Here is a 63347-nt window from a genome sequence, read left to right on the forward strand (position 1 = left end):
ACTGCAGATTCAACGGAATGTAATCTCACCTTCAGGGAGAGACTGCCGTCGAAACTAATAAGTTCAGAGGAAGTTCAAATATAAAGGACTTTTGATTTATAGCTAGGCGAAAAGAGCGGGACATTTAGGAAACGTAAGGAAGAGGTTCAAATCTATCTAAGGACTTCTCCAAAGATGCGCGCTAACAAGAAGTAATTGAAGCTCTGGGAGATTACGACCTTGTGTTCTTACAAGCTCGTAGATGCCCACGAGGCCTTTTCAAGAATTGAGGATGACGAAAGGATAAGAAATGTTGCCAGCAAGAGTTACGAGAAAGAAAAGTTTTTTGTCGAAGTAGAGCTCTGCACGTGGAAATTTAAAGGCCAAACACACTTCACAAATGGCGTCAGTCGAGCAAGACTGGGAGAAGATCCCATTCGAGTTCGAGTAACCTCAAGGAGAGGCGTAGAATACTTGAAGTTTAAGAAGACAGAGCTTGAAATTGTCCAAGAGAGGAAAATTGAAAAAATGTAAGCAGAAATGGCTTTAAAGAAGGCTGCTGTTGATCTCGAAGTCAAGCGCGAAGAATTATAAAGCAGACGTTGTGACAACAAAACAATTGAGTTAATTGCACCATTAGCTTAAAACTTTATCTCTTCCACACCACTTTTGCCTGTTTTAAATTTCTCTCTAATTTTCAGGACCATATTGAGAGCCACGTGTTCGACAATTTGCAAAAAACTTATTTGCTGTCTCGTGCAGTGTGTTGGACAGGGAAGAGATGTTGTAAAGAAAGGTGTAAACCTTCCAATTGGTCAGAGATACAGCGAATCATGGAAAACTCTGTAGAATAACTTTAAACAGACTCACATGGTAGTTGATGCCCACATGAGAATACTGAGAAAAAAGAACCTTAGAAGAGTTGACGCTGCAAGTCAAATGAACTTCGCGAGAAAATACATAGACACCACACGGGTGTTATTTAGTATGGGACCACTTCACGTAAACCGCTTCATCAAGGAAGATACGATACTTATTCTTAAGCTTGTTGGATTATTTAAACAAATTTAGCCAGATTGTGCAGTTGAACCTTTAAAACAAGTTATGCATTTTGTTAACTCTAGCAAATTAAGTTACTGTCAAGGTCTTCAATTAATTAAGACAGATTGCGCTATTTGCGGAGCATAACTGTCTTCTCTACCGAGGAAAGAGAACAGATCAGCCGAATCGGTTCAAAAGGTTTCTATGTTAAGAGAGAGGAAAACAGTTGAATATTGCAAACTGCAGAGTATACTTGAATTTTGGACCAACTGCTTTCTATGATCTAAAGAGCTAAGAACTGCTAATATGCACAAAAAGCACAAGTTAGCGCTATTGGCTCAAACGATTTCAATGCTGGAAAAAAAGAAAAGGTGAATTGAATAGGTTATTAAAATGTTCAGGTAACCCACAAGGGGTAAACTGCAGAAATAGTGCAGAATAGCAGAATTTTTTTTCCGGGGGTTTCATGAATCACTAGCGTAAATGTATCAACTGCACATACTGCAGAATGTAGCCTATTTGGCTCTATTGGTTAAATGATTAACACGTAGTGACAGCAGTAAAACTGCACGAATTGCACAATCTATCTTGCTTGGTTGAATTCGTTCAAATAGTCAGTCTACCTTAAATGGATCAACTAAACAAACTAAATGACTAGGAATAGTGCTATTTCTAAAACGGTTAAAGTAGTTTACATGGTGGTCTAGCCTAAATGGTTCAATTGCACAAAAGATGTAAAGATCTCCTTTAATTGGTCGAGGTAGTTCGAATGGTCAATTCAACTGAAACGGTTGAACTAGACAAAATACGTACTAAGCATAACTGGTTTAACAATGCAAACTGCACGATCTGGCGTAAACTGAACGGATTGTAAAATAGTCACACTTGCCGAAACATTTGGTCATGGTAGCTTAAAAAACTTCCTTAAAGACTGCAATCGGAAAATCTCCACAATCTAGCTCCGTTGGTTTAAAAAAACTAAAGTCGTAGAACAAGCGAACACAAATAAACTGCCAGAATATCACGATCAATCTTAATTTGTTGACGTAGTTTAATCCATCATTTAAGCTGCAGAAACTCAAAACTTTAGCTTGATTGATTTAAGTAGTTAAAACAGTCAACCTAGCCTAATTGGTTCAATATATCAGTTGGTCAGGGTAGTTGAAACGATCAACCTAGCCTAAATGCTTTAGCTTAGATGCTTTAATTACATAAACTGCGCAATCTATTTTAATTCGTCGAAGTGGTTAAAATAATCGTATTAGCATTACAAGTTCACAACTGGTATATGTACCATATTAGAAGCCTTACAGCTTCAACTTCGTGTTACCAGTTTCGCTCCAATTTCAGAATAAATCCGCTACGAACGTAAGTACAACAACAAGTCCTACCTAGAAGACTGTGCTAATCTCCCATTGAGTGTCGTTTTTACGCCCCGAATTATAGCAAGGAATATCTCTACGTTTTAGGTGACCTTATCTTGCAGTGCATTGAACCACATGCACCGCTAAAACACATTACGCTAACTCGTCCTCCGGCCCCACGCTTAAAAATTTATAAAATGCGGCAAATTAAGCAACTGAGAGGTAAACTTTGGTTTGAAACACATGAAACTAAAGCTCAAGAGATTTGGCAAAAGCTCCATGATGTGCCTAATCTCCCTAAGGAAAAAAAAATGAGTGAAGCTTGCAAAAATTCAATCAATAAAACTCTCTATCTTAAGATTGCATTCAGGTATGGCAGGTTATCTACCGTATGCTACACTGAAGCCCCACACTTATGACGTCCAATGAATATGCCCTCAACAACAAACGCTTTGCAAATACAGCTACAAGGACTACTAAGGGTTCGAATATTGGATAATATAGAACATTTTATAGACTTGATAGGTACATTATAAGCCGTAGAATCTCTGACAGCAAATGCCATCTTTACTTTAACGCCTGTTACATTCTTTGAGGTCTTTGCGTCAGCTGAAGCTCTTGCGATCTAACACCTCAACATCTAACTAGGCTCTCAGTAACCTATTGCCTACTGAGAGTCCTTTGACTAAAATGATTTACTTATTTATAAAATTATGCGACTCTCCATATAAATGAAAACAAGCTCGCATAACTCCAATCGCAAAGTTAAATACTCCTCAAGATAACAGTAATTTTCGACAAATCTCTATATTGCCTGTCTTGCCAAAAATTTGCAAGTGGCTTATTCACAAACAAGTTGTTAGGTTCTAAAAAATCACCATTTCCTTGAGGATACCACTTGTGCCTTTAGGAAAGGGCACTCCACAACATCTATTTTATTAAGAATAGGTGATGAACCAGAGCAAATGCACTCTGCTCGTCGTAGCTGACACTGTAAAGTAAAGGTCTGTTATTGAGAAAAAGACTCTCCTCTTATTCTTAAGGTCACACCTTTAACGGACAGCCAACTACTTGAGTACAGGGGAAAAGTTTCTATAAATTGATGATCTATTTCAAAATCTGTTAGCAGTAGCTTTTAAGTCCCACAAGGGTGGATCATGGGTCTTCTCAGTTTTAACATATATATTGCTGATCTGCAAGGGAAACTTGATTGTATTTGCCATCAATATGCTGATGATACAATCGTGTATATCAAGCATCAAAGCCTGATAAACTTACATCTTGCATGACCTGGGTGCAAGGTAATGTGGATAAACTTCAGTACTGGGCAAACGGAGCTAATCTAATCCTTAGTACTTGCAAAACGAAGTACATGCTATCATCTTCTTGCAAATTTTCTTCTCATCACGAACTTAACAACACTGACTTTGACCTAAGTGTTGGAACTACATCTCTAGAACGTGTATCTTCGGCAAAACTTTTTGGGACCTAGATCGACCACCTTATATAAGAAGGTGATGCAAGATGATGCAAGTCTGAGCCTCTTGCTATCACTCTCTTAAAATCATAAGGACATAAAGGAATTATCTGTTTAATATTCGTAAGCAGTTAGGTCAAGCGCCAGTACTTGCCGATTTGAATATTTATTGTGTTGTACCTTATAAGGTACCACATTACTTTCTTTAACGCCTACAAAGAATTCAAGCAATGTGTACGAGCTTTGCTGCACGGAATTTTGTTAAAAGAGAGGATGTCAAAAAGCTAAACTGGTTACCTGTTAAAAGAACGTATTAAATGGAATTTGTTAAAGTCAATTAACAAGACGCTTTTATTTTATTTTATTTGTCTAAACTGACTTTTTAGAACTTAATGAAAAAGGTCGAGGTTAGTTTCTTTGCGTATGTTTTGAGTTGAATCGTTTCCAATAACTTGACTACTTCCACAATTTCTTTTCTTTCTTTCTCTTTTAAGCAGTTATAAGTTCAGATACATTTTACAAGTTGAGCAACTTTACTGTTTTTGCTGATTTCATTATTTTATTATTCGAATAAATTATGGTTGTTTGACTATTTTAAGCATTCAAACAAATTCAGCCAGATTGTGCAGTTTATGGAGTTGAACAATTGAAGCTAGTTTAAGCATTTAAACTACTGCAACCAATGAAAATAAATAGTGCAATTTGTGCACTTTGACTATCTTCGCAGGTTCAAATGTTTAATTAGTCAAATGAATTGAGCTAATTGGACTATTTTAACGAATTAAGCTAGATTGTGCAGTGTATAGAGTTGAACCTTTAAAATTAATTGCGCATTTAATTCAGTTAAATAATTTAAGCTTCTTATGTGAGGGTCTTCAGCTAATTAAGACACATTGCGCTATTTGTGGAGTATAGTTGTCTTCGTTGATTTGACTGTTCATCCAGTTAAGATATTTAAGCCTACTATGCATTTTCTAAAGTTGAACCATTAGAGATAATTGATTTATTTTAAGCAAACAAAGAGCACAGACTTGCTTAAGGCGTTTCAATGTTAAGAGAATTCAAAACAGTTGATTTGTGCAGACTGCACAACATACTTAAGTACTTAGGTAAGTTGTCACACTAGTGAGATTAGTAAAACTGCAAAGATTTCACAGTCGTTCTTAATTGGTTGAATTACTTTAAATAGTCCGTCTAGCTTAAATGGTTCAACTGGAGAAACTAAGTAACTAACAATAGCAGTCTTTCTTAATCGATCAAAGGAGTTCACATCGTCATCTAGCCTACATGGATCAATTGGACAATCTGCTTGGATGAAGAAGCATTTGACTGGAAAACGAAGTTCACTCTCGATCAGGTTCTGACAATGGAGAGGGATACATTTCGCCACCGACGGAGAATTAAGAAAAGGGCCACATCTTGATAATGTCAGTCTTTCCGAATTAGAGGAGTATCGAGTCTTTATATGTATTGTCAGCGACGGACCAGATATTATTGACGACAGTTCTGAGATCAGAAAAGAAGTGAGGGATCAGCCTTATGCTGTAAACACTTTTTTGGGATGGTCCAATGGGTGAATCTTACAGCGATGGTGTTCATGTTAATTGCATCAGGGGCGATCACAAAGAGAATTTAAGTAGCACATGGGTTACCTGACCATTTTGATGACTGATTGGACTCAGCTACATTCTGGCATTTCACCGATTTCGCTCTTTTGATAATTTAACTCAATTGAACTAAGACAGCTAGATTGTGCCTTTTGTCCAAATGAGCAGTTCTTAGCTATGAAGATCATTTTATCGAGAATATCATTGTCCGATTCAAGTAAATTGTGCAGATTGAACAATTCGACTGTTTTTGCTTCTTCTGACATTGAAACTCCTTGAACCGATTTAGCTTGTCTGTGCCTTTTGTCCGTTTCAAATACTTCTAGCGGCTCAGCTGCACAAAATGCATACCTAGCCTAAACAGTTTAATTGGATGAATCGTCAAACCAACAAAGACAGGAATACTCCAGAAATAGCACAGTCTGTCTTAATTGGTTGAGGACCCTCACATGAGAAGCTCAGATTGTTGAACTGAACAAAATACATACCTAGTTTCATAGGTTCAACCGCATAAACTGCACAGCCCAGCTGAATTCGTTCAAGTAGTTAAAATAGTCTAACTACCTTGATTCGTTTGACTGATTAAATATTCAAACCTGCAAAGAGAGTTAAAGTACGCAAATTGCAATGTTTATCTTAATGGATTGAAGTGGTTGAATGCTCAAATTAGCTCCAATTGGTTAACTACATAAACTACACAATCTGGCTGAATCTGTTCAAATAGTGGAAATGGTCAAACTAGCTTAGCTGGTACAGCTGATTAAAACGGTCAAATACTCTAAAACGATTCAACTGGAAAAATGCACAAACTAGCTGAATTGGTTCAACTGGTTAAAATGCTTAAAATAGCTAAAATGGTTTCCTTGAACAAAATGTATAAACTAACTGAATTGGTCTGTCTGGACGAAAAGACAAATGCAGCTTCATTGTTGCAACTGGTTCAAGAAAACAAAATGGCGAAATTGGTACATTTGGACACAATGCTCTAACTAACCAAATTAGCTTAATTTATTCGACTAATAAAATAATGAAACCGGAGAAAACAGTGAAGCTGCATAAATTGTAAAATCTTTTCCAACCGGTTAAAATAGCTGAAATGGTCAAAGAAGCTTAAATGGTTCAACTTGGAAGAAGAAATGCTGAACTAGTTTCTATAGGTTGAACTCCACCAAATGGGAACAATTTAGCAGTGGTTTTGTTGGTTTCTGCTGGCATAATGAAACTTTTTTTGAGGGTTTTTGCTACCAGACCGTGTTGCACCACAAATTGTATGTTCATTTCTATCTCGTGTACCTTAGTGGTTATTCTTCTCGTTATCTTTGTTTTAATGATTTATTTTCAATCGAATTACGTCTAAACTTATATACATTTACACATCTTTCAACTCTACATTTCCCTCTCTGGGAGGTATTAAAAGTGCATTTCTGTTCAGGAAAAACCTGTATTTTTTGCCTACAGCACTATTTCAGCTACTTATGCATTTTGTCTAGCTCAGCCATTGAAGCTAGTTATGCATTTTTTCCGGTTGAAGCATTCATGTTAATATGAGTATTCAACGACTTTAACCATTTACCATAGATTGTACAATTTGAACGGTTTAACTGTTTTTGCTAGTTTTATTATTTAAACAATTCAACTCGTTAAGCCGATCAAACTAACTTAACTAATTTAACTACTTAAATCAATTAACCTAGAGTTTCAGAATCTGCAATTGAACTATTTAGGGTAGTTAGGGAATTCGTTGGTTGAACCATATAAGCTAGTTTGACCATTTGAACTAACTTAACCAATTATGATTGATTTTGCACCATTTTTTGTTGTTTAACTGTTTCCCCTATTTTTATAACATAACCAGTTCAACTAAATAAATTAATTTGACTATTTTAACTCCTTGAACCAATTAACCTGGACTGTGCAGTTTGAGCAATCAAATCTATTAAGCTAGTTCTGCGTTGGTTTAATTAATGAAACAGTTAAACTCCATAAAATGTACAAAATAAGCCATGTCAGTCCATCTCTTCTAGAATGCAAAAACTAGCTAAAACGATTAAAGTGCACGAAATGCAGAATCACGTAAATTGGTTCATCCACTTAAAATGGATAAACTAGGCAAAATGATTAAACTGCACGAAAAGCACAACAATATTAAATGGTTCCTATTGATTAAAATTCTTAAACTAGCAAAATAAGTAAGCTCCACAAAACTAAGAAACTAAATGACTTGTTTCTGATGGTGAAATGGTTCCACGGGTTTAGTACATAACTAGCTTAACAGGATTAACTGCAATAACTGCGCAATATTGACTAATTGGTTTAACCAGTTAAGTGGTTAAACTAGTGAAAGCTGTAAAACTGCACAAATTGCACAATCTCTCTTAATTGGTTGAATTGCTTTAAATAGTCATTCTAGCTTAAATGGTTTAACTGGAGAAACTGAATAACTGGCAATAGCAGTCTTCTGAACTGGGTAAGTTGAGCAGTTATACTAAAAAGTTTTTAAACGTATTAACACGAAAGAGTGTAAATGATGGAACTCAGTAAAATGCTTCAAGTAGACTTAGTGCATACCTACCTTACATGGTTCAACGCCATAATCCAGCTTTCCTGGTGTGGCTTGATCGTCCGGTTGAGTGTAGTCCTGAGAAGGACTAGTCAATAATGGTGACAGACGTTTCGACAACCTGAGCGAAAGTCATCATGAGAGTCAAGTGAATAGTTGTTGTCAGTCGAATGTACTTAGTCCGGTTTGTAGAAACTGATTGGTCAGTTTTGCCGTGATATTATTGGCTGTAAGACTCAAGTGGCATAGGTCAGTGGTGATTGGTCGGTTTGGATCAGTTAGTAAAAATAAGTCGTTCTGCTCGGTTCCTTTGCAATCTTAACGTCGTGAATGAGTCATCTGTATGGTGCTGGTAGTGGTTGACCCCTGTTGAGGGAAGTCTGTTCCAAGTTAGTAAACCAGCTTTCCAGGGTCAGTTATTGAAAGTAGTTGGTTGTATAGGTTAGGCATTTCGCAGAGTCCTAGTCAATAGTGTGGTTCGCAAGTCGGTGATGTTCAGCAAAGTGATTGTTGACATCGCCTTTCCTCGTCGCTCGTTTGTGTTCAGTCAGTCTAGTTGTGAGGTTTCTGCCAGTCTCGCCGTTGTAGGGGGCTTTGCAGTCGACGCAATTGATCTTATATACTGCTCCTTTTCTGTTCCTCGGTTCGTCTTTGTCTTTGACGTTAGTCATAACTGATGTAGTATGGTGATAGGATTGTGAGCGATGCGGATATTGAATGGCTGTACGATGCACGAGATGTTTTCAGATATGCCCCTTACGTATGGTATAGTTGCTTTTGTCGTAGGAGTTGCGTTGTCGTCAGCTTCGGTAGTAGTAGTAGGTCGGTAAGTGTTATGTTGGATGAAATTATCGTTGTAGTTGTTCTTTCAAAAAAACACGGCCAAGGTACTTCTTCTTGTCGGTCGTTGTTGTTGCGCTCGTCGGGTAAGAGTCCTATTAGTAGTGGCTTTGTGTGGTCGGGTTGTAGGATGACTCGTCCAGTAATCTGTCGATATGTGTCGGTTTGCTGTTAACTGTTGTCCTTTAGTGAGTTGTCGTCACGGCTTACCAGGCAGTCTAAAAAAGGTAGTTTACCATTTCCTTCGACCTCTCTAATAAACTGTATGTCAGTGTTTTGTTCGTTAATGTGTGGAATGCGTCGATTTCGTCGTGTCGTACAGAAATGAAAGTATCATAACCGAAGTGGTGTCGTCTTTCGGTAAGTCGAAAGGACGCTTTCCTTGATGTTCTGCATCACAATTTCTGCTACCACAAGGACAACAGTTTACAGGAAACCGCCACTTGACTCCTACAAACAATAATATCAGAGCTAAACTGACCAATCAGCTTATACAAACCGGACTAAGTACATTCGACTGACAACAACCTTTCACTTGAGTCTGATGATGACTTCCATTCAGATTGTCGAAAAATCAGTCACCACTACCGACAACAGTCCTTCTCAGGACTACACTCACCCAAACGATCAAACCGCACTATAACATGTTACCCCACGGGTTAAAACCATTTCTTATATTACTCGGTAAGATTAGTAAAAAAAGTCACACAAGTTTAATTGGTTCAACTGATGAAAGAAGCAAAGTAGCAAACCAAATTAAATGGACAAATTTTCAATTAGTTGAAGTAGTCAAACTAGCTTAAATAGTTTAATCGGACAGAATATGTAACTGGTTTAATTAGTATAACTGGTTAAAATTGTACTTGGAAAGACAGTTAAACTTAAAAAATTGCACAATCTGCTTTAATTGGTCGTAGTAGTTCGAATTATAAAACTAACTTAAGCGGTTGAACTAAAGAAAATGCATCATTACCTTAGATCGTTTAACAATCTAAACTGCACAATATGGCTTAAATGGGGCAGATGGTGAAATAATAATAATAATAATAATATTTAATACTTATATTGCGCTTTTTCTATAAAAATACTCAAAAGTGCATTACAATATTATTAAAAACTAAATTAAAACCAGTAAAATTACTCGGTAAAATTACAATATTACAATATTAACATTACAATATCAAAAAAATAAAAATAATTAAAAAAAATAATAAAAAAAAAATAATAAATAAATAAATAAATAATCTAACTAAAAGCCTTTTTAAATAAATATGTTTTAGCAGAGCGTTTAAAAGAGTCGATTGATGTTTCCTGTCTAATTGGCAGAGGAAGACTGTTCCATAAAAAGGGGGCAGCCATCGATAACGCGCGATCTCCCAAGGTCTTCTTCGTTCTTAGCTGAGGTCTTTCTAACAATATACCATTATTGTTACGGCGTAGTTGGTAACGTGAGACCGGTAAGACAGAGACAAGATCTTTACGATAGCTAGGCGCAACACCGTGAAGAATCTTAAATGTAACAAGGAGAATCTTAAAATCTACGCGCAAGCGCACTGGTAGCCAGTGGAGTTCTCTTAGCAAAGGAGTAACGTGACAATACTTAGGTGCACAGTAAACCAATCGAGCACTGGCATTCATGACTCTTTGAAGTTTCTTAATTAGATACTCAGGAGCACCGTACAATAAACCATTACAGTAGTCAAGCCCCCTTGTGATGAACGCGTGAACAAGCCTCACGGTGGACTCACGAGACAAATACTTCCAAATGTGCCGGATATTGTACAAATAATAAAACGCGCTAGCACAAGTATTAGTCACATGAGTCGACATGTCCAGATGAGAATCGAACCAGGTGCCCAAATTGCGCACTGAAGAAACAGGCGATACCTCAGCTTGGCCGATCTTGATCTTGTCAACGGACGCCTTTGATAACTGTCGTTCCGTGCCAATGATCAGGAACTCAGTTTTGTCGTCATTTAGCATTAACTTATCATCTCTCATCCAAGCGCGAACGTCACGAATACAGTTCTCAATCGCACTCACAGCATCAGCCTCGCTGGTATTATCAACGGGATTAAACGATATATATAGCTGTGTATCGTCCGCGTAGGTGTGAACGGATGGCAGATGAGATTTCATGATGTCAAACAGCGAACTCGCGTAGATGGTAAATAAGAGGGGGCCCAAACAAGAACCTTGTGGGACCCCGCAAGACAGATTAAATTTATCAGAGAGCGATCCGTTAACTGAGACCTGCTGCGTTCTTCCCGCCAAATAAGATTTAAACCATGATAAAGCCTTATCCCGAAGGCCAAGCTTGGACTGCAGCCTGTGCAGAAGAATACCGTGATCTACGGTGTCAAACGCAGCCCTGAGATCTAACATAACAAGCAATGTGACGTGACCTTTGTCCATATTTAGCAGAAGATCGTTTTTAACTTTTAATAACGCAGTCTCAGTGCTGTGATTCTGCCGATATGCGCTTTGGAGGACAGGAAATAAGTTGTTGGCTGTCATATGATCTTGTAATTGGATAGCCACGGACTTTTCCGTGATCTTTGATGTAACCTGCAAGTTGCTCACCGGTCGAAAATTTTTGTTAATAGGTTTGAGTCCTGCTTTCTTAAGCAAGGGGTGAACTAAAGCATTCTTCCAGCTCTCTGCAAAGACGCCAGACTCAAGAGACAAGTTGACAATTTTCCTAATAACAGGGAGCAGTTCATCCAAACAGAAGGACAGAATAGACGATGGTAGGGGATCAAAGGCGCACGACTTTGCACATGAGGCAGCAATTCTCCGTACACTCTCCTCAGACAGTGGAGAAAATTCAGAAAACTCACTACCTCGTTAAAATGGTCAAATTAGCTAAAACGGTTTATCTGGGCGAAATGCATTAATTTGACCATTTTATCTAGTCAGACCTCCTCCTCCTGACCTAAAGAGTAATGGCACGACTTTCCAACGCTCCACCAAAGATGGTGCAGTTTGTCTTTCTGCTTGTCTGCTGCTTTCAAAACTGAGTGCGCTTAGAGTAGGTAAGAACCATCTATTTCTGTTGTGACTATTGGAGTGGGGGAAGGCAGTATGTGAACATGGACAGGTATCACTCGACCAAAAAGGCTGTAACGCTCGGGGTGCCACAGGGTAGCATTTTAGGTTTAGGTTTTACTCCTGGTATTTATTTATGACCTACCTGAAGCACTTCAGCACCCTACAGCCGACATATATGCCAACGACACAACAATTAGCTACTCTACTCATTATCAGGCGCCCAACAATGGTATCTCGGAGGGCCTATAAATGGAGATTAATGACAGCATTAATTGGTCAACAAGTGATAAGATGATCTCAAATGAATCCATAACAAACTCTATGCTTGTTACAGGTAAACGGCTGATCAAGAAGATGGAAAAATCCTATCTGCAGTTACACTTCACTGAGCTTGAACAAGTAGACTCGCACAAACTGCTTAAGGTGATGATTGAGAGTCAGCTTTACCTTTGAGCAACATGTGGATGATCTTAGTTTATCTCGGCTTTCAGCTACTCCATTAATAATCAATCTCTAGATAGTCGTTATGACGCTCTTTTGGACACTCAAGAATAAAGGGAATTTTCGCCAGTTTCCAAGGCCAGAATTTGTCATTTACCAGAAACCTCCAAAAGAAGAGGTTCGCAAATCGCCCAACCATACAGGTTGTTTGCATCGAGATAGGTCGTGGGTCTTGTTGGCTTTGTTTCATTATAAGCCTCACCCAGGTATTCGTTGTTTCCCTGTGGAAAGCGATTTAAGATCATTGAGATTCCCCCCTGAATTCCTTTTTCAATCATCAGCAGCATGTTAACATTTCTGAGGAGTTCAATCTCAACTTTTGTCACCCTCAATGCAGCATTCCAAGCCAATCCAGGGGTGGTGTAATTCTCCAGGTGGATCGAGCTCATAATTCTTAAGACAGATGTTTCCGAACTTTTCAAACACATCTGCAAGCAGAAGAACGTCTGTCTTGAGATAATGGTCATGGTAATCGCTGTCGTTCAGAACTATTCTTTGGAAGGTAGTGTATGAATACACACCTTTCCGCGTGACTAAATAGATTTTGTCATTTGTGACTTTCTTGGTTTGTCTCAGCCTATCATGATTCGAATAACTCACCAATTTATCGCGACGAGAAGCCATAAACTTGAGGCTGTCTATAAAGCGAAGCCCATTCTTGATGTAAACTTCTTCACATTCTTTGTTGATGTAAGAGCCAACAACTACACCTTCTGAAGCTGGGGGATTTTTCCTCATTATTTGGAATACATTTTGTTTCCCTCGCTTTTGCTGAGATTCTTAACAAATAGATGAGTCAATTTGCAAAAGTGTGGTGACAAGAGTGAAATTTGGCTCCTTCAATATCAGGTTGCTTTTGTAGTGAGTTTCTCCACGATAACTCCCTGTGAAATGGCACTGGCCCCTCACTTTGTCAGCCTACAGCCGGGCCGCAGAGAAGTCTTTGTTATTGCCATTGTCAAATGAGCCTCTCAAATCCAGCTTCGCTTTCCTGTTTTGAACTAAAGTCTGGTCCCCATGAGTGAAGATCATCTAGGCTAAATAAATTCCTTATATGAATATTCTTGATGTTGTCCTCAAGCATTTCAACGAGGATCTGAGCAACATCTTTATCCTCACTTCTTTGCTCTGTAAATGGATTGGCTCTTGTGAATAAAGCGAAGGAAATGATTTGATAACAGAAGCTACACGGGTTGTGCTTTTGATATTTATCTGTAAAACTTGTAACTGCTTGGCTCACAATAACTTATTGGTTTAGTACAACCCCTAAAGTCAGCATAAACCACAAAGGGTATTTAAGCATGCTACCCCTATCTAGCATCTCGATCCTAACTGCATTTTTCTTGAGAAATGCTCTTTATGGAGTGCAAACTTTTCTTTGCTTGACAAGTGGTTCAGACACCTAAGGCAATATTGTTTCGCTTTCTTATGCTTAGAGGTTTGACTCGATAACAGCAGCCTGCTCATGTTGTTTATCAGGCAATGAAATTATTTGAAACGAGTAGTTGTAAATAGGACCTGAAAAAAATTTCAGGCCCGTACGGGGCCATTCACTTCATTCACTTGGAGAGGTCATGGGTTCAAATCCCGTACGGGCCTGAAATTTTTTTTCAGGTCCTATTTACAACTACTCGTTTCAGTAGTGTTCTTAGCTGCGAGGATCTCCTAATTTCATCTTTCCACCGCAGTGCAAATATGTGAATTTTCATATATCTAAAATCTTCATTCAGTTGGATGTTTATTTGGACCCAATTCATTGACCAGCTCCCAGTTGGTTTGTCAGCCCAATTGGTAGAGCGCTGCACCGGTATCGCAGAGGTCATGGGTTCAAATCCCGTACGGGCCTGAAATTTTTTTCAGGTCCTATTTACAACTACTCGTTTCAGTAGTGTTCTTAGCTGCGAGGATCTCCTAATTTCATCTTTCCACCGTAGTGCAAATATGTGAATTTTCATATATCTAAAATCTTCATTCACTTGGATGTTTATTTAGACCCAATTCATTGACCAGCTCCCAGTTGGCTTGTTAGCTCAATTGGTAGAGTTTGAATTTACTCATCAACTTACGAATCAACTCATCTGGATATCACTCAATCAAGAGGCAAACTCGACTTGATGGGGTCAAACTCGAAAAGTGTGGGGGCGAACACGGTATAAGGTAGGGGCGAACTCGATAGGGGGCGAAAGCGGCGGATACCCCTTCTATAATTAAGGCTTAAGTATGATCCGAAAATTTGCCTCATTTCGTAAAGTTGTTTAAAAGATCCGCACAGTGCAAATATGTGAATTTTCATATATCTAAAATCTTCATATAAAATCTTGCTGAATCGGTTGAACTCCTCAAGACGGTCAAATTAAAGGAAACAATTAAACTGGATAGAATTCACAAACCAACTGAATTTGTTCAACTATATGAAATAGTCGAATTACCTGAAAGGTGATTTTAGATATATGAAATTCATATATTTGCACTGCGGTGAAGAAACGAAATTAAGAGATCCTCGCAACTAAGAACACTGCTGAAACGAGTAGTTGAAAATAGGCCCTGAAAAAAATTCAGGCCCGGACGGGATTTGAACCCATGAGCTGAATTTTTTTCAGGTCCCATTTCCAACTACTCGTTTCAGTAGTGTTCCTAGCTGCGAGGATCTCTTAAATTCGTTTATTCACCGCAGTGCAAATATATGAATTTTATATATCTAAAATCATCACTCATCACTTATGGTTTATTTGGAACCAACACATTGACCAGGTCCCAGTTGGCTTGATAGCTCAGTTGGTAGAGCGCTGCACCGGTATCGCAGAGGTCATGGGTTCAAATCCTGTCGGGTCTGAATTTTTTTCAGGTCCTATTTTCAACTACTCGTTTCAGTAGTGTTATTAGCTACGAGGAGCTCCTAATTTCTGTCTTCTCCGCAGTGCAAATATATGAATTTTATTGATAAAAAATCATCATTCATCGCCTGGATGGTTTATTTGGACCCAACACCTTGACCAGCCCCCAGTTGGCTTGTTAGCTCCGTTGGTAGAGTGCTGCACCGGTATGGCAGAGGCCATGGGTTCAAATCCCTGAAATTCTGAATTTCCTTCAGGTCCCATTTTCAATTACTCGTTTCAGCAGTGTTCTTAGCTGCGAGGATCTCTAATTTCGTTACCTGAAAGGGTTAAACTGGACAAAATGCTTAGACTAGCTAATTTGTTTGACTGGTAAATAAATTGTTTCAAATCGTTCAAACCCTCAGCTTACCGATTAAAATGGACCCTCAGCTTAGACGATTAAAATGGACAAAATGAAAAGACTAGTTGATTTGTTTTGACTCCTCAAAAAAGGTCAAATATGCTAAAGAGGTTCAACCTCTCAAAGTGCAAAAAAATCACTGAATTGGCTCAAGCAGTTAAAATGGTCAACTTAGGTGAAACAATTTATCAGGAAAAAAGCACAAGCTAACCCAATTTGTTCAACTGGTTAAAATAGTCAAATTAGCTGAAAGGGTTGATCTCGACAAAGTGAGCAAACTAGCTTAATTGGTTCAACTAGGGAAACGCTTAAAAAAAAACAGAAACGGTTGAACTGCATGAAATGCACAAACAAGTTGAATTGGTTTAACCTGTTAAAACACCTAAAAAAGCAGAAATGGTTTAAGTGCACAGAATGCATAAACTAGCTGAACTGGGTCAACTAGTTAAAACAATCAATTTTGATGAAACAGTTTATCTGCAAACAACACAAAAACTAGTTGAATTGGTTTTGGTAAGTTAACTGCTAGAATAAGCAGAGACAGTCCAACTAGACAATATGTACAAATAGCTAACTTGATTTAACTGGTTAAAACGGTCAAATTATCTGAAACGGTTGACCTGGACAAAGTGCACAGACTACCTGAATTGGTTCAACCACGTAAAATGCTTAAGTAAGCTCGACTAAAAAAAAATGTATAAACTAGCTGAATTAGCTCTACAACCTAAAACGGTGAAATTAGCTGAAACAGATTAATGGGACGAAATAAACAAACAAGATGAATAAGGTCAACCGGTTAATCGGTAAAATAAGCTGAGACAGTTAACTTGGACAAAATGCAAAAGCCAACTGAAATGATTAAATTAACGGAAACTAGGTAAAACTATTTATTTATGAGAAACGGTTAAACTTGACAAAATGCAAACACAGTTCATTTGGAAAAAAGCAAACACCACCTCAGACACGTTGTACTGGTTAAAACGGTCAGATTAGCTGAGACGATTACCCTGGAAAAATGCAAAAACTAACTGAAATGTTTAAATTAGCGAAAATCTCTCAACTGGACAAAATGCACTAGTTAGCTAAATTTGTTACACAGGTTTAAACAGTCAAATTACCTGAGACGTACAAATAAGACAAAATGAACAACCTGGCTGAACTTGTTTAACTTCTTAAAATTGTCAAACTGGCCGAAACGTCTCATCTGGACAAAAAGCACAAACTAGCTTAACTGGTTGAACTGGTTAATATGGCCAAATAAGCCGAAACGGCTTAACTGGAAAAACACTTTGCCAGGCCGGGTTCTTTGCCGAGAACGTTAAAGGCGGGCAGCAATCTGATGTTAGTGTAGATGTAATACACACTTAGGGGTTTGTCACGCAAGGCTAAACGTATTGCACTCTTGTTCTCATCATGCAACTTAACGGCCACGAATATCCATGAATAAGGCTTCCAACAAACTCCTTTACAGCAATTTGAGATTAGGGTGGATATAATACACTCAATCATTTGCCACAAAAGGCTGAAATTATTTCAATCACAGAAAAACATTTTCTTGTTCCCTTCCTGTGGTTTTTCGGCCACGAAAATCACCGATAGAAAAATTGACAGCTAGATAATATAGAATATGTTACCTTGGAAGAGTTCTTTCATAGAAGAGACTCACCTCCACCCCGTTGAAAGCCCCCATGGTAAATATTTCGACCGAAATGCATTAGCCCTTTCAAATGCTCTACTCAAAGAGCCAGATCTGAATGGGTCTCAATGGGGTTAGCCGTAGCTGTAAAATGGCAAAAAATTAGCCATTTTCCCATGGAGACACTCATCTGATTGTCACATCTTTTGTAAAAGGTAACATCAAAGACCGTGACTTTTTAATCATTGACCAGCTATTGATTTAACTATTAAAGCTCCAAGACATACACCTTGTAGACTATCTTCTGAACTAATCGTTCAAAGTAACTCCATGTTAAAAGATAAACCACCACTTGACACTTCCGTTTCAAATTCTCTACCCCACCTTGGTAAGGTTCAACGGACGACAGTGAAAAGCATGTGAGTTGCCCCGGATGTTGAGGCTGAGAATAAATCGGTGTATTACGCCACTGACACCGATTTATCACTTTTCGCATGGCAAAATCTGAAAAATAAACGTCACTTTGTGCGCTAAGCTAAACTAATTTGATTGAGTTAACGACTGCACCTACATAAAAGAAGACAAACTTGCGATCATGAGTCTCTTTTTGTACAATTAATTTCCAACAGAAAAATGTAAGCACGAGGTCAAAAGTTGCAAGGATATGTATTTTCAGATAAAAAAGCTCAGTGAGAAAATGAACTTTTGATGAAAAGCTTGAAGACTATAACAACTTACTATATGGCACAACAGTCTAGAGGTAATAAAAAAATTCCAATAAATCACCGAACCGTTATGCATCCCTGTCCGTTAAATCATCCATATGGAAATTGAAATCGCCCCATCATCAGAATTTCCTCAATACATACCGTAATTTCCTCCGATAAACTCTCTCAAGGAAGAGAATTACTCGTGCACCGTCTTGAGAATGACGGACAACAATTACTCTAAAGAAATGAAAGAGACATCCATACATTCGCATAAAAAAAAGATGAATGTTCATTTATTCTTGTCTTGGCAATCATTCGTGTTTGAAAAGTAAGCGTACGCCACCTCCCCCACCGACTAGTCTTGAGGTATGAGCCAGTCGAAAACCACAAGGGCAAAGCTCGACGATTGTAACGTGCTCACCATCTATATGCAGCTATTTCTTTGTAATTCCATGTAAATCCACCCTATAATCAGCCACAAAATCCTTAATGATGAAAGCGTTCTTGCAGACACACCCGGCGTTGAATCACTGGCAGCGAAACTCCTATTAAAGGTAAAATTGGGAGTTTGACTGACGCAAGGCAATGAACGCAGAGAAGTATCGTCACGCAGAGAAACAAATTTAGTTATTCTACTATTTTCAGGGCCGGGATTGAGTTTGAAAACGAAATTAACGACGTCTAAGACAGTAACGAAAAAATGGTCCAGCGGGTTAAAACTTTATCTCTTTTGCCGCTTCCCCTCCAAAAGAAATGAATAGTGATTTCAAGAACTTTTAGCTACATATGGGCAGCATTGAATGGGGAGGGGTGGGGGGTCCTGTCGATGATTTCGAGTGTAGTAGAAACAGAAGCGTTATTCTACATACAACATTCAACAAATGTGATGTGTCAACTAATTTTGGCACTTATTGCAGATACAATGGTCGAATAGATTAAAATGGGCCTAGTGAATAATGTTGTCCAACTGGTAGAATTGCTCTAACTTGATAAAGGTCTAATTAATGGAAATGGTCTAACTGCATAGAATGGCCCAAGCAGTAGTAAATCTTTAAATTAGAGAAAATGGTCCAACTGGTAGAAATGGTCAAACTGGTTAATATAGTCCTATCAGTAAATATGATCTTACTACTAGAGATGGAATGATCCCACTGCCAAAATGGTTCAACAGATTACATTGATCCATCAGGTTAAAATTATTCAAGTAGTTGATATGGTTCAACTGATTTTATAACATATCGTGGGCGCGAGTCCTACACATTTCCCAAGGAGCTACTATGGTAAAAATCCTTATGTTGTAAGCCCCACCGTGAATTCATAGCGTGACTTATGCAATGTTACTTCGGCTGCAAGGTCCCGTCGAGTTCAGCCGTGAGGCTTCAAAACTTTCAAGATAGTATTTCCGTTCCATCCTGGTCAAGATAGACCTCTTGGAGCTGGAAAATTAAAATAAATATGCTAAATAATTCTTGTTTCAGAAAATAAGAAGCGAAAAAGCGACGAAATTAGTTTTGGAGTTAATACTTCATTCCCAAAGGCGGTGCAAATTATAGCTGCAAACAAAACTGAGCTTTCTGACTTCAGGCAAGGCTTTGCGACCTTGCGCACTCTTCTTGCGAACGATAAAAATATCATTACGAAGTGTTGATATTTCCCAACAGTGTTCTTCAAGGAAAGATTTGATTTTAAATAATACAATTTCTAGAATTTTCAACACAATTTCGTAGTCGTAAATTATAGGAAACAAAAATTAAAGCATGCTAAATCTATCACACGGGTCTCTTGAATCAAGAAATTTGTTAAGTTTTCGCTTCGTTGTTCGAACGGTGGATACTGTTTTCAAGTGTTGATATGTCCTGAAAGTAATGTTCAATAAAATATCAATTTTAAAACCGTAAAATTTCAGAATTTTCAAAATCTTCAACCCAAACCTACGCAATTTTGTGGTTGTAAATTCTAGGAAACAACGATTCAATGCAAGGTTTCGTGTATGCAAGAAATTCGTTCATTTTTCGCTTCTGAGCTTCTATGAATAAAGATTTGGTCTCAAATATTTCCTGGTCTTTTCTGTCTTGTAACTTTAAGTGGAGTGGTCTCATTTGATAAAATTGTCATTTTGGTGAAAGTAGTCTAAAATTTACACGCCCGTTAACATGGAGCTCTACTGGCTATATAAGCCAATTCCAGACAAGCAGTTAGTTAACTGAAGTGCGATACTAAACAGCGCTTTAGTAACAGAGGAGTGAAAACACTAGGGAGGTTTGGTTTACCCGACCCGATCTAACCTCCCTCACCTCTTCACTCCTCCGCTGCTACTGCTGTAACAGCGTTAGTTGACTGAGAGCTTGTGTTCCTAGCAGACTCACATTCCAAGAGAACACATAATGCACAGCTCAAATATGACGGATATAGGTTTATGTGCGATAAATGTTCAACGCATCATTGGCTATGGGGACAATTGGAATTCTGTTGTCGGCCTTTGTGCGAACAACAAGAAGTTGTTTGTTTCACACAATCAAGGCATAACTCCATAGAACACGCCTCATGTAAAAGCCAAGTCTTTTGCAAATCACAAAACGTACGATGCACCGTTGCGCCATTTCAGAGAGGAATCCTATTGACAGATCAAGAAGAAGCAAGTCTTTTCAAAATTGATGAGAAGAGTTCAGAAATTTGCTGGAATCAGAGTTAAGGAAGTCAAGATGGTCTTGTCTTGGGATGCCAGTTCGAGCAACCAATTGGTATTTGTGTTGAATTTGACTCTGTCGTATATATTTGCGACGCTCAATCAAACTCATTGAAAATAATCACGCCTCTTTCCGAAACAGCGAGATTGGCAAGCTTTTCGATGCTTTCTCCTCCACCAAGAACTTTACAGAAGGCTACAGAAAAGGTAAAGGAATGCAAATAAATACTCGCCGAGTATGAAAAGTCAGTTCGCTCTGTACCGGGATACTCCAAGATTACCCTGAATGGACCCCAAGGCACGGTTTCTCCCGTAACTGTGAGGTCGGTCGATATACCACACTGAGAATTGGACAGAATGAGGTCACTAGTTTTCTCTCTTTCTTTGATGCCACTAATCTCCTGAGCTGTATGACCCTTGACGTTGAACACCTGCACTCTATCAGCCACATCAAATATCCGCTGCTATCGAAAAAGGAATACTGCAGAGACCTTGGAAATATAATAACAGAGAGTAATAAACGGCTCCAGTCTTTGACAGTATTACACCAGTGTAAAGAGCTCCTGGTACCCTGACCCAGAACATGAAATTCTCTAAGTACACTTCCCTCTACTCCACAGCTCCCAGTAGCAAAACTCTCAGAAAAGGCAGTGGAAGAAATGAGTAATTACGCCTTAACGTTTGGAGTTGCTGTTCGGCAAAGAACAAACCGTTAGGAAACAACCATGGTTAGACATGGAACGATGCCGAAAATGATCTACCAGAGACAGCCTCAGATATCTGAAGACAGAGTTGACTTGACCTTGTCTGAAGGTTCGGAGTCTTCTGAAGTAAACGAGAATGGAGAGGAAGTTGAAACAAGCGTGAGTGACCCCGGGAATGTGGAGGAGGTCCCAGAGTACGATTCGAGTACAGACGAAGACGAGGAACCAGAAGATAGAGATTCAAACATTCCCAGTGAACTTGACCACCGGCCACTTTCCTGTTAGGAGCCACGGCACGCTTTGGACGACAAGTCAGGATTAACAACAGATTTCTAATGTAAAGGTAGATCTTTTAGTTAGCAGTTAAAGATCTTATAAAAAGTGTTAGAACGTTTTTTAAAAATTGTTTAGCCGACACATAACAGCTCAAGGTGCGTTTCTCACCTTTCCACGCGACAAGTAGCAAACGGCTTCGGATTTAACAGTTTTTTTAAACGGATTGACGGATTTGGTCATCAAATTATAGCGGATCGGCGGATTTGCATACCCCTATTCACCCCCCTCGTTTAAGAAGGGAAACTTAAATCACTGAGTGAAACAGCAAGGATCGAAATGTGCCTATCAGAATTGTTGAAAAACAATCAATCATAGCAGAACATCATGCTTTATAATATCACGCATGACCAGTCGACCTCATCGCCTGAAGGAGACTAGCAGTATGCAGTTGAAAAGTCGCAATCTACATCACACGTGACTACATCGTGAGACAAACGGAAAACTTAGCTTTTATTGTTATTCACCACGATGAATAACCACGACCTTTTTTACGAAGGGAAACTTTTACTGAAAATAGGAAATGATGTGAAGTAGTGCTACTATTCTTTGCTCTTGCAAATTGCATTCTTTCCTTGGAGGTCCCATCTTTCATGACAGAATTCAAGAGGATGTCAAATAATCCATCAGCATGCGTGGCAAGTTTCTCATGAGTACGGGGCTGTACAAGGAAGGAACCTTGTTCCTCCTCATAATACTATTAGAGGGCTGACTGAAGCTGTAGTATTAGTCTTTAAAATTATCTTACCGGCAAGAAAAATATGTGGAGATTTCAATTACGCTATTGAGGAGAATTTATAGGGCACCTATTCCCTTCGATGTAAAGGCAACTTAATCTTGTTAAAAATGATCATCAAATAGAAGTGTTCAATGTAATGAACTTAAATCAGCAACATTTACCTTGAAAACTATCCAGTGTTCTTTGAGCAGCAAACATCCTGTCCCACACATCATTATCCACCCTCAGTTACCTCTGTCGTCCATCATAGTGAGTCTCTATGATGCTCCATAAACCTAATGCACTCTCCATTCTCTGAACAAGCATTTGCATGTTCCTCTCAAAACTTGTCAGGATAACTGAAAGCCTTATAAGAGATGCAGAATCCTTAGCCAGATTCCCTATGGCCTCCTTTATTGAATCACAAAGTCTCATTACTGGAGATGTAGAAATACTGCATATCTAGAAAAAGGTGGAATTTTTAACATGACAATTATAATGACTTAACATGGTAAGTTTACAAATTGCAATTATTTTAGGAAACAAGGAAGATAAGAGACCTAAAAACAAAAGGCACAGCACCTAGATGGGGTCTAAATGTATGATTTCAAATACCGCTTCCCTTTTCGAAAAAAGAGAATAAAAAAAGAATTTAACTTGATGGGAAGAAAATATCAAATGACAGTAATTTCTCTCTATTTATCACAAAAAAGCACTTCTACCTTAGAAAGTTTGGCCTTTGGAGAAGAAGGTTATATTTTTAGACTGAGGAGATTCGTGCTGCAATATTTGTAGTAAGTGTTAATACATGTGCAACCAAGGTTACATATCACAAGCAATCTTACTTTTACATTCCTAAAGGTAAGAGTTACAATGCTACAAATGTACCTCTCTTTTTGCTCATGTTTTGTATTGTTCTGGGACTGTGTCTTGGAGAATACTCTCTCTAGTTTAACGGCAATTAGTACACCACTTCGTTCCTGGCCGATAACAAGCTGACGTTTCTCTGCTAAGTTTATCTACCACTTGATAAAGTTGTTCCGGTCGGTAGAGTAGTGAGGACGTATGAATTGTTCAAGATGTCACAAGGTGGAAGGAGCATTGATTGTCAATTTCATTAGCTTCGTTTCGGTGACGAAGGCAAATTACAGACGTCTTCTGAGGCCCTGGTCCTTCCTTTTTCTTGAACACTTCTTTCGGTGCTTAGTGCACCTCCACAACTAAGATAAAAGAGTTGTTGTTATACTTTGTTGTTTTCATGGTGGAGTTGCTGAGGAAAATGTGTTAAAAAATGAAGAACCAGAGCCACACAAGATATTTGTGACGGTCACAGGTCTATTTTTATAACGGACAGTGGACTGTGCGGCAAGAGCAGAAGAAAGGTTCTGTCACTTTCCCTTATCACCGAAACGAAGCGTCCGCGTTAAAAGCAGTAAAGATATCTCACAATAAAATAAAGTAAAGATTTAATCTTTCTTCAAAATCCTATTTTATTTGTCTTACGCATTGGAATTTAATATTCTCTCCCTTGCTTGACTTACTTTAAATTAGGCACGCGTTCGGAAATTCAACCTCTCGTGCATCCGCAGTGTTTGACCGCTGTGTTGTTTTGTGCATGTGTTGTGTGGGACTCGTGTCACTATTGTAGTCGGCTAGGTTACATTGCTTGCAGCAACATTCTGCCATTTTGAAAACCGAGAATACCCTGGGTATGAAGGTGCTGTGAAAGCATGCTCAGCTCTACCGTGGCAGATTAGAAGCGTAAAGGTATTACGATCAGTGTTTGTTATAGATATTACCGCCGATAAACACCAAATGGCGGGAGAGGGAAAACTTGGGCCTTGCATGCAGTGCGTTCGATGCATGTTGTTCGTCTTCAATGGTCTGTTCTGGGTAGGTAAAGCTTAGTTATAAAGAAAATCATATAAACGCCATTCAAGTGAAGCTCATACCCAAACCAGACTGTCATCAATTAGGAGGATTATGCATCAGTTAGTCTCAGTTATGCTGAAAAAGTCGCCTTATTTTACCCATTGTTATTTAAATAAAGAAAAAAATTCAATCAGACGGACATCTTGCGTAAACTTTTGAATCGAGAGGTGGCTGTAAAGTCCAAAAACTTAAGAGATAAACTTAAGAGCGTATAGAAAATCTAGATAGGTTGGCTTTTTCTCGATTCGAATCTGGTATTTTGATGTGTGCACAGAGCAAGTAGAATAGTGAAGAAATTGTGTCTGGTGGAGAAACATGGTGTCACAGTCGTGATTCATGTGACGTTTTCAGTATTACTGTTAGTTCTGGTGCAATATAATATAGGTATGGCCAGAATATGGCACACAAATATGTGAGATATAGTTTTTGGAAGGACTGCTTTAAAAAAATGTACCTTACAAAAACATGTATCATGAACTGTGCTAAATATTGATGTACAAATGAGCTATTAGTACGTGTTGGTAACTGGAGACTGAAATGATTATTTCAAATTCAACAACGTTCAGAATAAAACTATTGATCTTCGAAACTGTTAATCGTGAGGTCACTCTGGAAAGCAAATCTAAACTGAATGTAGATGTACCCTATTTCATATGCCTGACTTTTGAGGACTTGATGGGGCTTTCAACATTGTTACCTGTGAAACAGGACCATGCAAAAACAGTCAAGCACTACAATAGCAACAAAACACTGGAATAGTCAATATTTCCCCAAGGCCAAAATATGAACAAATTTGATATGAGGGGGCCAAAGGTTGTGCTTGTTGTCATTTGTAATGAAAATTTTGACTCAGGGTCAAGTGTGAGCTGCATGCAAGAAAGAAATTCATGTAAATTTACCACTCAGATGATAATGGAGTAGTTGAAATTAACCAGCCTAATCCACAAAGAAACAAAATCATTTTGTGGCTTTCACATTGTTTTAATGTGCAATATTCCTTCTCTACCAAGACTAGCTCTTAATTTTGAACATAACCTGTTCAGCTTACAGGAGGTGGCCTGCTTGTTGTGGGTATTTGGGCTCGCATTCAGTTCAGTGATTACATGAAGTTGTCAAGTCATGATTACTCCACAGCATGCTATGTATTGATTGGTGCTGGAGCCCTTGTCATAATTATTGGTTTCCTTGGTTGTTGTGGAGCCTATAAAGAGCAAGTATGCATGTTGAAAACAGTAAGTACTAATATGACTACATTGCATTGAACACATTTGATCACCCATATTTTATTTCTAATCTTTTTACATTCCCCTGTGATTATTTTGTGTAGATCACTTGAAAATGCAATTTTTATCCAAGAAAAGGAATAGATTAGAATTTAAATCAGGGGAAAGATCTCTCTGACTTTTGAGATAAATATTAACACTTAACTCACCCTGAATCATGCTCACAGACAGGAGCATTGTGACTGACCTAATTTATTTTGATACTGTGAGGCACTTAAGAATCATATGGACTTTACCAGGCTGCAAATCAGGGGCTTATAAGAGAGGAACTGTTAACAGGGAGTTATATGAGTTTAATCAAATCTTCCAGAGGGCCAACTGCAAGTTATCAATTTGATAATTTTTCTTATTATTGATCCCCCAGATTTAATGTGTAGCATTACATACAGAATGTATCTCTTTAGTTTAAAACGTAACTTATTAAATAGGAATAAATACAGTCTTTCAAATGCATAAGTATATTCAGTATTTGATGGTACTCAGCCCAAAAAAAAAATCCATAAAACTTCTATAAATAATGAACTTTAGAGGTTAAAGAGAAAAATGGAGTTGTGGCTTAATAGAGATGGGGAGTTACTAGGAATTCAAATTTTAGACAGGTAATATTTTAAGGAAGGGGTTGTTAAAAAAAGGTCTTTTTCAGTAGCATTATATGTTACATAATGCTCACTGCTCATAATTTTGCCACATGTATTTCAATGATTTTGTGCATGTTGTGTGCAATGGACCTGTAATTCTTGAAAATTATGAGTACTTGCTTTAAAAGAAGATTTGTGAAAGTTCAAGTATAAAGCTGGTGGGTGAGAGGCTGAATGAAACAACTTTGTCTAATGGGAAGTAAAAGAGATTGCTAAATGATTATGTAAAACAAACTTGGTAAACCAAAACATAATGTTCATGAGTACTGTTGGGCTGTCAAAGATCCTTTCTGTTTAACTTTCTATATTTCTTTTAATTGATGAAAGGTATCATGGTGATAGTCATCTTTCTGTGTTTCAGTTTGCAGTGATTCTTGGGTTTCTCTTCCTGGTTGAGCTTGGAGGTTCTATTACTGGATATGTCTTCAGGGAAAAAGTAATATTTTCAATGTGCTTGGCAATAATTTATGCAATACTGATACATAAGAACTCTTTTCATAAGATTTTGGAGCTGGTTTAGTTTTGAGAATGATTGACCCAGCATATTATTTTGGCACTAAGGAACAAATAGTGGAGTATATTCTGCCTCCTATGGCAGAATGTCTTGTTCATAATCATGGAGGTCTTTGATATTTGCAGATTAAGAGTGGTTTCAGTGAGGGATTGAGTGTTGCATTGGATGACTACAAACAGGATGGATTTAAAAAGGCTTGGGATGGACTGCAGTCAAAAGTGAGTAAACATTTTACCATAATGTTTATGCTGCACTTTAACCTAAACATTTCTGCATGAAATCTTTACCAAACATGTCCTGTCTTAACAGTCAATGTTTTAAGCAATTGACAAGTGAACTGTAAGACAATAGAAGGACACAAATGGCTGACTGACCTTTTTGTACTCTAATAACCCTGTGATTGTGATTGATCAACAAATAATTAACAAATTGACAGCAATTTTTCATGGTTTGTAACTTTATTGATCATGGTAGTGACATCAACAATGTTTAAAACTAAAATGAAACCATGAGGCACAGGTTAACTTTTTTTTTATTTTTTTGCCAGCTAAGGTGCCAAAATTTTCAGGAAATCATTTGGGAATGACATAATTATTTTTGAATTGTTGTTTCTGCTGTTGTTGTTGTTGTTGTTGTTGTTGTTGTTGTTTTAAGTTGTGTTATTCAATGAGTTTTACAATTGAATACCCCTAAGAAATGGATGGCAATAGACTCTGGTTGCCATTAATTCAAACATGTCATGCAGTGACCAGCGAAAAATGTAATGAATCTCTCTCAAACAGTTAATATACTTTGACTTGTGATCATTGTCAAAATGGCAAACTGCTGCTTCTTGAGTATACATCTGTCAATAAATTATTTTTCTTTTGAACCATATGCAAGGAAGCCAACACATGTATCATTTTCAAGTTTGATACTTTCAACCAATTATTCACCATAATGTTCTTCTTCTGATGCAGACATAAAATTTTCCATTCTTAGCAAGGAAAAAGATGAAGGATCTATTAAGATTGAAAGATAGCCTTTCCTCCTGAATTGCAAGAATATGTGTAAGAACAATCAAAAACCTGTAGATTGAAGTTACGGTGTTGATGTGTTCTTGTTTGTCACATTTTTATACCAATACAAAATGCATGGTATATATTTTTTTAAATTAAGGTGCTGATCAACAGGTTAGCAAAAACTGTGCATTAAGAACCATTCAATTTGTTGTTCTGGTTCATGTGTCATTCAGGGTGTCCCAACCACATCAACCATCTTGCATCCATATTCTAATAACCTAAAAAGTTACTTGTGACGACCATTTAAAAAGTGGTATCCTTCAGAAACTATATAGATTTTATTTCTGCTGTTAAACAGTATTTGTAGGATTTCACACGTAAATGTAAGACTGCTACAGAAACTGGAATGCTCTTTGAAAAACGTGTGACAATTTTCTTTTGCTTATTGTCCAAAAGCAAACAATACCTTCAATTATGAACATTTTGCCTTTAATTTCTTAAGCACAAAGCAAGGATTTGAGGCAAATTTGAAAGGCATTATTCCTCTAAAATAAGGTATAAGTTAACCACCTTACGTATGCAAACAGCAAATTACAAGAATTAAACTTTGTCGTCTGTCTTTCAGCTTTAAGAGCAGTAATATAAAAATATCTGTGTTTGTTGTAATTAGAAGATATTTGTGTATTTCTCAGTTGGGTCTATTGGATAAGAAGAAAAGTAGGTGAAATTGCCGTTTGCATTTGCTGTGAACTTGGTTAAAAATCTTGTCCATTTCTTTCACGCACTCTCTGCATCATATTCTTTTAGACAAGCATTCCAAAACAAAATTCTTCCATTTTTTTCTCTCTACAAATGATTTAAGTTTTATTTAGGTTTTCTCTTTTCTCTTTTAACTAGAAACTAGCGATTAATGCTTTCAAATCCTGCTTAAAGTCTTAACTTGTTGTGCCCAGTTACACTTAACACTATCAACACCAGCGTCATGGTAACCAATGGGAGACTAAAATGTGATTGGTTTTCCTGCAATAACAACAAGCGAGTCATAGAAGAGATAAATCTCCATCGATCACAATTGTTGATTGCATGTTGTGTGTAGCTTTCTTATATTTTATTGCCCAAAAGTTCTACTATTTCTTTGTTAGAGATGTAACAGGATTGCACACCAAAAACTTTAAACATGGATCCAAATTGCACTATAGGTCAAGGGGTTTTGAATAATAAGGAGAAATGAAACACAATAGACAATACGTAAACAACAGAAGTTTGGAGTTCATTAGCAAAAATGGCTCAAGAGTGCACCTGTTCCACAAACACTTCCTCCATCAATTGCTTTCAAAGGCTTCTTATTAATTTCAGAGTTGTAAAAATGTGTCAAGAGCTGTCAGACTCAAAGCTATTTATTTTGTTAGATTGGATCTTTGTAAATTTCAATTGTGATTTATCCCTCTATGCACAAAATCCAGTGGTAAAACCCATTCCTGAATGACACACTAAAATCAACATGAAGTTGTAATGGCTTCCCTTTTTGTTGAGTCTTAGGATTTCAAAAATTAACTTAGCCCCTCAAATATTGAATCCAAATGCATTAAGCATCTAATGATGAACACTGTCATTTTAAAACTATGTACAGTTATTTTTTAGTAACCTGGCAACATAGATGCATAACAACCCATAATTGATTCACAATCAGTTGCTTCTCTGCTCATCTCAATAAGTCATTATATCAGTCCAGAATGCCTTGTTTGTTTAGCTTGCCAAGTACTGAAAAAAAAAGAGTGTGAGACTGTGAAGTCAAAGGTTACTGACCAGATTGCTGAGCAATAGTCTATTGAAAATGGAGACATGGTTGTCAGATTTTTTTAGCCAGACAATATTTGAAAGGCTATGTTACTCTTAAAAATCTCAGAAGGCAGACAGTCTTTCATGTGTATATGTTAATTTTATCCATTATAATCTAACATATGTTGCATCTGAAACATACTTCTCTTTAAAGGAGGGAATTAAAATAAATCAAGTACAAAGTCTTGTGTGCTCTGTGACAAATAAAAAGTCTGTCTGAAAGTCTCAAACTGCTATGTTTTCTTTCAGCTTGAATGTTGTGGTAATAAAAATTATTCAGACTGGTTCTACAAAGAATGGACTACAGATGAAACATACAACAATTCAGTGCCCCATTCTTGCTGTATCAAAGATGAAGTTAGCTGTAACATTAATGTTACAAACCACCCAGCCACAGTCTATTCAACAGAGGTAATTAGTGCTAAATTTGTGCTAACATTTCTCATTAATGGTTGACAAAGTTCTTTTTTTAACCCTTTAAGCCTCAAGTAAGCATATTCTCCACACTGTCTTTGAGACATTTCAAATGGTATTGATAAGGATATCTTGTGTAACAATCATAAGCTTTTTCAGTTGGAGATTATTTCCTTTATTTTCATGACCTTAATGTTTGATTCAGAATTATAAAATAATTCAAATAGTATGCGCGCTCTGATTGGCCATAAAACCATTTTACATGAGCGTATGTAAATGTGGTTTTCGTTCCTCTTTCATTAGTTATTTTATAAAAGAAATGTAAAATGGTTTCCATGTTTACATAGCCTGATGTAAACACTTGGGAGGTTGGGAGAACACTTGATAAGCTGGAAACCACTCCGCTTCGCATCATGGTTTCCTACGCTTATCTTGTGTTCTCCCAACCTCCTGTGTGTTTACATCAGGCTATGTAAACATGGAAACCATTTTACATTTCTTCAGTAATATTGTAGGGGGAAATGAGATGCTGGTCATTCTTGGGGATTAAAGGGTTATTTGGAGAAGAGTACCAAATCAAAGGCTCCTTGGAGCTATCTCAACATATGTCATAGGGTAAGCTCAGAAAATCACCACAAATCATGTAATAACTTTAAATCTTCCTTATTGTCCTTGATACTTGAGTTAGAATTAAATCATTAGAACAGAATAGGAATGTGATGGTTTGTGACATAAAATGTAGAATTGATACCATGAGTTAGAGTAACCAAAGCAATCAAACCTTATTTGTGGTACGGATTTTAGTTTATAGACTAAAAAGTTCTCAGCTCAGGTTAATTAAATTACTAGCTCAGGTTAGTGCATTTTCTTCTTCCAAGATGTTACTAAAACCTAGTTGAAATACAACATATGCACAGCTTAAATCACTGTTTGAATCAAGGGGTTATTTTGGGTGAAGTGGGCATTTAATGCTTTTAAGTACTGTTACTTCAGTTCTGACAAAGGAATATAACTTGATGCATCAATGTCTGGAATGCATGTTGCACAAAATTTGAGTTAAAGAGAATCTCTTTTTACAATATCAATACAATGTCAAGCAGACAAGAGATGAGAAAAAAAGAAAAATATCAATTAAGAGATTCGTTCATGCAATACCAAATTCAAGAGTTTTATAGTAGACAGTAAGAAGAATTACTGATGAGAACTTGGGAGCAAAAAGGTTAAGTCATTTGTATCTGTAACAAATGAGAGCATTGACATCAACCTATCATAAGACAAGTTAGTTATCATAGTCATTTGATATATGATCTGATCTGCGATCCACTCAAAGTTTTGTCAATGCCAGTCAAGCAATCACGCCTGCAGGCTTTTGAAGGATATTTAACAATTATTTCATGAGTGGATGCTAGATATGAGTTGGCTTTAACCAATCTCATATCCAATGAGTGCAAATGGAATGGCTGTTTCATCAAATTAAATTATCCATAATGTTTGACAGAGTTGTTTGTTTTCATCCAAATGTAATTCTAGCTTAGCAACACTTGGGTAAATTGTTTCTAGATAAGGTGATTCAGTGTATGAGCTGATAACTGGAGCTGAGTGAACCAATCAGAAAACTAGACATGCAGTATTCGAAGTTTGAAATTTAATAATTAGTTATGAAACCCCTAAAGGCAGCTGGTATGTCAGCTGATAATGTCTGCAGCTGAGAGATTGTGTGAAAAATGAATATTTGGCTAAGAAGCAATACTTTCAGGGCAAATGTAAAATGTTGAGGACAATCTCTCAACCAAGGACATTATCAGCTGACATCCCTGCAAGTCAGGAGGTTTATGTATTTTGTAACCCTTTCATTAATTTTAATATTGCACATTGACAGTAAATTGTGTAGACTTTTTATGTTCTTTCTGGAACAGCATGTGAGATCAACATTATCACTAGACTCTTCAAAATTAGCTTGTTTTCCTTTATGTATTAAAAGAAATTGAGACAAAAAAGTGAAACTTGAGCCACAAACTTTTTTCTGACAGAAACAATTGGACAACAAATACTAAAGAAGTAGACAGGGGTTATTGAATGATAACTCCCTGGGGATTTTGCACCACATCATTTAAAGTATCCAATAGAATTGTGTGAAAATTAATGGCTGAGTTATTGTTAATGATATTTAAGTAATTGTGGTATGGAACATGCAGGTGTTCTCTTATTTCTGCTGAGACATGAAAATATTAAATCAAACCTGAATATATTACAAAGGAATATCATTCTCTTAAATACCAACAGGGATGCTATGATGCTGCAGTTAACTTCTTTGAGGACAAGTTGTTAATCATTGGAGGTGTTGCCCTAGGAATTGCTCTTTTTCAGGTAATTATTGACAGAAACACTTTCCAACATACTCCTATTGGCTGTGGAAACACAGCATAAGCAGTGTTAGGCACAAAATCAGAATTTGATCATATTTGGTACACTTTTTGATATACCAGCTTCTTAAACAATTTGGTTAAGCTTTATACATAAGTTAAAGAATTAAAGAAGACACATCAATTCTCTGTGACTCTGAGTTTTGTGCTTAAGCACTAGTCAGGCAGAACTTTTCAGAAACGTTCTGTCTGACAAGTGCTTAGGTGCAAAACTCAGAGTCACAGAGAATCAATGCATCCTCTTTAATTCTTTAACTTATGTAGACTTAGCTCTGCTACCACAGCATTGAGCATTTCATGCCAAGGTAGACTCTACTCCCACATTCATTTATATTTATATATTATATATATATATATATATTTATATATATATATATATATATATATATATATATATATATATATATCATCTCATTGACTGTACATTTAGGAATGACACAGACAGGTTTGAAACCAAAGTTAAACTGAGAGGGAGCTAAATGGTCTCCAAATTATACAACTTCAGTTTCCAAAGTGGTGTCTTGAAATTATTGAAGCCTAGTGCCCCAAGAGTAAAGGAAACAATCAATTCTACCTGTAACTGAGAAATTTCCTCAGCCTATAGTAATTCCAATGTAATTATGGAAAGAAATCACAAGATGTCTACAACCTTTGATTTGTGTTGTCTGTGATCTTGGAGTGGCTTGTATGATGGTTTTAAAGACAGTTGATGTGGTCAGTGGAATCAGTGTCATGCGATATTAAGCAAATTATTCTTTTCCTTCTTTTTTTTCATCAAAAGTGATAACTTTTGGTGATAAAAGTTCATCACATGAATATGATAGCGCTCTTTGCAGTAATGAACACTACTTAAGCAGTAGTGAAAAGAAGGCCTGAAAAAAATTCAGGCCTGTATGGGATTTGAACCCATGACCTCTGTGATAATGGTGCAGTGCTCTAACAACTGAGCTAACAAGCCAACTGGGAACTGGTCACTGTGTTGGTTCCAAATAAACCCATGAAGTGGTGAATAAATGGCTGTGAATATATGAAAGTCATATATTTAAACTGCAGATAAGACGTGAATATGATAGCGATCTTCACAGTAATGAACACTACTTAAGCAGTAGTGAGAAGAGGGCCTGGAAAAAAATTAAGGCCTGTACGAGATTTGAACCCATGACCTCTGCAATACTGGTGCAGTGTTCTACCAACTGAGCTAACAAGCCAACTGGGAACTGGTCACTGTGTTGGTCCCAAACAAATCTGTGTAGTGGTGAAAAAACGGATAAAGACGTGAATAACATAGTATCTTTTCACTACTGCATAAGTAGTGTTCATTACTGTGAAGATGGCTATCGTATTCACGTCTTTATCTGCAGTTGAAATATATGACTTTCATATATTCACAGCTGTTTAAAAGTTCATCATTATGCAAAATCCATCATTTTACATAGTCATTAATCACTTTGATCTTAACTTGGCACAATTTGCTCATAGAAAAATGTCACTACAATTTTAGTTATTCTACCTATTGGAAGGCCTGTACATATTTAAAAGCTACAAGAAAATAAGAGTTTTTCAGTTCAATCCTAAAGTATCAAAGTTGAAGAAAAATCATATTTTGGTTTCATAATTAAAAATGCCCTGCCTCAAGGCTTTTTTACTTTGTAGCAATGTATCATGGCCTAAGGGTTATTGTACTGATGTAGCTGATGTAAAATATAAATTGGATTCTTTACCAATTTCTAAGATATGATAGATTATATTACGTAACACTTTTCTTACTTTATTTCCAGCTTATTGGTGTGGGATTGTCATGTTGTTTGGCAAGCAGTATCCAGCATTCCAGTAAATATGAACTGGTTTAGTCAATTTCGTCATCCCACTTGAATTAATAAAATGAGAAGCCTGGGTTTATAATTCTGAATTATGGTAGAAAAGTGCACTCATGAAGTCTAAGGGTATCAGAGAAGCCCACTTAGGGGTAGATGCCTCACAATTTTGCATCGTCTTATGTTGTGACAATGTTGTTAAACCTACAGAAATGAGTGTTGGTGAAATATGTTTATTCTTATCAAATGTTGTTGCAGCAAAAAGTTTGTTCTATGGTTTTTAACACCACCTATATGTACTTTGCATTATGCTGACCTTGTTTAAGTGTAGTCTTGTGAGGTGGGGCTGGTTGGGAAAAATAAGTGGGATCATTAAAAAGTCACTGCCTTATCAGTAAAAGTCTGGTAGTCATTTTTGAATAAACATCTGCTGCATCACCAGGAGAATGAAATGCAAGTCTTATAAATGAAAAAAACGTTTTTGTTGCTAATTTTAAGCTTTCAATATTTAAATTAATTACCTCCTCCACCTACATGTAGTCTGTTTCCAATGGTTTTGTATTGTCATTGCCTAGCTCAAATTTGCATGGCTGTGTCCTTTTTATTTAGTAATGGGAGAGAAGAAAATTAATCTTAAACCTTGGACAAATCTTGTTAGTAATAGTAGTTTAAATTACCCTAAGTTCCTCTGTCAGTGCTGGATAAAGAAAATTCCCAATTTTTACTTTATCAAAGTGTCAGCAAATGTTGTACCTGGGTGAACAGAGGAAGCTTTCACAGAGACTGATACTTTGTGACTGAAGTTGTAGCTATAGGACCAGGCTTACTATTCTTCTTATTATTTGATGTTACATTTTTCCCTGGTTGAGATTTGAATAACTCTTTAAGTGTGTACATACTCTTTTACCAAACTTCCCATTGCAATGTGATAGAATACAAACATACCTAAGTTTTTTTTATTAGTTTTTTGTAATTATTTACCAAATTTTGCTGCTTAGCTTAGTTGCACACTAACACTGTTCTGTTCTGGTTGTTTTAATTTTAACAACTTTTTCTGTCATTAAACATGAACATGTGTCTGGTGGTGTTAATTTTTCTTCGAGGTGTCCCTTGAACTTTTATCAGCCCACAAGTGCATAGACAATTTATTGGGACAATGATGACAGAAGTAGAAATAATCAGAACTGTGCCCCTTGTATATGTAACACCCGAGCCAAATTTGAGGGAGAATCTCTTACATCTACTCTAGATCCAATGGCTGAAAGCAAAGGCTCTAGAAAGCAAAGGCTCCAGAAAGTAAAAGGCTCCATCTTTAATTGTACTGGGTGCAAATCCTCCCCAGAAACAAATGTCATATTACTGCTACTTTAATTTTATTTCTAACAAAAGCAATGAATCACCAATATTATGCCAAAACACCCTTTGGAAAAGAATAATTTGCTGCCCTTCTTTTGAGTAACTGAAAATGCATTTACATTTGTGACACTTTTTGTGTCAAAGAGTAGGGTCATACTAAAGATGTTTACATGTATCCCAGGAGCTTCAAAACTTTGAGCATAAGCTGTTGACTCTCTGATAGCTGTAAAACTAGACCCTGTGAGAAGGGTTACTGGGATACCTGGATGGTACTGGATCCTTGGAATCAAGTGTAGTGATACTACAGGTGTCGGACTAGTATACTGAAATAGTAAGCTCAAGTCTGGCCAAGGGCATACACCTATTTCAAACATAGGCATGCTATGCATGCAAGAGTTATTTTTTGTAGGGTGGGTGGATTACTTGAAACATTGTAAGTGATCTACATTCTTACAAAAGGAAAGAAGAGTATTAACGCGGAAAAGAACGGAAATGTCGAATTACCTCGCACACAGGTATTTTGTGGTAGATTATGTGTGTTGTGCGAATAAATGTAACCAAAAATAAACTGTATTGGTACCGCGAATACCTGTTAGTACAAAATGCAGACAGCAGACTGCAGACCTGATACAAAATCTAGACTGCAGACTGGGTACAAAATGCAGACTGAGAATCTGAAGAGTTTTTACGTCTGGTATACAATAAAATGTCATCTGACAGCTTACCGAGCGTCACGCAATCGCTTTTCTGCGTTTAGCCTTCACGATTATTTGCACTATTGTGGAAAATTCCTGGCCCATTTCTTAATGAAAATCAATCGTACTATAATTTCAAGCCTTCAATATAGTCTTCTTACTTTGCGCACGAGTTGGTTGGTGTGATTTCTGTACAAATTTTACCAACGTAATAAAAGTAGATGATGTGAATAACAGTGATGGTAAAGCAAGATTAAAACGGCAGAAATCGCCAGAAACTACACTAGATACACAGGGTATGAGTGGGTTTTGTTGATTTTACAAGAAAAATGTTCTTATTTCGAAATATTTATCGTTGTAAATCGACCATATTTCGATCCCTATACTATTCCTTATGACGTGTTCAAATTTTCAACGGTTCCTCTCGTAGCTTAACACCGAGTCACACAACGCGTGAATTGAATTGATCGTCGGCTTTTTCTCGAGGCGTGAGCTTGGGTCGCCTGTGAGGTATCCAGTTACCTCGCCACCAAGCAGACTCGCCACCAAGGAACGATCTCGCCACCAACGTACTCGCTACCAAGCGAAGTCTTCTCGCCACCAACCACCAATAAAGAGATTAGTCGAGGAGAGTAGGATGTTCGGCTGATAAGTTTGTTCGCTTGTCTGTACTCAATCGAGACGACTTACCATCTTGTCCTGGAGGGAACTATAAGAGGGAACACGAAGCTGGTGACCAACACTGGTTACACCTTCAACATCCGCAAAAGAGGACCAAACGGAACCATCGACTGGCAGTGCACCGTACGCCGAAAAGACCACAGGTGTAAAGCATCCGTTATTCAGCAGGACGGTGCATTCTTCGCGGGAATGCATGGCCACAACCACCCCGGTGAATTTGGTGTCCTTGCTTCCACCCAGATCCAGTCTCGCGTGAAACAGGTGCAGTTAATATATTTTTTTAAACTTTTTTTGAAGTTCGTTCAAATAAATTACGGCATGGGGTTTTCTAGTATATACGAACCGCCTATCAGAAGAAATTTCTTGTTTCACACTTTACTTTGTAATTATCTTAGATAATAGAAAAATATTTGATGTGACCACAGGAGTAAAGGTTGGAGTAAAATATGCAAATTTCCTACACACTCATATTTTGTATGTTATTCTTTATCACAGGTAGCACGAGAGAACTTGTTCAGACCAGCTTCGGCTATCGTCAATGAGGTGCTTCTGGAGGAGCGGGTATATGAACATCCATGCCCGTCACTGCCCAAACCTGAAAACATGGCCAGAGCCGCGAACCGCTTAAGACAGCAGCTGAGACCCGAAGACCCCACCGACTTGGCGTTTGACATCTCCGAGGAGAATATTCCTGCCGGGTTCTTGAAGGGAGACGTCCGTAGCCGCAGCAAGCGACACTTGCTCTGCGCAACAAACCAGCAACTGCAGCAGCTTGTCCTGGCCAAAAACTGGTACGTTGATGGCACATTTAAACTCTGTCGTCAGCCCTTCACCCAACTGTTTACCATCAACGCCTTTGTGAGGAGCGGCGAGCAAGCCAAACAGGTTCCTCTGCTGTTTGTCCTCATGTCTGGTAAGAGAAAGCGGGACTACCGTACAGTGTTGCAAGAAGTGCTGAGAATACTTCCTTCGCCTCCAGCAGTCACAAGCATCACTCTGGACTTTGAACAAGCTCTCTGGAAAGTCTTTAGAGAGCTGCTGCCCAACGTGTCACTGCAGGGATGTCTGTTTCACTGGACGCAAGCGTTGTGGGGAAAGGTAACGCATACCTAAAGAAAGAATTTATATAGGCACACACGAGAAAAAATATTAATTTTTAACAGCATATCTCTAAAAATCTATTTTCATTATTTCAATAATTTCAATTAAACCCATACCTACCTACCGTCCTTCTCTAAGGGCTCTTCTCTGAATAATATCAATCAAGCTTAACGCATACCTATACTAATAGAATTAGAAACACACGGAGTTAAAAATAAGTGCTTAACGGCTTATCTCTGAAAATTTGTTTTCCTTTTTTTCAATAAGGTTCAAGAGTTGGGATTGGAGCCAGCCTACCGCGCAGACAGCCGTACCTACAAGTACATTAGAAAACTCATGGCGCTGCCCTTCCTGCCGGAAGCCGAGATTACGCCGATGTTTAAGCGGCTCAGAGACCGCGCCACTACCACTGCTCTGGAAGCACTTGCCTTGTACGTGGAGGAGAACTGGATTACCAGCACAATGTGACCTCAATCCTGTTGGTCTGTCTTCATGCTGCCGATCCGCACCAACAACGACATAGAGGCGTGGCACCACGGTCTTAACAGCAACAACAGAGTCCACTTGCCATTCTACCTGCTGGTGGAACTGCTACACCAGGAGGCCAGACTTGTCTCCATTCAGATAAGGCTAGTGTCAGACGGGAAGCTGTCCAGGATTCAGCGGAAGAAGTACCAGCTGCTTCAATCTAAAATCTTCAAGCACTGGGAAGACTTTAACGGCAACGAGATTTCTGCCCGCCGCCTTCTCAAACTCTGCAGTTACCTGAACGGCCCGGCGACCAGAACCTGAAGCAGAACCTGGAACATCAAAAAACGGCTCTTTTAGGAGCCACCGCGCCCTGGTTGCGTCTTTAGAACGTTTCCAGGTCGCTAAAAATGGCTCTTTTAGGAGCCGCCACATCTGCAAAAGTCATGATCAACATATGAGCTGCTCTTCTAGATTTAATATTCAATAAAGTTTGTTGCTATTTTGCCGCGGGGAAACTGGGTAATATAATTCGACCGAATATTGAATAAGTTCCCTTGACAACATCACAGACGTCGAAATTTGCATACAGATAAGTAAACAAACTCGTGAGTCGATTCGTTCGAACTTATAACATCACAGACATCGAAATTTTTATACAAATAAGCAAACAAACTCAGGAATCGATTGGTTCTAACTGTTAACTCTCCTTGGAAAACAACTGTAGTTGCCTTAGAAAGCTTCAGTCCATCGACGCTTACAATTTCTCGCACCGACTTGACAATTTCTCGCATCTAGTTTTAATACAACTGCTATCGAGTTTCATTTCATCACTTATTTCTTCCCATGAAGTTTCATTTTCTCTCGAGTTAGTTTTTATTCCTCGCATCGAGTTTTGCAATTTCTCCTCGCTTACGTGCAAAAGACAAACACGATACGTTTCGATGTCAATGAGTTAGGAACGGAACACATCTAACACGTCGCTGAAGGTCACAATTTAAATACAGACAAGCGCACAAACGTATCGGCCGATTTGAATTTTGCTCGTTCGAACATACTACTCTCCTCGACTACTTTATTCTAGTTTATCCCTTTATTGGTGGTTGGTGGCGAGAAGACTTCGCTTGGTGGCGAGTACGTTGGTGGCGAGATCGTTCCTTGGTGGCGAGTCTGGTAAAATTTCCGCACAGCCCCATACTACATTATGCATTCAGTTCTCGAATAGAGAAAACAATGACAAAAACAATACATTTCCATTGGGAAAACGGATTTGTTTTCCAATAGTATGGGGCTGTACGGAAACTTTACCCAGATTTCAGATTTTGCTTCTTACTACGAGTGTGCGTTTTTCAACTAAGACACTGGCATACTTGGCATACAAGGCATACAAGGCATTCAAGGATTTCATGACTTTCAAGCGTTCGCGAATCAATCCGTTCCAAAATTACCGCTCAATAACATCTTTTAGCGTGGACTGGCCGCGAACAATACAACTTGTATATGCGTCTGTAAGTATTCTGAGCGTTTGCGCCATAATGCTCCAGGGGATCGTAATCCAAACACGTTGAAATACAAAACGACGGACTAATGAGTTTCATGACAAAAAAAATCTCGTGGTTTGTCATGTGACCCGGCCCTGTCCATGCATGACAACGTCAATCATCATCAAAATAACATGCGTGTCAGCATGTGAACACCTCATTGGATCACAGTTAGTTGTCATGGTGTTGAGGGCCCAATGATCACTGGGTACTATAGCGCAATTTTTCCATTTTGTGGCGGAGGAAAAAAAAAAGACGACAGAAAAACAAAGGCATTTTATGACTGGGCTACCACAGGTATCCCAGTAATTAATATATTAGACACATCCAACAGGAACCTGATTGTTGTTTCCATAACTAGATTTTGAGTGACACTGGCAAAGATTCTACTTTTAGATTGTCCTTGCTTATACAGTGGTTCGCATTAGTGGAGGATTGAGTTATTGAGATTGGTGTCGAATTTCACTTAGTATCACATGATTTCTAGTGCAATTTGGAATAAATAACATGAGTAAATTTTTTCCAAAGACTAACAAAATTGCACGAGCCTGTAGAGCGAGTGCAATTTGTGGTCTTTGAAAAAATTAACAAGTAATGAAATAATTTACTCAAACCGTGCGTTCGGTCAAAACAACCGCGTAGGATCAAGACAATAATATACAATAATATTTTCACATTTTTAAGGCGCAAAAAAGTTCTAAGTCCGGCTAAACATTGTTCATTCTGTGATCGAATCCCTTTGAATCAAATAGAATCGTCGTTTTCGAGGTTTGACCATGTTTGTTTTTAATTTCGGCGTAGAATCGCTCAAGCAAAGTGCTGGGTCGGCTCGTAATTTTCAATTTCCTTGACAATTTCTCCCTCTAAACACCACTTTTTCCAAACCGACAACCAAAAAGCAGTGCTTTATACAATGTTTTCGTTGTTAGAGCTGTCTTTTAGCTGCTATATTGATGTTGCCGTGGCGAAAGATCCTACTTCTAACGACGGCTACTGTTTTGCTCGCAAATTAACCCTCTTCTGCATTGAATTACCTGAAAACTGCATTTATCTCAACCAATTAGAACTGAGTATTTTTTTTTTGCATATTATTAATTATGTTAACAGTTATTAAGGAATCATGTTCTTATTATCGCCCAATCAAGTAATATTTGCTTTTTATTTCTAAGAATGTTTGGTTGGGGAAGCTTAGCTAAATGTCTTGTGTCTTCATGTTATTGGAAATGTTGTTGTTCATCATGGTTTACTAGATGAATAACCATTTAATCATTTGTCTCATGATGTATGAGTCAGGCTAATCAATCGTGTATTGATCGTGACATTTTGACCACCAAACTGCAAATCTTTGGGCCTTTTCACACCAGTGACAAAGTTGTTTACTCACCAACATTTTGCAAATGCAGATGGTTTGTCTGGACTTGATAAATTTTGGCTGATACAGACAAATCTTCAAATGCACCACCCACAAAATTTGTCCCAGGTCCAAACTGGATGAAATCGACTGATTACCAAAAAAAGTGCTAAACTTGTCATTCATTCATCGTAAGAGCTGCGACCAGTGTGTAATTGAACTATAATAAGTTTAATAAAAAATAAAAAAAATTGTCTTTTCCTGCAAAACTTGGGGATTCTAAAATTTTAAAAAACTTAAGATAAACCCTGGAAATTGGAGGCATAATCCTTCTTCAAACCATGCTGGCCAGTCTTATAAACCAATCAGGCACAAATGGAATTTGATGGCCTTTATATTTCTAGTGTGGATGCAACAGACTAAACAAAAATTTGTCATGACAAAATTATTCCTTTGATTTTTTGGGGACAATTCTAGTTTTGTTTGTAGTGCAGAAAGGCCCTTTGTTAGATGATGTGGTCTAAAGTTTGGGTGTTACATTTTGAAGCACCTTTGGTCCTCATAATTATTCCCTCTTCCGAGATGTTCCCTCAAAGGTCTGCTTTATTATGGTAGGCATCCATATCCATTTGTTAGGAATTTCAATTTAGGATGGCTTCTTTAACCCTACGAGAGTATCAGAGTCATAATCAGTAAACCTGACCAGGACCCAAACAGGAACCTATCCTTCTTCATTGTCTGGTTTTCATAAATGTTATCACAAATGTTTCAATCATGATTCAAGGTTGGAAGTGCCAATCAGCTTTGTTATAGTTATCCAGGTAAACTTCAGCCATGGGAAAGTAAAACTAGTTGGAGTTCATGGGGAGTTTGGGGTAACCGAGTTTGAGATAGCTGATAGCAAATGATTAGAAAAATGGGTCAAACCAAAGGGAAGTCACATCTTGTTTAAGTTCACAGGGGAGGTTCAAGGTTATGGGCTTCTACTGTACCTTCAACAAATTCCATGCTTTTCAATATTTTTTGACGAACATTTTAAAGCAAAAAAAATTACAAATAAGAGGTTTGTTTGTTGTAACAAAATGGGGTTTGTGATAGCTAAAGGAAAGTGTAGCCAATGGACCATAATATAGTGGCTTGGGGCTTTCTGATAACCATAAACACATAAAGAGTTCAACAATGATAGTGAGAGTTAAAAGGTTGTCCAGCTTAAAGAGAGTTTAACTAATACTATGTCAATATTTTTTAATTGAAGAAAACTGAACCCGTGTTCAGAAAAAAATGTCTCTTAAGTTTTCATTTTATGAAAAATGTATGAATTTAAGTAAAATGTTGGAATAATACAGAACTCCCAAATTCCATGCATATTGTATGTTAAACCATTGAATAGAGTGTATTCATCTCCTATTCATGGCAACTTTGACCTCCTTGGTTTGAGTGTCAAGCACAGATACCAACTTCTGGAGAAAAATATGTTGAGGCCACAAAACCAATAAGTTGACAAAACAAGGTTGGCTTAAATTTCAAATAAAAAGTTAATACTACCCTCAATAAAAAAATTAACTCAAAATTGTCTACTGATTTGTGAAGTATTTTAAACAAAGGTCATCTAGGACAAGATGCTGAAGTCAGACACAACTTATGTGTAACCATCAACCTTTTGACACCTGATTGCAAATTATGCATAAGAATTACATAGTTCACCAGATACTACAATAAATAGTACAAAGAAATTAAGGCAACACACGAAAACCTCCCTAGTGTAAATTTATTTCAAAACTTCATACATTACAGCAATGTTATATGTAGATGATGGAATTTTTGGTCACTGTAAAAAAGCTCTCATACACTACCAAATTAATGGACTCGATTTGATGTTAAACCTAGTTCTCTCGGTTCAGGTTCACATGAACCAAATTGGCTTTGATAAAACATTCTACCTACATACAAAAATCGCGGAAACAACTACTAATTCGTATTGACAAAATTCATAACCATGTATGGAAACTATTCTTTTCAATGTCATCTACTTAAAAAATATATGAGAAAAGAATTTGACACTCTAACTTCTAAAAAGCTTACATTATGGCTTCCTCTTCTTATTTTCCTGTATCAGCAAATTATACGGTTCACTCCTTATCTCCACACGCATTTGCCACGACAAAGACGAATATGCCGTCTTAACCAAACTTGATTCCGCCACTTGGACGACATGTCCATCACCGTTAGAGAACAACACAACAACCTCGTTTACTCGAAGAACTTTTCTGTGTGGTTTTCATTCGTCTAACAATCTCAGTGAATACTTCGTCAACATTGGTATTGCTCTTCGCAGAGGTTTCGAAGTGTGGACAGCCCCATTCTTCCGCTAAAAGCTTCGCTTCGTTTGCAGATACTTCTCGTTCATCAAACATGTCACTTTTATTTCCAACAAGTATCAGTGGCACACTGTCTGCATTTTTCACACGCAGTATCTGATCCCTCATCGGCTTTAAATCAGTGAACGTTTGCCGGTTTAAAAGAGAATATATTAGAAGGAATCCTTGACCATTTTTGATGTACAAATCTCTCATTGAAGCGAACTGTTCAGTGCCAGCAGTGTCTAAAATTTCCAAGATGGAGGGATTGTGGTCAACGTCGATCTCCTTTCGATAGAAATCTTCAATAGTTGGGTCATATTTTTCAACAAATTGTCCCGTAACAAACTTCACTGTAAGTGCACTTTTTCCAACACCACCTGAACCCAAAACGACGACTTTGTATTCTTTCATGTTCATAGTCATACACAGGAGGATAAGAAGATATGGCAGCGACAGTTTGAAACCCAACAAATCCACTAGATAGAGGCTGTTCAAATGCACAACAGTCGCCCTTTAAAACGCTTCGGAAACTACGATTTTGTGACATTCATCGAATACTTACTGAATTTTCTCACAAAATTTACGTACTGCACTATGACGAACTTCCCACTCTCGCCGAGTATTGCTAGTCTGAATAATGCAGATCCGTATGGGCGTCGACGCTTCACCAATGGTTTCTGGGTAACGTAATTCACTCGAAGTCCTTCACGTTAGATGGCATTTTTTGTGAACTTAATGAATGCTAGTTTTGGGCACCGATGGCGCAAATTAGTGCTACAACGACCGATTTTTGACTGCACTTTTATCTCCTACAAATTTTTCCTAGCTTTACGGTAAGTTGACCATCTTAAGTCGTGGAAAATGCATCGGGTTTCGCTCATGAGTATTGTCCGAGGAAGTGCCCCTTTGTCTTCTGAAGGCAGCTTTAGATACTCAATCCTCTTCACTAAAGAAGAGAGATACCCATGAGCAGATTAGTACTTCTTCTAATCTTTGTTGCTTCGCTTTTATACTATATTTTGTAGAGGAGACGTTGTTACCCAGTTGTAAAACAGATTTTACTAAGGCTGTAACACAGTTGTCTATTTGTTTTAGATACTAAAGAATTAAAAACAGTTTTAATGATGACGTCATCTATACGTCTGTCCTCCAATAGATCATAAGTGAGAACCAATCAGAATGCGTGCATAACTAAGCTTATAATATAAATTAATAATAAAATGTTCAAAGAAATGTATGCGCCGTGATTGGTCAGAACGAGTTCTTGTATTTCCATAAAGCACGCGCCGGCCACGAGTGCACTGTTGAGATATAATGCACGCAACCTACGTCATCGGTACGAGCGCACGCAATTCATGATACATTTTATAAAAGAAATAAAAAACTCTCTTCTCTCTTCTTCTCTCTTATCGATTAGTTTAACCTTAAAATATACACACGCACGCACACCTATTCATTCATTTTTTATTTTTCGCATTTTTCTTGTCAGCATCTTGTTTAAAGGAAACTAAATCTTTCCCTTGGATTCGGGTTTTAAACGGGGAGGGACGGGGAGAAGAGGTTCAGTCAACCGCGCCTTTCTCTTCAAATGTAGGAGGGCGAGAACATTGAAACTTGGCCGTGGAAGATCTTGCGTGGGTGGGTGCGTGCGAGTGTTTGTTGGCGGGGGGGTGAGGGGGGGGGGGTGTTAGGCGCTTACTGATTGTAAGTAAGGTGAAGGTGCAGTGCAGTTCAGGAGTCTTATTAAACGATAAGGAGGTCAAGCTCCCAATGTTAAAAAAATCTCTCTCCCCAGCCAGAATCTTCTTAGAAATAAATCACATGAGGAAATATCGAGTGGTTGTTCACACAGTACAACTGGACTTCAAGCGACTTAGAAAAACATTTTACAAACAAAGGATTCAGATCTATATCTAGTGCCTCAAAAGATTTGGAATGGTTGTTTCCAGCGTGCGGACTTTATTAACTATGCGTTGCAGGACGTTCAAAGTGAGCACGTGTCAGTATTAAAATTGAACACATTTCAAAAGAGAAAAGAAAAAAGAAGTTAAAAAATACACTACCTGCAGCAACAACAACAAAGAAGTTCAGCAGCACACGCCAAGAACACATGCGAAATCCAGCTGTCTTAACCACAGAAATTTAACCGCTCATTCAGCTTTCATGATTGGTCAATCCAATGAGCCATCGACAACTTGATTGGACAATGTCCATTGCTTCCATGACAATCCTTTGTTTAACCACGCGTTGTACTTTTTTAATTTTTTTCAAAAACTCGATTCTTGAGATCGTATAGCGAATGAGAAAATGTATGCGATCGGAAGAGCCCTGTGTATTTGGCATCTCGTTGTTTTAAAGTACATTTCATGGTCTGAAGCAAACCTAGGAATTGCGTTAAACGATCCTTGCGCTTCGAATCCTTGTTGGAATGCTGGAACTTGTCTAAGGAATGGCTCTTACTTCACTTGCAGTTGTCAAGTCGGATTTCGTGGTCCGGCGTGTGAATTTCGGTCTACTGATTGCCCAGTAAACCTATGCGTTAATGGTGTTTGCAGTCTTACAGCTGGCACCCCAAAGTGTTACTGTACTCCAGGATTTACAGGAAAATTGTGCGATATTGATGAAGATGAATGCGCTTCTCAACCTTGCAAGAATGGTGCTCTCTGTGTTGATGAAATCAACGGATACAAATGCGTATGCCGAGACGACACATATGGCCGTCATTGTGAGATTCATAAAATAGACATTATGGAGTGCACTTCACGATGTGACGAAAAGCCTTGCTGGCGAAATCGTTCCGCTATTATACCGATAATCTGGGGATATGGCGACAGTATCTGTAGCACAAGTCATTCGTGTTTTGGTGGTGAGAATGATACGGAAGCAGACGTGTACGATACTTTTGTGGAAGTACAGCTAAAGCCTTTGCAGATTCAAGTCGGAGACACTCTTAATTTCACTGCCGATGAGGAAATTTTGGCTTATGTCGATGGATTTGTACCGCATCGCGTCGTTACTACAAACGAAGCTAATGCATTCCTAACCTGTAACGAGAGCAATGGCATTCCACTTGTAAATAAATCCATGGATAGTGTTTCTGTGGGCTTAGACATACTGAATATTGGAAAGCATTATTTTATTGCTAACATAGACTCTACTTTCCGCTGCGACTTCGGCTTGCGACTGAATGTTAGTGTGAAAGAAAACAATTGTAGGCCTTCATCCACTAGTGAAATGTGCTCTGGCCGAGGCCAATGCTCGACAAACTTCAGTTTACCCGACTTCCGTTGCAAATGTTGCGGTGGATTTCGAGGACACTTTTGCGAAAAAGTAGACTATTGTTTCTCGAAACCTTGCAAAAATAACGCTCTGTGTCAAAACATTGAGAGTTCAACGGACGGCAACACACATGTATGTATTTGCAAGGCAGGGTACAAAGGACGGGACTGTTCTGAAATCATTGACAAGTGTCTGTCCTCCCCGTGTCAAAATGGTGGTAACTGTATTCCAGAGGTGAACAACTTTACGTGTCAGTGCTTACGGGGCTTCAGTGGTAGGAGCTGTGAAGTTGATATTGATGAATGTGCTTCAAGTCCATGTTTGAATGGTGGCAGCTGTGTGGATGGGGTTGGTTCTTTCCAGTGCAAGTGCCCTTCTGGGTTTACAGGTACATAATTAAACATGTAGTATGTCCCACTTTCTAAGTACGGGTTCTTATACATAAGCAACTGACAGTCGAAGGGTTACCTGAATAGCTGAGAATAGTATAGAAAACTTATTTCTAGTGCCTGCTTGCTTGATTTTTTTATGGTTTTGTTTTTGCACACGTGTCTGAGTGACATTTTTTAATATGAAACCTTTGGGTCTCTTTGTGGCTAGAACCTGTTAATCCACAATAATAATCCTTTATAATGCATGAAAAACTCCATCTGTTTGGAGTCTTTGAAATGGCCCATAAACCCAATTCATAAGTTACACCTGCCAATAAGCCATTTTGTGCAATCCCTTAGAGCATAATTGATGCATTTGTTAGAGGATTAATCTGAAACAAAATTTGACTCAGATTATGCTGAAAAATTCATTCATTGGCTCTAGCCAAATAGTAACTTAAAGTTTGCAAAAAAAATGTGAAGTTCAACATTCTTGTTTAGTGGTAATGAGCTGTAAGGGTATGTTTTTTCAATGGCTCATATTTCACATCAACAGGTAACTCATTGAATTAACAAAAGAGATGTTGGTATTATAATTTGTATTAATTATTACCAGTTGAATGCTGTTGTTTTTGTTGCTTTTTGACAATACCACAGCTCATGTAAATTGAAGGTATTGAATGGAAAGTGAACCTAATTTGATATAAAGGTATATATTCTTGCTTATGAGAAAAAGCAGGCTGCTCTTGGTTTTCAGTCAGTGGAGAGAAATGAAGGAGTAGACTGGCAGCAAATGGTGGTCATGGTTGGTAGGGAAATGGCCGTGAAACAACAACTTAAAAGTGTTGTTTTAAAAACTCTCCTCTAACACACCAGCTCTTAAATATATCTTGTGATTGGTTGATATGTCAGTTCATATCAACACTCACATTTTCATCAATCACCTGCCCTGGCCTGGTGAAGGCTAAACTTTTCTAGATTGATCTTAATTAGGCTTGATTTTTACTTCTCTTAGCAGCTTATATAGTTATTAGATTTTTGGATAAATGTCTTGAAGGTTTTTCTGTACATAGCAGTACTTGGATTTGAACAAACAATGCATTTCTGTTCATTCTGGGATGTTGGACCAGAGTAAGTCTCATTTCAGCAGGTATTCCCCATGATGTTAAAGCATGATTTCACTCATGAGTGATCTTGTTGTACATCTGCACTAACTTCGATTTGCGCTTGCAGCCATAGGAATCAAAGACCTAGATCAATGGCAACTATGAAGTTACCCTTGTCCTTTTTTATTTTCTTCAACCCAATGAGTGTAAAACTGTAAGCACATAGTTTTATTGTCACATCTTAGTGACACTTTAAATATCATAGAGTGTTTTCTGGATTTCAAGTCAAATTTCCTTGTCAAAATGAAAAACATGTGACTATCTTCTCTAAGTATTTGAGGTAGACATCTTATTTTCTCTGAAAAAGGGAAATGTTTCCTTTGGCCAAGGTATTAGGAGCCACTTTAGGCCAAACTCAATGTTGATTCCCTCTATAAGGAACCAGTGCTTTTTTTTTTTTAACAACTGCCACCTTTTTCAAGAAAGGTGACATTTTCTCTTAAATAATCTACAGGCCTGGAGTAAATTGAGGGAGAAATGAGAACTCTTATATGTTTCACTGAAAATTTGAACAAGTTTACTTCCTCCCAACATTTTTCTTTCCTCAGTCCCACAATCTCTCGCAAGCACAATCTTTCACTCATCCCAATAACTAAAAGCCTGTCACAGGCAAGGGCGAGGGCTTTAAATTTTTTTTTAGGTTATTTTTTGGAAATAAAATACCTTAATTTATGGTTTATCACTGAGAAAGAAGAACTAAATGTTGTAAGATTGTGCAAAAGAAAGACGGGTCACAGGTCTCTTCAAGAAAAAAGAAATATTTTTCTTTTGATTGGCTCTTAGATAACTGGTGACCTTTTTGTATAAATTTGGGGGTACATTGCTTTTAGATATTTAGGCTAAAGTTTTCAGCAAACAGAATTGAAAGTGCTACTCTAGGGTACCACTGCAACAGGCAATCTTGTAAGCAGACAGCTTTACTTAAAGCCACTGTTTAGCAAATCCTGGTGAACCACTAACACAAAAACTTTATTTGGACATTCTCAATGGACAATGCTATTAGAGATGAATTATGGAAATGAACAAACCTGGCTTTCAAATACTCAAATGATAAATTATTTTAGTAATGAGTATATATTTTAAACTTGTACCTTTAATGCTCTCAGAAAACTGTTTGCATCTTGGAACAGATAATGTGCCTAATAGAGGCTATTGTGTTTAATATCCTTCAATTTTTTTTCAAAGTGCATGAAAAAATGTTCACAAACAGCTTACTCTATGCTGTGTGGGATGTTTACTTTTGAGTGTACTCTTATGCAACTGAATGAACAAAAAAAGATTTCCCCTCTTCTGTAAAGACCGCAAAACCCTCTCTCATCTCCAATTAAATTTAAAACAAGGACATAATGTAGCAGAGGTAGGGTGTGAAAGTTGGGGAATATCACTTGGGTGAAATTCTTGGCTATCACCCAGTTTTAGTTGGGGGAAATTCAGTCATGTGCTGAGTTTTGAGCAATTGTGCTTGATCAAAAATATTTGATGGATCATAACAGAACAGAATAATGTACATATATTTTTTAACATGTACCTCTCTGGGCTTTTAAAAGTTTTTCTGGATTATCACTTTAAATGCTGCAGACACTTTGTATGTGCCCAGGCAAACAAAATCAACAACAGCTTAGAGGTTTGGACTTGATATGTGCTGAGCATTTAAAATAGAGACTGAAGTCTGCTTTTTGATTTGATGGTTAAGTTCACTGTTCAAACTGAGGTTTTATTGTAATTTTTTTGTAAAAGGACTGGATAACAGTATAACTTGATGCAGAGCAAGAGGTCATAATAAAATGTAGCTGAGATGAATGTGACATGGATTAGACAAAACAGCCATAGAGGGTGTTTTGTTTTCTTGCCTGTGGGAGTAAGAATTATTGTAAAGAACTTGAAATGGAATGGCTTGCAAATTATGACACATGAGAAATCTCTGTCTGTGACAGTGCAGGGAAGGGTAATGTGTTTCTTATTTTCTCCTAGGCTCTCACTGTGAAGTTGATATAGATGAATGTTTACATTCTCCTTGTGCTCATGGTACATGTATTGATCAAGTAAATGGCTTCAAATGCCATTGCTCACCTGGATATGCAGGGATCAAATGCGACTACAACCTTAAGGAATGTCTTTCCAATCCTTGCCAGAATGGAGGAAGTTGTATCGATGAAGTTGGTGGTTACAGATGTGATTGTGGTATGGGGTTCAGTGGAGATCACTGCCAAATTGATATAGACCTCTGTCAGGAGCCCATGATGTGCATCAATTCCATATCTTGTCAAGACAAAGGTCACAGTGTCAAGTGCTCTTGTAAGGCAGGTTTTACAGGTTACAACTGTGCAGTTAATATTAATGACTGCCTTTCTCATCCATGTAAGAATGGTGGCATATGCAGAGATGAAGTGAATGGTTTTGAGTGTATCTGCCCTGATGGGTTTTCTGGAAAAAAATGTGAAGGTAAAGTTTGGTTGAACTTTTTATTTTAAGTTTTCTTTGTTACTGTGAATTGCAGTATGAAGTGTTTCTTAAGTGATTTGATTGAATTGGTATCTGCACATTTACAGGGTCTACAAAAGCAACACCAGTCAAACATTTTGAGCGACAGTTTTCTCTCAAGCTAATGACAGAAGACTGCAAACTTCTAGAGGTACTACATAACAAACATTTGTTATCAATGTGACAAAAACATTTGGTCTGAAATTTGTGTGTCACTTGTATGTAATGTAGTTAAGGTTTTCATTAATTTGTCACCTCTACCAACCAGTTCATCAAAGGAATGAAAGGGGTAAGTTTCTAAAGAAACTGTGGTGCTGTGTTAGTGGGAAAGTATAACAGGTAATTTAGTAACAATGCATCACCATACTCCCGCCAATAGTGTAGCTCCATTTCCTGCGTATCAACCTGCACACAACCCATAATTCTTCCAATTGCTCTGACGAAGGGCTAATGCTTGAAACATCAGCCTTCAAACTCTTTATGGTGGCAAGTTTAACACTAAACTACTTGTTCATCAAAAGGTTTTAAGGCTGGTATGATAATCAAAATTAGATGGTGAAAAACTTTTTGCATTTAAAGCCAGCAGAACTTCAAATTGGGACTTGCAGTCATGTAGCAAGCTGTTATGTTTAACTTATGTAGTGTTTATGGTCTAAAGTTAGAGTGGGATAAAAAGAAGAGGCTGTAATGGCCTTGACTTGAGTAACATTGTAACAAGTAACTGAGTGAGGCACTGTGTCCTGAAAGTAAGTGATTCTGTGACTTTTTGGAAGCTTTTGGAGCTATCTCTTGAAGTGAGACCAAAGTATGAGTACCCTGTTCCATAAGAGAAAGATGATTCAAGAATATATTATGTAATTGACATTCAACCAATAATTAAGTGGTAAAAAGTAATAATATAAATAATAATGATAACAATAGTAATATGATAATAATTTAGAGGGGCTACCTTGAAAGCCTCACAGTTCCCCTATCCTTTGGGCTCCAACAATGATTACATATGTTTCTTTTAATTTCACCTGTTAATTATAAATAGTTTCTAATTTTATTGAAATTCCATTTTTTGAGACTTTTGTTTCATACAAAAAAGCATTTGGTGTTTTAGGATATTCAGTAGTTCCTTGTCTTAGATATTCTGCCATTCTGCTGATCCACCATTCATCTGTTTGATCGTTCTGTATAGATAATAACACAAGGTATTGCATTTAGCAGCTTGCTTGCTTTGCAAATTTAGTGGCTCTTTTTGCCATTAGTTGCCAATTAAATGGTAAAATGCTTTCTTTTCAAAGGAAAAAATTTCCTCAAAGCTTTCATGATTTGCAGATCACATCTATTGTGATACTGCAACATCAGGTCATGAACATTAAGTATACCATATCAGACCCCAAATGCGGGTTTCAGACTACAAAATCAGGTCCAAAACTTTAATGAGACACATGAGACGATGCACAACATCTTGGCCTAAATAATAAAATAGCATATCAGACCCCACACTTTTCGGCAGGCCATGAGCATTAAAAAATACCATATCAGACCCCATGGTTTTCATGTGGGTTTGAGACTCCAACAACAGTTCCCAAAAATTTAAAATTACCCATCACACTTTGCACTTTTCATGTGAGACCACAGCATCTGGGTCAAAACATTGTAGATACCATATCAGACTCCTCACTTTTCTTGAGTTTGCAAGCATTAAAATACCATATCTGACCCCACACTTTTCGTGAGAGACTATAACATCATGTTGGTTGCATTAAAATATACCACACCAGAGCCTACCCTTTTTGTGTGGGCACAAGACTTCAACATCAGGACCTGGACATGAAGATTGCCGTATCAGATCCCACACGTTTCTCACAAGAATACAACAGCTGGTTGAGAGCATTAAAAATACCTTATCCCATGCTTTTTTGGGCATAACTTGTAGGAGAGTAAATGAAGTATTTACTGTTTTAGCTCTAATGTCAAACTACTGAGATACTCTGAATTCTATTGTTACACTCACTCACTCACTCATGCACTCACTCACTCATGCACTCACTCTCTCATGCACTCACTCACTCATGCAATCATGCACCCACTTGATGACATAAGTGGCTTTGCCTCCTACAGGAAGAGGTAGCCACAAAAAGTTACGAGTACAAGAAAGCCTCAATTGGGATAGTTTGAATATCTTTTGCTCTTCAAGTCTCTTTAATTGTCTAGGATATTTTACTTTAACTAACAAATTTGAATAAAGGAGGGGAATAAGTTTTTGTTTGTCATTTATCATCATGTATTAAGTATAAAGAATTATTACCATAATATTTACAATTTTTGTTTGTTTGTTACTCACCAGGACTCCCAGGATATGATACACATTAACCAGGGTATAGCTTCCTACATGGCAAAATCATGCAATTGCAGTTTTGACATAGGGAATATAGTGAATGAGAGTGTACTGCTCCAGTGTAGAGACAGCATCAGTGCTGAACTTAGTATGGAAATAAAGCCAGTTGAAGAACATTCAGTTCGTCAACTGATTTGTCAGTTTTACATTCTTCTTAACTGGAGCAAGAATGTCATAGACTTGGGTAAGTTGATTTTTGTGACACTGGTAGTTCTTTGTAGTACTTTTGTAGTACTGCACCAACAATATAAAAGCAAGTTCAATTTACTTTCCTACTTTGGATGGCTGCATTTGTCATGATAATGGTAAATGATGAATGTTAACATGTTTGTGAAAGGTAATCTTTAGAGTCTCTATTAATTGTAGAGTAGAAGATCATATCCTAGACTTCATAATTTATAGTTATTAGAGTCTCTAAATTTGAAGCATCACAACACTGTAACCAACATTGACAGACACATCTTTTACTTCAACTTTCAACTTTGTTGAAAATGTAACAAAATTGTTCACTTTTACTTTTTTGGAAACTGTTAGTAACTTTTATTTTTCCAGGCTACAACTCCTATGCAGTGAGGGTTCTTAGTGATGTGTCATCATGTGGTGCCATCAATGTCACTGATGGGGGCTCTGTTCAGGATAGCAGTGCTCCAGAGGAAGATGAAGACACACATAGTTCAGGAAATATTGCTGTAACTGTATCATCTGTATGTGCTGTCCTAGGCCTTATTGCAGCTGCTGTTGTGGTTTGCGTGAAGTGCAGAAGAGCAATTCCTTCACCAGGCAAAAAGTATTCATCCAAGTAAGTGTTTGGTAATCTTTTCTAATTGGTTTGTTTGTTAAATGCATGTATACATGTATATATATATATATATATATATCTGTTTTAAAAAACTTTGCAATTTGAAAATTTATATTAAAGATATACATTTATATCTATATATCTTTTGTTTTCTCATCAAAAGGGTGATAAATGATGCATGCATAATTCACATCAAACAATATCTTATTGTTTGAGAGTCACTGTGCATACTTACATTGTTTTGCACCGGCCTTTGCATGGTGCCATCAAAATAATGACCAGAAATTCTTCAATATTGAATTTTTTTAACGTACATTTGTTTTAGGGGTCATTCATCACCCAAACTACCATTTCCCCATTCTGTTGAACCATTTTGAAAGAAAATCTGTAGCTTGTAAACTCAAAGCTGCAACATTAAAAAGTGTTCTAACTGTGGAATATTACACCATGTCCATGTCAGCAAGGTTACAAAACAAAAGCCAAGCTAAACAATAAGGCAGAACTTCATAATTTCGTCCAGGCAACTTGGAATCATAAAATGAACATATTTTGTAGAATGTGAACAATGACAGCGGAGTATGCTTCCTTGTTTATGCTCAAAATACCTGGTACTTTATGTATAAGAAGTTGTTAGAAACTGAAATCTTAAGCCAATCATGACAATTTCAAAACAAACAAAAAAAATATATATATATATATTTTTTCCGTTTTACAGTGCTCGATACGTAGGTGTAGAGCGAGATATATGCTGCGATAGGGGAAAAAACAGAGAGACTATACTTTCATCCCTACAAGCCTGTTTCGTGATTGCTCACTCATCACGGGATTTTATTGTTAAGAATATTCATACCATCGCTTATGTACTTTACAAATTTGCATAACAGGCGTGTCGCTTAATTTAGATGCTTAGTTCAATTGTTACGCAGTAACGCTTTGTTTCTGTTGCGGCATGAGGACACCAGTTCATCACGTTTATTGAGTGATGATAATTCGGGTCGGCGGATGATGAGTAATTTTCTACGAAGCAGAGGTTGCATCTTTTGTTTGCGCTGTTGTTGGGTGATCTTGATGAAAGGATACGCTTTGAAATAAAGTGGTTTATGTTATTTTCTTTAAGAATCCAGATATCTTTGCTGAGTTCGGTAGAGTTTCCTGTGTTTTGTGTGTCGGAATGATGCGGTGTGGTTTCTGTATCTAGTCTTGAAGTCGTTTTCTGTAAGTCCAATGTATGTTTCATTGGTACTGTTGTCCTTACGTGTGACGGTGGCTTGGTAGATAAGAGATGATTTGAGGCAGTGTGTGTTCTTCTATCGGCAGTTGCAAGTTTTGGTGTCTTTTGTGTTGGTGTTATCGGCGGTGTCATTGATGTGTTTGGATGAATATAGAATACGTTTGTTGTCTTTGTCGACGATCTGTTTCGTGCCATTCATGCAGCTGTAACTGATCTTGATTTTTTTACGATTAAAGATTTTTCTAAGACTGTGGTCTTTTGGAAAGTGCTTGTCTTCTAGGGCCCATACCATACCACCATACCAAAAGCAGCCGACGAATGCGGATACCGGTACACTCTACACTACGAACCACCCACGACTAACAAACGAAAAAACAGACAACAGAACAAAATACTCTGGTACAACCCCCCATTCAGCAGAAACGTCAGCACCAATATCGCACACAGATTCCTTGCCCTAGTAGGCAAGCATTGTCATATAAGTGCTTAATTATAATGCAATTTGTCCATTCCTGGTGTTCAACGGTACAACTGAGAGTAAAACTGTTCGGTGTGTACATCTGGAAGAGTGTTCTACTGAATGTCGCTTTTCTTAGATTGTTGTTTTATTATTATTATTATTATTATTATTATTGCAATATGCAACAAAGCCTTTGTGAAATTTCTAAGTTACTGCGTTGTCCACTATGTTGTTCACCGTCAAGTTATTTTGAACAAGGAATGATTAAAGATCATTGGTTCATAATCTATGCAATCATACACGTATTTAGCTGAAAAACTTGTCTACTTGAAACTCCACATGGATCTTAGCTCTTTTGTACAAACACTTCCATAAAAAACTTAACCAAATAGGTTTAAAAGATGAGAAATAGAAATTCTTGCTATTTTTGCGCAGTAACTGCTAAATGCATTTTGCCACTTCCATCTTCCTTCAATTTAACAAAATGAAAAATTGCAAACATAGTTTACGAGAATGAAAAGGGGTAGTTGAGAAAACTTTTTTGTCAGGCTGTGAGCAGTTGCCAGTCATAGTTATTGCTTTGATGAAATTTGACTTATCTTTATAAAGACAGATCTTAATACAGTTGCTGGTGAAAGTGACTCTTAATTATTCATGCCATCATTTAATTATAAATGTACTTGACTTAACTATAGAAATTTGTATTAACTATAATATCAAACTAGATCTAAGAATTAAGTATATACACAATATTTCAATATAATATAACCAAGAATGTAGCTGCAATAATTTGCTGGATTTTTCTTTTAACAGAGGCGAGAATCAGCTGATAGAAGATCTGAGTGCTGATCTACTCACTGCCGTTGCCCCTACTCCCAAGTCCATGTATCGCACTAGTGGTGGTTATCATAACATGGCATACTCTGGACGATTTAATCCTGAAAACCCTGTTAAATCCCGCAGAGTGTGAAGTGACCTTGGAATATTAGCTTCATATGTGGATAGTTTCACGGCCCCTGCTTGAATTTTACTTGTAAATAGTAATATGAAAATCGCTTAAACCCCCTTATGTAGATAATTGCGTAGAATATACATTTTTAAATTTGGATACAAGAAATACAGAAAGGTTTGTCTCTACACTATTTCCTTAGAAAGGTATTGTTATGTACATGTACGTTATTATAATAAGAGAACTCCCTTGCTGAGTTAGAGTTACTGGGATTCTATTGTAGTACATGTTGAAAAAAGGAGTTGTTAAAAGGATGAAATAACCACACTTTCCATTATTTGTTAGCTTTGAATCATGTTGACTGGATTCCTCAGATGCTTTGATCAGTTGAGAAAAAAGAAAGTGTCTCCTTGGTAGATATAAGTGGCATCTAGTGATACTACATGTATATGGTGTCAAGGGGGAAAGTTTACTGTAAATAGGAAGGAAAAAGTTCCCCATAAGTAAGCTTATTTTTCTCCGAATCTCGAGGAACAGATCCAACGGAAAAATGCAGAAGTATTTGCTATTTACTACACTTGGAACATGTTTGTATTACTTAGCTTCTGAATGGCATTAACAAAAATCCAATTCTTTTAGTTTTCCATCTGCGTGAACATGAGTCTTAGTGTTATAAGAACTGCATATTGTGACTTACAACCTTACTGTCATGTCTTCTCTCGGTGATTGATTTTATTTCATTTGACCTTTTATTTTCAATGTTTTAGCTTCTTCGCCGGGGATGTCATATTTTCTTAGTGAAAAGCTAAGTTAAATTTCTGCAAACTTAAAAAAAAGTTTATTACGTCTGAGGAGTGGCATTTGTCATTATAGGTGCAGCTCAAATACGTTCCTAGCATTTGAATACTTCTTCTTGATTAAGTTAAGTAGGTATTCGGAAAACACAAAACCAATTGCTTGTATCACTTGTCAACCTCGTGTTTATAGTTGCATGATTTTATCATGAATTTTGATCGTTTTTTGGCATGTACATTGAAATGCATTTTGTACACTTAATAAAAAAATCACTGCTGGATGTATACCAGAGTTCCTTTTTTTCAAAATGTGTGAGAATTAAGGTATCACAGAAGGAAAATAAGCGTTTTCGTTCAATCTGAGATAGCGCGAAAATTATGTGCCTTACCCTATACGAGTATACATTTTTTGATAGCTTAATTAACACTGGTTTAGGATATATAATTTATTTTTATAATTTTCACCATCGAACAGAATAGAAGCTTATTCTTTCTAGCTGAGACGTTCTACAAGATAAGTTTTTTTGACGACGCATTCCAATCAAAACGTTTCTTCTTTATTAAAACGTGATCTGAATCAAAAAAAGGCGTGTCTGGAATTTACATTCTAACGCCCCGTTAATTTTCTTATCATTTTTTACCCTCAAAGTAACGCTTTTGAGCAAAGTTTTCATTGTAGACGCTATATCTCAAGAAAGAAAGAAAAAATCGAAAATCCGGGACACGCTTTTGGGGTACATTATACTTCCGACGTTATCTCCAAATTTCACGAAAATTGACGGAATATCAGCAGAGAATAAACTCAGATCAGAACTCAAGCCAAAACACTTAACCAGAAAAAGCGACTTGGACTTTTTAGGACCGTCGGTGCTATCTTACACAAACGCATTTCCTCTTCACGCTCGTGAAGGCTGTTACCCAATCATATTGGAGCAAGCCGTTTGACACTGCATTGCTTGTCGACGATGATGCGTGCTAAAAGGCAAAGAGCGAACACACTTTGATCCATTTTGTAAGGAGTCAGGTCGAGAAGGTTAAGCGACATGGAAGGTGCTTCACCTAGCAAAAAGAGGAGGAAAGAGGTGAGGCAGAGGAAGGAGAGCTACACTGGAAACATAACGCACCTCGACGATCGATGCACGAAGTGCAATGCTACGTGAAAGATGATGGACTGTCGGCGATATTTTTATCGAACTAATGCCTACGGCAACTTCGATAGAAATAGAGTCTGGCAACTAAATCTCTTGACACTAGTGAGCAATATTTCTTTTCCAATGCAAACTGCGAATAAATTTTCCTTTTTCCGGAGTGGCGAGAGGGACTTATCGCTTTCGGACATGATAACAGCTTGAAAACAATATTTGAAATACGAGGACAATCTCTCTAGCCTTCGGAAAGAACTGATGTAAGTAGACTTGATAGCGATTGAACTATTTCGGAACTGTTCAAAACTTTGCGGTTTGCATTGTAAATCAAAAGTGAAAAACGTTCATTAGGTGACCAGAATAAGTTGACATGAAGTGTCATCTATCCCGCGCCTTCCGTTCTACTTTCAAATTACTTTTTGCTTTATATCTCCTGAAGTAAAAAAGATACCAAAATAACATTTTCAGAAGTTGATAGATCTTTCTTTTTTATTATTAGATGTCAATTTTTTACGAAATTGAAAAAAAAGAATTTTTTTCCTTCTGATACCTTAACTGGTGATTTAGAAAGTGACCTTGTTAGATTAGTGTTAAAAGAACAGCTCTGCAAATGACCCTGGACTAGAAATAAACTATATATTGAACTGTGAATGATCCCGTATTACAAATAATCCTAACGTTTCATAAACTGAAATGGTAAGTTGGTGTATAGTGGAATGTGTGGTTCGCTGTGGCAGAAAATGTGCGTGGTTCCCGCTGTTGCGGTAGTTCTTACATGAAATAAGCGTCAGAACAAGAATAAAAAATCAAGCTGCTAATAAACCTCGACAAAGAGGCTTAGGCAACTTCTTTCTCAGGATCTACAATTCTGCATTTCTTCTCTCCCTTCTCAACAATGTATGGGTTGTAACTCACACCCATGTTCTAAACGTTCATACTTTACACTGCAAGCTTTCCCTGTTGGAAATACAAGCTGTTCATTTTTATTGTTTGTTTTTTGATTTCTCTAACTTCTGTATTCATTCACTTTTTTAGTAAAAAGAAATACAGGCCATTCCGGTCCTTTCCGGCTTTTCAACGTGATCATTTGCAGTCCTGTAAGCATCATTCTGTGTAAATTGACGAAGGAAGGGAAATAGACTAACAAGAGTGATCTGATATCAAGGAGACTGCTATGCAGATTAAGTGCCAACTAAGAGAGCTCACTTCGATCGAAAAGCTAAGGAATCACCTACTTTCTGTGGTGCTTAAGAATGCAAGTGAAGAAGTGGAAACCGGTAATATCGGTTAGTATCAGCTAGAGATCGGAGGCACACCAACATGAGCTCATCACTTTTACGCAGTGAAAAAAATAGTTAAGACAAAAGTGAAAACAGAAAACATTACAGAAAAGTTATTTCCTGCAGGGATATAATTTACAATTTACGGGCAAAATGTTATTTTGCAATTGACAGAGTAGAATAACATCTGACCAACAGACAAGAGCGGTTACCAGTGATATTCTTTAACTGATTTCCGAGTCTAACCTTATCCCAATACAGGTTTATGTCCTTCAATTGTCCTGTTTTTTTCCAGGACAATTTATTCACCCAATTTGATCCGAGTACACGACCGATTTTGGTTTAAAAGACGATTTTTGAGCAATTTCGTCCGTTGATTCTCGAGTGAAGCTGCATGAAGTAGGACTATTATCTCAGTTCAAGTTTGATCGTTCAATCAGATACGATTGATGAAAACTTGTTGGATAATTTCTACAAACTAATTCATAGTGTCTGGTTGGATAGTTTTAACCAGTTTGACCAACGTAACCCGTTGTACCATTTTAAGGAGTTGGACCATATAGTTTAGTAATATTATTTTAAATGATTCTACCATTTTAACCAGTTGGACCATTTTAATCTGTTTACACCATTTCTACTAGTTGGACCAGTTTATCTAGCGAGACCATTTTATTCGGTTGGACCATAAAAACCAGTCAGACCATTTTAAGCGGTTGCGTCACTTTAACCACTTGGGCCATTTTTTTAGTTATACAAATTTAATCCATAAGGTTATTTCAACCATTTACAAAATGGATCTAGGTGGGCTATTTTTACCAGTTGGATCATTTTTATCCAGTTAGGCCATTTAACCAGTTGGATCATTTTATTTGGTTAGACCATTTTAAGCAGCCGGACCATTTTATCCAGTTACCCCCACTTTAACCGATTGGATATTTTCATCAAGTTGGACCATCTTACCCAGTTAAATCATTTTGAGCAGTTTCATCATTTTATCTAGGTAGACCATTTTATCCATTGCTCCATTTAAAACAGATTGACCCTTTTACACAGGTGGATCTTTTTTTAACCACTCTGGCTATTTTAAAAGGTGGACCGGTTTATCTACGGAGACTATTTGAAGCAGTTGGAACATTTCAGCGAGTGGTATCGTTTAACCAGTTGAACCATTTTGTCTCTAATTAACCATTTTAACCGGTTGGATCATTGTAACCAGTTGCACTATTTTCTTTAGTCAAACCATTTTCACTTGTTGAAGCAATTTAGTAGGCTTAGCCATTTTTTGCTTAAAAGCAGCTGCATTGTTCAACCAGTTGAACTAATTTCTGGAGCTAGACTATTTTAATTGATTGTTTTGCTTTGTTTGTTTGTTTGTTTGTCTTTTAGTTTGATCACTTTAAGCGGTTTGATCATTTTAACCAATTGGACCATTTTCTCTAGTTTGACCATTTTTACCAGTTAAACAATTTTATGTAGTTAGAACATAACCATTTTAGCAAGTAAGACCGTTTTAGACCATTATTTTATCCAGTAAGTTTGGGGAATTTTAATCAGTTGGACTATGTTATCTAGTTACCCCACCTTATCCAATTGGACAATGTAATGGGGTTGGATCTTTTTTATCTACTTAGACCAGGTAAAGTGGATGGACTATTTTTTCTAGGTAGACAATTTTAATGGGTTGAACCATTTAAAAATGTGGAGCATTTTGTCACTGGAAAATTTAGTGATTTTCGGTGTGTTTGTTTGGAGCACATTTGTTACTTTTTCAATATTTCAGCCGTTCTCAATTCACTCTAGTTTTTTATATTGTAATGTTTTTGAAAAAGATAAAAGCTGACAGTAAATTCTTTTAACTATTAACTTGATCATATCGCTTTGTTTTCGCCGTCTTTGTGCACCCGGACATCGGTTTATATGTGATCTTATTCTGAGCGGACATTGTTGAGTAAACATTCCTTGTAGCGACCTTTTCTGGTTAATTACTTCCCAGGAAGTTGCCACCGGAACATACGTCCGTAAATTAGTTCTTTTCATGCCATAACTTTTCTCGTTGCCACTTGTTCAAATTTAACACCAACATCGCATAGACAAGCAGAAATTTAAATTGACTTCTCACTTTTACTTGCTAAGATATCTGTTTGCAATTTTAAAGCTGTGAGTCCAATCTCCGTTTTCTTAGTTAGGGTCGATAACTTCAAAGAGATATTTTCCGCTTCTTTTGTGATACTATTCAAATATTGTAAATTTATAGAACAATAGAATCACGCGCTCGATAGCACTTAAGGATAGACCTTTTAAAGCTTTTTAGATTACATAGACGACTGTGTAGCGATTAAATCGACGATTGCGTGGCGATTACTAAGCTGAGTATGCTAGAGGTCATGTCGGTTCTCGATACGAACTAAAATAAAGTTACTGTGGAACCAAACACAGTCTTATCCTTGACGTCCGTAGCAAGTTCGCTTGAAGTAGGTGTCTATGTGCCAGGAAACTGTGACGAGTTTCCGTTCCCGCTACCAAGTGATCTTTACTGAGTTATTTCCCCCCCCCCCTTTGTTGCGTTCCCCGCAAATTCCATTTAGTGCGAAAAACCTATCGTCACAATTTATCATGTTGAGTGGTTTTACCTAATTTGACCATTTTAACTGGTTGGACCATTTTAAACAAATGGATCATTCAACTAGATGGACCAATTTCTCTAGTTAGACCATTGTAACCGGTTGGACCAATCAAACAGTTTAACCATTTTAATAATAACGATTACAAATTCCTCAAATGTGATTGGTGCACTAACTGCTTTATTATTCGTTTATTGTTTTGTGGAGTTGTAATCGGACAGCATAATCGGTCAGTTGGCCATAATCGGACATTTTATCTTACAATTGAAAATGTTTTAACTATATAAAATGGTCCAACTACCAAAAATGGTGTTACTAATAAAAAATACTCCAACTGCTTATAATGATCTAGTTAACCAGTTAAGGCAGAACAATCAGTTAAAATGGTCCACTAACAAAAAGTGATCCAACTGCTTAAAATGGTCTTACTCCATATAATGGTACAACTGTTTTAAACTATTTGGCAAAATAGAATTGTCCAACTTGTTTAAATGGTTCAGCTAGAGGAAATTGTCTTAATAAATAGA

At 37.4% G+C, this 63347-nt stretch overlaps 4 protein-coding genes and 1 non-coding gene across 5 annotated transcripts; 3 read left to right on the top strand and 2 right to left on the bottom strand.

The window, feature by feature from the left end:
* The first annotated feature begins 24173 nt into the window (after window positions 1-24173).
* Window positions 24174-35379, top strand: LOC131773579 (tetraspanin-7-like). Its single transcript, XM_059089524.2, has 7 exons — window positions 24174-24337; window positions 25420-25608; window positions 26659-26733; window positions 26937-27029; window positions 29901-30062; window positions 32349-32432; window positions 34267-35379. The coding sequence occupies exons 1-7, from the start codon at window positions 24260-24262 to the stop codon at window positions 34336-34338; spliced, it is 753 nt and encodes a 250-aa protein (XP_058945507.1). The 5' UTR covers window positions 24174-24259; the 3' UTR covers window positions 34339-35379.
* Trnan-auu (transfer RNA asparagine (anticodon AUU)) lies at window positions 33374-33446 on the bottom strand. Its single transcript has one exon. It is a non-coding gene; the product is annotated as a tRNA-Asn (tRNA).
* Window positions 35380-37513: 2134 nt separating the features above from the next.
* Window positions 37514-38625, top strand: LOC131773556 (uncharacterized). Its single transcript, XM_066169222.1, has 2 exons — window positions 37514-38132; window positions 38403-38625. The coding sequence occupies exons 1-2, from the start codon at window positions 37638-37640 to the stop codon at window positions 38601-38603; spliced, it is 696 nt and encodes a 231-aa protein (XP_066025319.1). The 5' UTR covers window positions 37514-37637; the 3' UTR covers window positions 38604-38625.
* Window positions 38626-43239: 4614 nt separating this feature from the next.
* Window positions 43240-44644, bottom strand: LOC131773564 (ras-related protein Rap-2a-like). The gene has a single exon (XM_059089511.2). The coding sequence runs from the start codon at window positions 44276-44278 to the stop codon at window positions 43721-43723; it is 558 nt and encodes a 185-aa protein (XP_058945494.1). The 5' UTR covers window positions 44279-44644; the 3' UTR covers window positions 43240-43720.
* A 1471-nt stretch (window positions 44645-46115) lies between these two features.
* LOC131773573 (delta and Notch-like epidermal growth factor-related receptor) lies at window positions 46116-58083 on the top strand. The gene is made up of 6 exons (XM_059089518.2): window positions 46116-47522; window positions 50643-51113; window positions 51221-51303; window positions 53491-53725; window positions 54094-54340; window positions 56845-58083. The coding sequence occupies exons 1-6, from the start codon at window positions 46163-46165 to the stop codon at window positions 56999-57001; spliced, it is 2553 nt and encodes an 850-aa protein (XP_058945501.1). The 5' UTR covers window positions 46116-46162; the 3' UTR covers window positions 57002-58083.
* Window positions 58084-63347: the final 5264 nt, after the last annotated feature.

The sequence above is a fragment of the Pocillopora verrucosa genome, chromosome 6 (genome assembly GCF_036669915.1).
Source record: "Pocillopora verrucosa isolate sample1 chromosome 6, ASM3666991v2, whole genome shotgun sequence".
Classification (NCBI taxonomy): Eukaryota; Metazoa; Cnidaria; class Anthozoa; order Scleractinia; family Pocilloporidae; genus Pocillopora; species Pocillopora verrucosa.

What these genes read in the sequence shown, in the direction of transcription:
- LOC131773579 (XM_059089524.2), top strand. Translation starts at nt 24,260, where the DNA reads ATGGCGGGAGAGGGAAAACTTGGGCCTTGCATGCAGTGCGTTCGATGC. An exon ending in TCTTCAATGGTCTGTTCTGG is followed by an intron (nt 24,338 to 25,419) that starts GTAGGTAAAGCT and finishes TAACCTGTTCAG; the next exon opens with CTTACAGGAGGTGGCCTGCT. An exon ending in AAGTATGCATGTTGAAAACA is followed by an intron (nt 25,609 to 26,658) that starts GTAAGTACTAAT and finishes TCTGTGTTTCAG; the next exon opens with TTTGCAGTGATTCTTGGGTT.
- LOC131773556 (XM_066169222.1), top strand. Translation starts at nt 37,638, where the DNA reads ATGGCCAGAGCCGCGAACCGCTTAAGACAGCAGCTGAGACCCGAAGAC. An exon ending in CGCAAGCGTTGTGGGGAAAG is followed by an intron (nt 38,133 to 38,402) that starts GTAACGCATACC and finishes TTTTTCAATAAG; the next exon opens with GTTCAAGAGTTGGGATTGGA.
- LOC131773564 (XM_059089511.2), bottom strand. Translation starts at nt 44,278, where the DNA reads ATGACTATGAACATGAAAGAATACAAAGTCGTCGTTTTGGGTTCAGGT.
- LOC131773573 (XM_059089518.2), top strand. Translation starts at nt 46,163, where the DNA reads ATGTATGCGATCGGAAGAGCCCTGTGTATTTGGCATCTCGTTGTTTTA. An exon ending in AAGACTGCAAACTTCTAGAG is followed by an intron (nt 51,304 to 53,490) that starts GTACTACATAAC and finishes GTTACTCACCAG; the next exon opens with GACTCCCAGGATATGATACA. An exon ending in GGCAAAAAGTATTCATCCAA is followed by an intron (nt 54,341 to 56,844) that starts GTAAGTGTTTGG and finishes TTCTTTTAACAG; the next exon opens with AGGCGAGAATCAGCTGATAG.